Below are 66,481 nucleotides of genomic sequence, written 5' to 3' on the forward strand. Positions count from 1 at the left end.
TCATCATCATCATCATCGACGTCGGCGTCGTGGTTGTAGTCATCATCATCATCATACTTATACTCATCATTTTAACACATTTTCATACTCATCGTATTAACCACCACAACCACCATCATCATCATCATCATCATAGCCGTCGTTACCACGGCTACCGCCATCATCATCATCATCGACGTCGTCGTCATCGTCTCAACCACAACCATCACCAGCATCATCATCGACATTGTCTCAACCACAACCACCACCACCACCACCACAACCATCAGAATCATCATCATCATCATAATCATCATTTATATCATCATCATCATCATCATCATCATCATCGACGTCGGCGTCGTGGTTGTAGTCATCATCATCATACTTATACTCATAATTCTAACACATTTTCATCCTCATCGTATTAACCACCACCATCATCATCATCATCATCGTCGTCGTCGTTACCACCACCGCCATCACCACAATCATTATCATCATCATCATCATCATTCTAACACATCCTCACCCTCATTGTATTAAATACAAATCAAACAATATTTTCAACGTTTAATCATATATTCTTCAGTTATAATCAAATTGTGTGATATGTTTAATAATAGGCAATTATATATACTATTATTTAGGTTACTAAATCTACTCAATGTTTGGTTATTTCTTTTGTAGTATTTGTTGATACATAATATCATTTTGTAGATTTCATAATAATGTTCAATTTATGTAATCGATAATAAACATAAAAAGTCAACGTGTTATTGGTATACTCCTCTAATACAGAATATAAAATACAGCTGAGCAAGGATGCCATTGTAAATAAAGAAAAACTAAATATTTCCCATTAATTCATAATCCATAAGCGAAGTAAATACCTAACATTTATCAAATGATATCGCTTTAAACTAGGAAATGAGTTGCTTTATTAAGAGATTCATATAAAAAATGTCGATCAAGATTAATTAACCGACTATTGCACGTGTTGATTACGGACTGTTGTGTTATAATTAAAAAAGAAAGTTTTCATCCCCATCAGATATATTTAATAACGTCTGCCACAACGACATTGCTGTGTCCAGTTAAATCTATTTTAGGCCTAAAAAAATACATTTGGTTCGGGTCACCCGACCCTACCTACGGAATAGGCGCCGACCCTACCGTTTTTATAGTCAGTTTGAAAAAAAAAATGAAAAACAAAAAAAATAATAAAAAAAAAACATGTTTTTTTTTTGTTTTTGCTTTTCAATATGTAGTTTAAAAACCTTAATTGCTTATATAGATGATAACTTTAACAACATTCTCCAATGATGAAAATGACATTCTTACATAAAGCCAAATAAAAAAGATAAATAAAAAAAATTAAAAGCCTACCTACCCTACCTATTTTTGAAAAGGATGTAACCCTAACCAAACAATTTTTTAAGGACTCAGGATGCATGCAAATACACAACATAAATCAAATTAATTAAATACACATAGAAAGTGGTTGATAATAATTAGTTCCGGGAAAAGTGACATATATTTCTATAAATAGAATGACACTTCCCCATTGATTGTTTCACTGTTTTTCATCAAACATGAATTCCCATCATCGATGCTTACATTTAACTTATTGTTCACATTTTGGTGAATTTGAAATCAAGCCTCCACATATCGTAAAACTTGAGAACCTCGAATGACGGCGAACTGTCCATATGTTCTCGGATGTCTTCCACCTCACTGGCAGGTTTCACCGTGCATAACTGCATGTCGCATGTAATGGTGTGTGGTATGTTCTTCATCGTCTCTATCAGACTCCGCACCGCCTCCGCTGTCATTGTCACATCATCAAGTGTAATATCGGTGATGGAGGCTGGAGGGAGGAGGTGGAGCTCACCTAGATCTGTACACCCTATCTCAAGGCGTTGTAACTGAGGGAGACTTGGTAGTGTATCCACAAGTAACTGGACATTCTCAACGTACCATAACTCAACACGTTGTAGTTTACTCCACCTTTGACCGTGTTTAAATAATCTAAATATGTACATTTCAACATTCGATGATACACTATGTAAGCGACATGTTGTAATATGTGTTGGATCAACCTGCACACGTGTTGTATTGTCTCCGTGTATATCCAGATATTCCAGCCTGTGACACTGGGACAGGTCATACTGCCCATCACGGCCACACAGTGTCACTGCTTTGAGGGAGTCGGAGGAGGATGTGATCACCTCCTGCACCTCTTTCCCATTAATTTGATCATTGCGTCTATCGATGTCTAGTGACTGAATACGTTCCTTGTTTATCATCATCAGCTTTTTTAACACTACGACATCCTGGTTACTATCCTCGTCCTCGTCACTATCCTCGTCACTATCCTCGTCCCTATATAGAATATCGAAGTGTGCGAGATAGAGCGGTATGTCACCATAGTTGTTCGCCCTGGCTTCACGGTTCCCGGAGAGAATCAGGTGCTGAAGTAGTTCAGCCTCTCTATTGTCGATTGGTGGTTGGTATGGTGGTTGGTATGGTGGTCTAGAACTATTGATCCATGAAGACATTTGTACACCGAGCTCGGGCTTCATTCCACATATGAAAATAAATGTCTGAGAAACATCTCTCAAGATATTTTCCTTATTATCTTGTTCGTACTTGTTTGATAGCTGACTGTAGTCGTTTTCATTTAAACATAAATGAAGAGCCGCTAAAAACTCTTGAAGTGTTTTATGAAAGAATGAAAAGTGAGATGATCTCTTGATCAATGAGTTGGATTTCTTCTCCGTGAGTAAGCCTGACTTCAATGCAAATTCAACCTGCTTCCTGCTTAACAAAGCGTTGACTGTTTTGTTGCTGAAGACAACAGACGAATCTCTGCACTCTGAATATAAAGTTGTGTATGCTAACTTTGCCAGCGCAAGGTAAACCATGGGATTTTGCACGAAGCATTCGTGTTCCTTTAATACAGATGGCAGTTCAATTTCCGGAATGTTATTCCCGCTTTGCACACATTTTAGTCTACATGATAGCATGTTTATCACGCCAGCATAAATGTCACACTTTGAATCGGTTAACGATTTGCCCTCGAACCACAGGCACACGAGCTGGGTGGTACTGATAGGTGCTGACAATAATCCTTCAAGATCCTTCTCTGACGCCATTTCCATGAAAGCCTCTGGTGTCCGTTCATCCTTATTTCCCCCATTAAGAATGTTGATGATATTTTCCACGAGTTGCTTTGTGTCTGCTGCTCCTTCTATTTCAAGATATTTGTCGATCTTTGAATCCTGCACTCTGAACTGTGACATTCGCCAGGGACGCGTTGTCGTGAGGAGTGTGGCCTTGTTGGCCGAATTTCGGAAAGGGGTGACTTTTTCCTCAGTTTTGCAGGTACAGTTTACGTTTTCCGGATGGGTCCATTCGTCGAGGCCGTCAGCTATGATTAAACATGTTTCACTTTCCAGCACCGTCTGTAATAGCCGGTAACCATCATCGGCATCCTTCTCGTGGTAGATTTTACGTATAAGTTGATCCTTGATCATTTGTGCTAGATCACACGTTTTACCTGAATCTCGTAGGGTGACATGGAACAAAAATGCAAACTCTTTGAAGAATTCTGGGTCGGCAAAGCTTGTTTTAATACCGACGTTTTCCTCCGCTGGTAAATACTGGTGAGTCCAATCCAGGGCACACATTACGGAGAATGTAGATTTGCCATTGCCCGGTTCTCCAACAAGGAAAACATTTCTGAGCAACTGAATTTCTTTTTTAAAAACATCTGAAAATTTTGCTATTTTTTGACCGCTTTCTTTGTTGTCAATTTTGCCGATTTTTCGATGGTCTTTCTCCACAATTTTCGGTGCCACGTAGAATTTCCTGAGTTTGGCGTTCTTTTCTCCGAGAATGGGAGATATCGGCATGTCGGCCAACGTGGTTCGGTAATGGTTTGCCAAACGTAGTCGTAATCCTGAAGTAAATGTAAAGATATATCATTAAAAACATAAAAATAAGAACATATACGTTTGCATTATCACAAAACACTTGGTGAGAAAACAGGAATCAGTTTTGTGACAAGACGCTCGGTACAAAAGATAAAAATAAGCAATATCACAAGACCCTTGATGCAGACGATAAGTAATATCAACAGACGCTTGTTAAGAAGATTAGAAGCAGAATTATCAAATGACGTCTGTTGCAAAAAATAAGTAGCAGCCTTTAACAAGAGGCCCGGTACCAAAGATAAGAAGCAGCATTTTCACAAGATGCTTGTTTCAGAAGATAAGTAGCAGCCTTTACCAAGACATTTGGTCCAGAAGATAAGTAAAAGCATTATTACAAGACGCTTGGTACATAAGATAAGAGGCAGAATTATTACAAGACGCTTGTTACAGAAGATAAGAAGCAGCATTATCACAAGACGCTTGTTGCAGATGATAAGAAGTATAATTATCACAAGACGCTTGTTACAGACAATAAAAAGCAGCATTGTCACAAGACGCTCAGTTCATCAGATAAGAAGTAGCATTATCACAAGACGCTTAGTACAGAAGATAAGTAGCAGCAATATCACAAGACGCTTGTTGCAGAATATACGTAGCAGCATTATCATAAGACGATTAGAAGCAACATTATAAGTATATATCACAAGTTTCCGGTACGGATAGAAAAGTCCGACCCGGGGACACGCGGGTAAACTGGTAACGAGGCTTGCCGAGTTACCGGCCACGCAACGTGCCCGAGGGTCGAATTTTCCTATTCGGACCGGAAAAACATGATTGATATTTTTTTCTTGCACATCTAAAATTATCAAATTGTGGTAAAATTGATATAGAAAACGCACTTATGTACATTTTACGAACCAGCGCGTGCGACATCGTTTACTGACGTAATAAACCGCAATTATTTTAGTTTAGTTTAAACATATTTATTTTACAACGATTGTGAAGCAAGTTATTACAACATTATATTAATCACTCTCGTTGGCACGATATTACGCGAGAGTGTGGTCTTGTGTTTTGGAGGAAACCGGAGAACCCGGAGGAAACCCACTTGTCCGGCTTGGTGACCACAAACCAAACTCACATGCGCCCAAGCCGGGAATCGAACCCGAGTCGCTTAGGTGAGAAGCGAGTGCGCTAACCGGACAACCTATTATTTTAAATAACTATTGATGTCAAATAGTTACTCTGAAAATCGCGTTTTTTATAATTATTTATTTCCAATTTTAATCAAAAGTCTTGCATACTTATATATTTGATTGCGCTTTACTGAAATGGTTAAATATACTTTTCATAAACCAAACAATAAAAGAAATAAAAAGTGACACGTGGATGCGCGTGACTCATCTAACATAGGAGGTGTAAGACGGGGTTTTCCAGCACTGGTGACATAACCGGAAACACACGTCCGGTATGCAAAAATATCATAAGACGCTTGGTACAGGTGATAAGAAGCAGAAATATCACAAGACGCTTGGTAAGAAGAAAGGCAGCAATAGTGTAATGGTTGTATAAGTTAAAAGTTGTATGCGTTCTTATAAGTATCTATCATGTGTTTCCGGTACGGATAGAAAAATCCGATCCGAGAGCAGGCGCGTAAGCCGGTAACGAGGCTTTCCGAGTTACCGGTCACGCAGCGTGCACGAGGGTCGGATTTTTCGATCCGGACCGGAAAAACATGATTGATGTTTTTTCTTGCATACCTAAAATTATGAATTAGTGGGAAAATTGACGTAGAAAACGTACTTTAGTACATTTCAGCAAAAGCGCGTGCGACGTCGTGTACTGACTTCATAAAGCGCAGTCATTTTAAATCACTATCGACGTCAAATAGTTCCTTTAAAAATCGCGCTTTTACGAGTATGTATTTTCAATTTTAATTAAAAGTATTGTGTACTTATATTTATGATTCCGCTTTATTGAAATTGCATACTATACTTTTCACAAACCATACAATAAAAGAAATAAAAAATGGCGCGTTGTTGCGCGTGACTCATCTTACATGGGGGGTGTAAGATGAGTTTTTCCAGCACCGGTCACATGACCGGAAACACACGTCCGGATAGAAAAAAACCCGGCTCGATGGCACGTGCGTTGCCAGGTAACGAAGCTTGCCGAATTACCGACTGCGCAGCATGCCCGAGAGTCGGATTTTTCGATCTGGAACCGAGGAACCGACACATATGATAGACATTTTTCTAGAATACCTTGAATTACAATATTTTGTGAAAAAATACATGGAAAAGCGCATGTTTGTACATTTTACCAAAAAGGGCGTGCGATGATGTTTACTCACGGCATGACGCGCAGTAAGTTTTATTCACGGCATACGTCAAGAAGTTTCTGAGTATCACGTCTTTTAAGGGTTACTTTTTGTTTTGAAGGTATATTTTAGTAAAGTTTATGTTTATCGCACTATTCTATTGAAATCTCATAATTATAGTTACATAACCTGTATAATAAAAGAAATAGAAAGTATTACGTCACAGAGCGTGACTCAGCTGGCATGGCAGGGGAACCAGATGGAATTTTCTTGCATACCGGACGTGTGTTTCCGGTCATGTGACTAGTGGTGGAAAAAACCCGTCTTACACACCCCTTGTAAGAGGAGTCACGCGCAACAACGCGCCACTTCTTATTTCTTTTCTTGTCTGGAATATGAAAAGTAAATTATGCCATTTCAATAAAGCGCAATTAAATATATAAGTATTCGCGCGCTTTGGTGAAATGCACAAAAGTGCGTTTTCTACGTCATTTTTTTCCACAAATTGATAATTTAAGATATGCAAAAAAAAATAATCATGTGTTTCCGGTCCGGATCGAAAATTCCGACCCTCGGGCACGCTGCGTGTCCGATAACTCGGAAAGCCTCGTTACCGGCTTACGCGCGTGCCCTCGGGTCGGATTTTTCTATCCGTACCGGAAACACATGATACTTATATTCCAGCACGGCTGACGTCACCGGAAATGCCTATCCGGTGTGCTAGAAATGCAGAGTTTCAACACTATCTTATCTTTCTTAACGAAAGTTAGTGGGCGGAAACCATTTTTCTTTCTTAGAAACAGTGACCTACACCCTACTACTCATCACAGCCCCAAGCTAGCTCTTTACATAAGCCACCATACACACAGTTTCATCCATATCCATATACGTCAATTTGATCAAAAGCGTCTCTTACCTTCCTTCAATATCTCCCCTTCGTTCTCAGCACTGATCTTGAAATCGTCTGTTTGCAGCTGTCAACAAAACAGATCAAGACATTAAGCATCCAATAATTCAAAGGCTATTTTACAAAATAATATAAACTATAAACTTATATTACAAAGACAAATTTGAACAGAAAACAGTTTTACTACATCAGAAAGTGTATGTACGTTGTCATAAAGGTGACATGTGTAAATAAAACTATTTTTTTTATCTCGGGATCTCAACTAAATTACTCGTTCCCACGACTTGCATGTTGTTGCCACGACTTAATAATTTCGAGGCTACCACTTCGTACGGTTAAGACGTGGGATGGTTCAGACCAGTTGACGATTTGTGTCATGGGTCTGTAATGGGTCGTGACCCATCGGTACGCAACCTTGGTTTGGCCTCGCTTCTAATAAGGTCAAATAGGGACTCCCACCTACACCTAAGTACGTTGGTCTGATTAGATGCAAGGTCAAATAGGGTCCCCGACCATCACTTAATTCCGGTGATCTACTAGTAATTAGGTACATGGTCAATTAGGGATTCCCACCTATACTAAAGTCATGTTATCTAATTAGATACATGGTCAAATAGAGACCCCACCTAAACTTAAGCCCGGTGATCTAATTACGTGCAAGGTCAAATACGGAACCCACCTACACTAAAGCCCGGTGATCTAATTACGTGCAAGGTCAAATACGGAACCCACCTACACTAAAGTCCGGTGATCTAATCAGGTGCAAGGTCAAATACGGACCCCACCTACACTAAAGTACGGTGATCTAATCAGGTGCAAGGTCAAATACGGACCCCCACCTACACTAAAGTCCGGTGATCTAATAAGGTGCAAGGTCAATTACGGACCCCCACCTACACTAAAGTCCGGTGATCTAATCAGGTGCAAGGTCAATTACGGACCCCCACCTACACTAAAGTCCGGTGATCTAATCAGGTGCAAAGTCAATTACGGACCCCCACCTAAACTCAAGTCCGGTGATCTAATCAGGTGCAAAGTCAATTACGGACCCCCACCTACACTAAAGTCCGGTGATCTAATCAGGTGCATGGTCAATTACGGACCCGCACCTACACTAAAGTCCCGTGATCTAATCAGGTGCAAAGTCAATTACGGACCCCCACCTACACTAAAGTCCGGTGATCTAATCAGGTGCAAAGTCAATTACGGACCCGCACCTACACTAAAGTCCCGTGATCTAATCAGGTGCAAAGTGAATTACGGACCCCCACCTACACTAAAGTCCCGTGATCTAATCAGGTGCAAGGTGAAATACGGACCCCCACCTACACTAAAGTCAGTTGATCTAATTAGGTGCACAGTCAAATAGGGACCCCCACCTACACTAAAGTCCGGTGATCTAATCAGGTGCAAAGTTAATTACGGACCCCCACCTACACTAAAGTCCCGTGATCTAATCAGGTGCAAGGTCAAATACGGACCCGCACCTACACTAAAGTCAGTTGATCTAATTAGGTGCACAGTCAAATAGGGACCCCCATCTTCACTGAAGTCCGCAGTGTTCGAAATTCGCGGTAGCCCGATAGTCCGAGGCTACCAAATATCAGCTGGGGCTACCGATTTTCCACAGAAACTAGCCCGACCGGGCTACCGTTTTTTCCTTATGTGAGTTAAAAAAGACCATGCCAATTAAATGCGTAACACATCGGTTTTTTTGTTGTTTTTTTCGCCATGCCTTATTATTTAAGAATGCGTCCTTTAAGGCGACTGGAGCGACTAAGTCGCCTTGACAACGGCGAAGTCGGATTCGCCGGAATTTATGATGATCAAAAAGCTAAATGCTCTGCGATTCAGGGCTCAAACCATGTGCTGAATGTCTGTTTATTTAATCAATGAATATAAACACATGTAAAAATTAATAATGCCCGAAGTGACAAGTAATTATCGATCAGTGTTTAACCAGTAACTGTGTCTGTTAGCAGCAGTCAAACTCTATGACGTCAATAACTCCGCCCATTATGTAAATTAACGGATGACATCGGCAGTTTTCGACAACTACGATGGCTATGAAAATCAACAATGCCAAAATAGAAATATCAACATTGATATTTTATTTATTTTGTTTAAATATATTTTATTTATTAGCTAAAATAAAAAGAAAGATATTTAAGTTTCTAATGCGAACAGAAATAAATCATTCTACAAGCATCGTCTTAAATGCGCAGGAAACAGGTGCCCGTTTACTTCTGACAAATTTAATCAAAGTGAAAGGAGAACTGTCGGATATAGTTAAATCGTTGTCAGTGTACAGTATAGTAAGGTTCTATTTTATACCTTTGAATTGCTTTGCCATTTATTCTAAAGAACAATTATAGTAATATTGGCAATATAAACATCGATTTATTTTTGTTGTTTCTTCCGAAACTTGAAAGTGAAACTGAAAGTTGAAAAGAGAAAAATGTCATTGCACAATCGCTGGGGCATATCGGATTTGACAAGGATGCATTGGATAACAGAACTAAAAGTACATAATTCTTTCCATTGAATAAATGATATGTCCAGAAAACATGTTTCTCTTTTTATTACCTTTTTGAAAACTTTATTATGCATCAGTCAATTGTAACCACGGCCCCTCCAGGTCCGGGAAATAGCGGGGACTTTGACTTTCGGTCCAGCCAAGCCCAGGTAAACCCCCCGAACTGATAAGTAAAATTCCCGCCAAATGCCCCCGCACCCCAGAGACCCTAAGTAAGGCACATTCCCCGCTATATTTGGCGCGAATACAAAACCACCGCATTCACCCGGCACTGCGGGGCCACCGGGAAGTTAAAAACACGGCCCATTTCCCCGGCTATCCCCGGTATAACCCCGGACCTTGGGGGGCCGTGGTTACAATTGACTGGTGCATTAGTTATGCTACGTTTACACTATGGTCCCGGTGGCCACGGCAGCCCCGTTTGCCCGAAACGTATTGCGCCGTGGGATTTTGGCCATTTTTGTCGCCATAAACAATTTTTGTTAGGTTGTGCTAAGTTTCCTCACGTTTTATCGTGGTAACCGTGACAAGCCGTAGGGGCGAAAAAGTGGTTCGTCCAAGGCGCACTTAGGTCCGGGCGCGGTCTACCAGGGATGCATGTACGTTGCGTCCCGGTCTGATACGTTCTGATAGGATTCCTCACGTTGTTCACGTCTTGATCAAGGTCTGATGCGTTTTCCACGTTTTGTCAAGGCCTCCTATGCATCGAACGCGAACACCGCAGAGCTTTGGATTACGTTTGTGTCCACGGTATAAAGCAAATCCCCCAGGCAACAGCAATTACTGTATCAGAATACTTCGACAAGTAAACATGAATTCCCAAGATGAAGACGATTTTGTGTTTTCACCGCAAATGAAACGTAACGAAACGGCTATCGTCCACCTTAGCTTGCCGTGAAAACCGTGACAAAACGAAGCACGACGTAACAAAACTAGAAAGGAACTTCAGATGCCGGGGATTACGTATTATTCCCGCCCCCCTACGGACGATTTATAAGTTGTGTAACGGCCTATTACGTACTGTCACGTGTCATTGCGTTTACCCCGTTTTACTACGACCTACTACGTTTCTCATCCACACCGTGGCTGCCGTGGCAATTTTTTTGACAGTTTAAAATTCTGGCCCGGCATGCACGGCAATAACGGTCTGTCACGTTTGCATATCCCGTTCCCCCGCGCTGTCTCATGTTTATCCCGTTTTCTCCACGGTTGTCTGAAACGGGGCTGCCGTGGCCACCGGGAACATAGTGTAAACGTAGCATTACTGAACTTTTGATGACTACACTATTATACGTATGACTATAATTTATTATTGACGCATTGTTCAGATTGGGGAACATTTATTGAAACTGTATGGGCGTGCTTGATTAGATGATCAGAATCGTTGTGGAATCATATTCAAACTTCCAAAAATTATTCCGATCGAGTGATACTTTATAGTGTTTAAGTTTGGGCTAGTGAAATTGGTTTCGGGCTAGTAAAATTTCCTATCTGGTAGCCCGAATTGGCTAGTAGATTCAAATCCGAATTTCGTACACTGTAAGTCCGGTGATCTAATTAGGCGCACGGTCAAATAGGGGCCCTCACGTACACGAAAGTCCGGTGATCTAATTAGGCGCACGGTCAAATAGGGGCCCTCACGTACACGAAAGTCCGGTGATCTAATTAGGCGCACGGTCAAATAGGGGCCCTCACGTACACGAAAGTCCGGTGATCTAATAAGGTGCAAGGCCATATAGGGACGACCACTTACACTAAAGTCCGGTGATCTAATTAAATGCAAGGTAAAATAAGGACCCGCACCTACACTAAAGTCCGGTGATCTAATTAGGTGCAATGTCAAATAGGTACGCCCACTTACACTAAAGTCCGTTGATCTAATTAAGTGCAAGGTAAAATAGGGACCCGCACCTACTTTCAGTCTTTACCTGTCGCAATGTCCTGTGAAGGAAAAATGTTTTCGCTTTGTCTGTAGGTGGATCAAATAGGGCCCTGACCTACACTAAAGTTTGTTGATCTAATTAAGTGGAAGGTCAAATAGGGACCCGCACCTTCACTAAAGTCCGGTGATATCTAATTAGGTGGATCAAATAGGGCCCCGACCTACACTAAAGTCTGTTGATCTAATTAAGTGGAAGGTCAAATGGGGACCCCACCTTCACTAAAGTCCAGTGATCTAATTAAGTGGAAGGTCAAATAGGGACCCCCACCTACAGTTAAGTCCGTTAATATTATTAAGTGCAAGGTCGAATAGGGGCCCCACCTACACTTCAGTCCGTTGATCTGATTAGGTGCACAGTCAAATAGGGAACCCCACCTACACTAAAGTCCGGTGACCTAATTAAGTGGAAGATCAAATAGGGGCCCCCACCCATACTAAAGTCCGGTGATCTGATTAAGTGAAAGGTGAAATAGGACCCCCCCCCCGCCTACAGTAAATTCCGTTGATATAATTAAGTGCAAAGTCGAATAGAGGCCCCCACCTACACTAAAGTCCGTTGATCTGATTAGGTGCAAGGTCAAGTAGGGTCTAAAGTCCGGTGACGAGGTCAAACCATACTATTCTAAATTGTATTCAATAAACGCATACCTGATCCGCACAAAAGGTAGTCCACTCGATATAATTCCCAATCGCTCCTCTTACACAAGAGTACAGAAATATCTTTGCACGAGTTAATCGAATCTGATATAAAACAAGAGCTGTCACAGAGACAGCGCGCTCGACTATTCCGCCGCTTTTCAGTGTAAGGATTGAAAAGTTTTGGCGAAACATGCATGGATCACTGTTAGATTAGATTTCAATGCAATACATGATGTGCGGAGATATTAACATAAATGTGGTTACATGCAAAATTTTAACCAGAATTTTTAAGTGTAATAATAAAGGGCCATTATTTGCAAAACACAGTTATCTAACTTGATTATTCAATTAGGTTGGGTGGTTGAATACCATTGTATAAAGTCTCAATGCAATACATTAAGTAGTTGCTGAGATATTATCCTATGTCACATAGGATAATATCTCAGCAACTACTATGTGTGCTAAGGCCTAAAAAAAATGTTTGGTTAGGGTTACATCCTCTTTAAAAATAGGTAGGGTAGGTAGGCTTTTTACTTTTTTTTATTTTATTTTTTTATTAGACTTTATATAAGAATGCCATTTTCATCATTGGAAAATGGTGTTAAAGTTATCGTCTATATAAGCATTTAAGGTTTTAAACTACATATTGAAAAGCACCAAAAAAAAAAGATTTTTTTTTTTTTTTTTTCATTTCTTTTGCAACTGACTATAAAAACGGTAGGGTCGGCGCCTATTCCGTAGGTAGGGTCGGGTAACACGAACCAAATGTATTTATTTTTAGGCCTAACAAGACCTTAACCAGAATTTCTAAGAAGCATAATAAAGGGGCAAAAATTATATAATATGAAAGATAGAGTTATCTTACTTGATTAAATAAGAAGGTTAAATGGTTGGGAGCCTGTGTGTAAAGCTTCAATGCAATACATGATGTATTTGCTGAAGCATTGACTTAAAAGTGGTTACATGCAAAACCTTAACCAGAATTTCTATGTTGAATAAAAAAGGGGCCATTATTTGAATTTAATGCAAACTAGAGTTATCTTACTTGGTTATTTAAGTAGATTGGATGGTTGAGTACCATTTTATAAAGTCTCAATGCAATTCATCCAGTAGTTGCTGAGATATTAACCTATGTGTGCTTACATGCAAAACCTTAACCAGTATTTCTGAGTCGAATAATTAAGGGCAATTATTTCGTAAATTAAGTAGGTTGGATGGTTGAGTACCATTGTATCAAGTCTCAATGCAATACCTCAAGCAGTTGCTGAGATATTAACCTATGTGTGCTTGCACGCAAAACCTTAACCAGAATTTCTCAGTCAAATAATAAAGGCCTATTATTTGCATTAAATGCAAACTAGAGTTATCTAACTTCATAAATTAAGTAGATTGGATGGTTGAGTACCATTGTATCAAGTCTCAATGCAATACCTCAAGTAGTTGCTGAGATATTAACCTATGTGTGCTTGCACGCAAAACTTTAACCAGAATTTCTAAGTCAAATAATAAAGGCCTATTATTTGCATTAAATGCAAACTAGAGTTATCTAACTTGGTTAATTGAGTAGGTTGGATGGTTGAGTACCATTGTATCAAGTCTCAATGCAATACCTCAAGTAGTTGCTGAGATATTAACCTATGTGTGCTTGCACGCAAAACCTTAACCAGAATTTCTAAGTCAAATAATAAAGGCCTATTATTGGCATTAAATGCAAAGTAGAGTTACAGTACACTCCACGCGGAACTACCACTTTCCGTTTTCCTCGGCGGATTTTGGTCATCGCGGACACGACATCCAATTGATCATAATCCTCTTTCCTCGGCGTTTTTACTCGTTCACCCACCGAGGCTGATCAGTGGACCGGTGTTTTTACCTCCGAGTAACGCGGCGATTGTAATTATACGGTCCACTGATCAGCCTCGGTGGGTGAACGAGTAAAAACGCCGAGGAAAGAGGATTATGATCAATTGGATGTCGTGTCCGCGATGACCAAAATCCGCCGAGGAAAACGGAAAGTGGTAGTTCCGCGTGGAGTGTACTGTATCAAACTTGGTTAATTAAGTAGGTTGGATGGTTGAGTACCATTGTATAAAGTCTCAATGCAATACCTCAAGTAGTTGCTGAGATATTAACCTATGTGTGCTTGCACGCAAAACCTTAACCAAGGGGTGACGCCGACGCTTGGGTGAGTAGTATAGCTCTCCTTATTCTTCGAATAGTCGAGCTAAAAAGGACACTTGCAATCATACCTTTTTTCAGCTGTTTCACGGCCTCGCAACCTCGAGTCGATATAATAGTTTCGTTATGTCCTCTAGGATATGAGTTCATACCTGTTGAAGCACTTCTACCGTTTTTTGAGCTTAAGGTATGCTAGTTTAATTGTGTCCCATAACATAATAAGTCAATTCCGGGTGCACACATGTGCAGAAGTTGGCAGTCAAGTCGTCTGCGAAGTTTCACCATGCATAATAAAATTATTTTTAATACTCATGCCTGAACTATACAAAAAATAGTACACACGTTATAATTTAAAAGTACTCTTCTAGCAAGTTACTATGTATTTCTACACGCGTCGACCGAATTTAATACAAAAAAGTAAATGTTAACTCATACCCTTTCTCATACCTGTTCTGTGGCATGTTGTGCCTTACATCGGTATGCATGTCATGCCTAGGGTATGCTAGTTAAGTTGTGTCATCTATCTTGTAAAGTCACCTGTTTAAACTATTCCACGGAGTGTGGTGCTATGGGCCGGTATGCTAGTTCAGTTGTGGTTTTTATCATGTAAAAGCATACCTATTTAGTCTGTTTCATGGGATGTTGTGCCTTGAGTAGGAATACTAGTTCAGTTGTGTCATCTATCATGGAAAGCCATACCTTTTTGTTCTTTTCCACAGCGTTTTGTACCTAGGGCCTCTATCATGGAAAGCCATACCTGCTTAATCTGTTTCGCGGCTAATTGTGCATTTGGCCAGTATGCTAGTTCAGTTTTGCCATCTCTCTTCTAAAGTCATACCTGTATAATCTGTTTAGTCCGCTATCATGTAAATTTGTACCTTCTTAAGCTGTTCCACAGCGTTTTGTACCTCGGGTCGGTTTGCTAGTTCAGTCTTATCCTCCAGCAGGGTGCGTAGCTTGAACAGGAAGTCCACTAGTTCTGTGTCCTTGACCCTCTGGTCATGGGAATGACGTACGCGTCGACCAATGTCCCGAACCTTAAATGTAATGTTTGAAATAAGTTTTGACTAACAGCTTGTAGTTGTGGTGAAGATGGCACAAAATGAAATGCATACTATCATGCAATATGTAGTAACTAAACTATATATGCACTTAAAGACTTCTTGGTTGTTTGGATTAGAGTAATGAATGTACAAAATAATCAGAGCAACTTCAAGTGAATACTGAAACATTCTACACTTATTATGAACATTCTTAAAAGCTGAACTCTCACAGATTGACCGTTTAGGCCTCGTTTTTATGTTTTGTCTGGGAATGAGCCAATGTTTGCGTTAATGTCTGGAAACCAGTGATATAATGACAAGAGATGTTTGTCAAACATTATGCCCCCCCTGAGCGCCATGTTGTCAGGATTATATGGACAATTGAATGAAATATGCATGGACCGAAATGACAGCTGATTTGTTGCTGTTTTAAAATTATGACCATTAAAGTGTGAAGATAAAGTGTGTTATGACCGTCATGACCTTTGACTCTATGAATTCAAAATCCAGAGTCATCAGCTGGTCACCAGAAACCTAAATGTCAAGTTTGAGGGCCATGGGTGCAGGCATTGTCAAGTTATCACAAGACAAGTTTTTTTCGTTCAAGGTCACTGTGACCTTGACCTTTGACTGGATGACCCCTTAAATCATAAGGGGTCATCTTCAAGTCAGATGCAACTCCAAGTCAAGTTTGAAGGCCATGGGTTCAGGCATTGTTGAGTTATCACTCGGACAACCTTTTACCATTCAAGATCACTGTGACCTTGACCTTTGGCTCTATGAATCCTAATTCAATAAGGGTGATCTACTGGTCAGGCTTAATATATATCCATGTCAAGTTTAATGATCATAGGTTCAGGCATTGTTGAGATATCAGTGGGGGAAGATTTGTTAACTTTTTTGCGTTAAAGGTTACTGTGTCATTGACCTTGGCCTGATGACCCCCAAAGTCGATAGGGGTCATCTACTGTTCAGGCCCAAGCTTCATGTCAAGTTTGATGACCATAGGTCAAAGAATTGTCGAGTTTGCTTTCAAGGTCACTGTGACCTTGACCTTTGACCCTAAAATCAATAGGGGTCATCTACTGGTCAGGCCCAACCTCCATGTCAAGTTTGAGGGCCATGGGTGCAGGCATTGTTGAGTTATCACCTGGACAACCTTTTATCATTCAAGGTCACTGTGACCTTGACCTTTGACCCAATGACCCCTAAAATTAATAGGGACAATCTTCTGGCCAGGGTCAACCTCCAAATCAAGTTTGAGGGCCATGGGTGCAGCCATTGTCAAGTTATCACTCGGATAACCTTTTACCATTCCAGGTCACTGTGACCTTGACCTTTGGCCCAATGACCCCTTAAATCAATAGGGACCATCTTCTGGCCAGGCCCAACCTCCAAGTCTAGTTTGAGGGCCATGGGTGCAGGCATTGTTGAGTAATCACTCGGACAACCTTTTACCATTCCAGGTCACTGTGACCATGACCTTTGGCCAGATGACCCCCAAAAACCATAGGGGTCATCTCCTGGTCAGGCCAATTCTCCAAGTCAAGTTTGAGGGCCATGGGTGCAGGCATTGTTGAGTTATCAATCGGACAACCTTTTACCATTCAAGGTCACTGTGACCTTGACCTTTGGCCCAATGACCCCCGAAAACAATAGGGGTCATCTACTGGTCAGGCCCAACCTCCAAGTCAAGTTTGAGGGCCATGGGTGCATGCATTGTCGAGTTATCACTCAAACAACCTTTTACCATTCAAGGTCACTGTGGCCTTGACCTTTGACCCATTGAGCCCAAAAAATAATAGGGGTCAGCTACTGGTCAGGCCCAACCTCCAAGTTAAGTTGGAGGGCCATGGGTGCAGGCATTGTTGAGTTATCACTCGGACAAGCTTTAAAATTATTTTACCATTAAAGGTCACTGTGACCTTGACCTTTGACCTGATGACCCCCAAAATCAATAGGGGTCATCTACTGGTCAGGCCCAACCTTCATGTGAAGTTTGATGACCATACGTCCAGGATTTGTTGAGTTATCACTCGGACAAGCTTTGGTCTACCGACGGACCGACCGACCGACATGCCTGTGCAAAGCAATATACCCCTCTTCTTCGAAGGAGGGCATAATAATACAGTGAGATGTTGTATGGAAAAAAGCGTTAGTAAAAAATTAGTTTCCCGGCAGTTCTTAAGTAAGTTGTCTTATATGACTAAATTAAATGTATTGATGTGCGAAATCAGCTGAATTTGAGATAAAAAATATAATAAACTTCAAAACTGTCAATCTGTGAGTATGCAGCTTTAAAAAGTCAACGGAATCGTTTAATATGATCATAGTGTGATTAATATGTTTACCTCTGTTAATAAATTTTGCTGTGTCGCAACGTTAAACGACAGTTTGGTTTTGAAATCCTCGCAATTTATCATGACGCTGATGACTCCGTTAAAGTCACTGTCTTTGATGGAGGACACGGTCTTGTAGCCATCAGGAGGCAGGAAACATTTGCCTATCTCCCAGGGAATGGTGCTCCATTTGTCGGCATTCGTATTCTTCCATGATGGTCCCGAAAACCTGTGATGTTTGATTATTTCATCACGGACGCCTTCACAAATCCCATTTGGACAAGGAGCATACAGTTTTTGAGGACAGTTATGAAATCTACAGTTTCTAGTACTGGTGCATATCCCACGAGTTGGGCACATCAACAAGTTTTCTGTGAAACAATGTGCACATGCTGCCCCGGATGGAAGAGCCTTGGATGTTCTAACGGCGCTATAGATGTCCTGGTGAACGCATGTCAGTACATCCTCCAGAAAATCTTGTAATCCGTCCTTGGTGATGTTGAGGGCGAGGGCGGCCTTTACCCAGTTCTGGGCTTCCTTCTCCTTTAATAATTCTCTATATGAGGCCATTGTTTTGCCATTAGATCTTATTCAATACCTGGTAAAAGAAACAAGTCACTGAGTATTACTTACATTGCAAAAGTCCCCTTCGGATTCTTAAACAAATTGAAATTACCAGCATTAAAATAAGAGCTGCACTATCAAAAATTTACTGTTTGCCAACTTATTTATTATTGTCTAGGAATGAGCCATGTTTTTGCATAAATATCTGCAAACTAGTGGTATTAGACTGCTGACAAAAGATCAGATCGCAGATTTTCATATTTCCATCGAAAATTTATCTTTTATGGCTAAAAGAGTTACTAACGGTTTAAGAAAAACACATTTTTTTAACTAAACTAAATCTGCAATCTGATTTTTGTCAGCAGTCGTATATCATTGGTTTCCATTCATTTTGATATAAATTGGGTCGTTCCAAGACAAAAAAAATTTTTTTAAACTTGTCAAAACATTCAATCTGTGAGAGTGCATCTTTAAGAAAATGTTGAAATAGCCACCACATTTTTTCACGATGTAAATTATCTATTTTTTATTGGCCTGCATAATATCCCTATTGCCCTCTATCCACATATTACATTACATGAACCAAGTTTTAATACTTCATTATACAGGGCAAAGATCCAGTTAAGAGATAGAGGATATTTGTTTATTTCAGTGTAAGATCGTATTTTATTTCATGAGTGTCATAGAAAAACATATTTTCACGAGTGGCGAAGCCACGAGTGAAAATGTAGTTTTTTTATGTTCACGAGTGAAATTAAATACGATCTTACACTGAAATAAACAAATTTTCTGTTTCTTTTATGCTTATTTTCGGAGTTTTATTTGTTTTTTATTTATTTCTGAATTACCCCCTTTTTTGAAAAGGGTGAGCTTTACGCCATTACCCGTGGGGCACCCCTCATGCATAATTATAGCTGTCAACATTTCTACTTTTGGTTTGCTGAGAAATAGTTCTCTGCTATTCATTCTTATAGCTTAATATTCGCTTGTTTTTTTTTATTGCAAAGCTTTATGAACAGTAAACAATGAAGTATTATTAGTGCACATATGTTCCAAAAAATAATGAAAACACTTTTTATTTTAAGATGGGCATGAATACATAACCAAATTACTACGCCGCTATTTAAGGAATGACGTCACCATTACGTCATATGTACTTCCGTTGTGTGGAAAATTCTCAATAAAAAAAAAGTTGTTATGATTGATAGACATGTTTTCACATGCTCAATACACTGTAAATCAAAACTATCATTATTCCTGAAACTTTTATACCTTAAGTATCAGGAATAATGATAGTTTTGATTTACAGTGTATTGAGCATGTGAAAACATGTCTATCAATCATAACAATTTTTTTTTAGTTTAGTTTAGTTTTTATACCTATAGTATCTATTCTTGCTTGATTTATCATTTAGAGTAGAGATTAAAGCATAAACCGCTGCCCTATAGTTGAAAGGTCATTTTGGAAGATCTGTCATGGCGGACGGTGCAATTTTTAGAGTTTGTTTTTCAAGTGGAGTGATTTTTCTTAGGAATAACTTGACCCCCCTTTTTATTGGCTTAAAAGGTAATTTAAAGTTTGTACTTTAAGAATATATGTGGCATTCGCATTCGCTCGAAATGCCTTTAAATGTTGTCTAAAAATTATAATTTTACATTGAATTATATAGGGAATAACAATGGTGGTGTGTAACCTTTAAAGAATGAAAATTTGGAAGGTCAAATGTGTTAGCAAAACAAATGTGGATACTCATTGGATTTTAACCATTCTTCTTTAAGTTTAAGACTGCATGTACGTGTGTTTTTATAGTAAGTTAATATTCAGTCATCTTACTGTCAGAGACCAGTCTGTTTCGCTTTAAATAAAAGGTTTGTTTTCCAGATAAAGAGTAAATGCCACGCTAGTTTGTTGACACATTTTGAGGTGTGGGTGGGGTAAAAAATCTCGGATCTATCTGTAAATTGTTGTGTGAATTCTCCAGGAAGCTCATTTTACGTACTAGAACGGTTAACAGTTCAAAATACATTTGAACGATGATATATAATTTTATTTATGTTTGAACAGTTGTTTTTGTCTGTAATTTGTTTGGTATGAAAGCAAATGTTCGAACATTCAGCTTCAAAGATCAGTAAAATGTTTGATAAATGGGATAACCGGTTTTAAATGGTAAGTTGTTAATTTTCAATTATATAATTATTTAAATTTATAAAACATTTCTTTATTATTCTTTTAACATTTTTGACATAATTTACTGAAGTCCAGTGTTCTGTTTTGATCAAGGCAAGTAATTTAAAAGTAGTTCTGAAAGTTGATATTTTCACTCCTTATTTTGCAGTGAAAATATCAAATTGATATTTTCACTGTTGTTATTTCACTGTTAAAACCCCATATTTCATCATAAAGCATGAAAGAAATTGGTGTATTCACTGCTATACCAGCCAAATGTATCATAGGTGCTATACACAGCAGCTTTTATAATTTTTGGATAACATTTTTGCTGTTCTTATATGACCCTTATAAATTGTAATAAATTGATTCTTTATGTTGCCATGGCAACCAATAAAATAAAATGATGTGCATGATATTCGGACGGACATCCCCTACGGTGAAATCGGTAGGGGGTTAAAATTATTACATATTATACAGCATAAAAGTATTCAAGTAATAACCATTGTAATGGTTCATGGTTATTACTTTTTTTACCAAAATAATCAGTTTAATGCGATGCAGTCGCATAACTCTATATTTTGGTAAATACATACTGACATAACCCTTAAAGCTGCACTCTCACAGATTTACCAATTTTACAACATTTTCTTTTGTCCTGGAAACAGCATTTTTTGCTTGAATATCTGCAAACCAATGATATAAGAATGCTGACAAAAAATTGGATCGTAGATTTTTATATTTCCGCTCGAAAACTAATGTTTTATGGTTAAATCCATTACTTATGGTTTAAGAAAAATGCATTAAAAATCATTTTTTGAACTTAAATATAAAATTCTATGATCTAATTTTTTGTCAGCAGTCTTATATTCCTGGTTTTTATGCATTTTCGCAAATATTGGCTCATTTCAAGACAACGAATAAAAAAGTTGACAAAACGTTCAATCTGTGAGAGTGCATCTTTAAAACAGCTTAGTATTTCGAGAGAATATTTTGTCTACTGGTTCAGCTACTATAACAGCTGACCGCTAATTTTCTTAAGTGAATGTACTGCAGATTTTAAAAATACTGTATAATTTCGACCTCCAATCGCAGGTTCGATGAGTCAGAGTATATATAAATTTATTTTAGCTCGATTGTGACGAAAGTTAAGCTTATAGAATCACTCCCGGGTCCGTTTCCTGGGCAGAAACCAGTACTGTGTCCATTTTGAGAGGCCATGAGAAAGTATCCCTGGTGGGGATTGAACCCCTTGGATGAGAGGCGGGCACCTAAACCACTAGACAACTCTCACCCTGATGGGGATCAAACCCAAAACCTCATGGATGAGAGACGGACACCTATACCACTAGACAACTCTCACCCCTCTCGTGATAAATCCAATCTATAGAACCCATAGCATCATCACTCTGGTGAACGAGAATGATTAAATTGATGCTGATCCGTGGTCTAGTGGTACCGCACTTGACTATCAATCTATGGGTAGGAGGTTCGACTCCCATGCAGGCCTACAGCCTAAAATATATAGTAGTATCAGGTATCAACAGATAAGGTAAATGAAATCATAAAACTATGCTTCATTCACTTTTTTTCAGTACATGTGTAGATGCATTGTTATAATACAGTATTATTCATTGTATTTATAGTTATCCTTCTTACCTGATTTATATGTTTGTTGTATAACTTTTACGTAAAGTTTTATTCTATAAGACTGTATGTTTCTTTGTATATGTTCTGATTATCATGTGTCATGTGTCTTCATATCGGAGGAAAAAGAATCTCTCCTTACTTTTCTACTTGACATGTTAGAATAATTAATGTGATTGTGTTAAAAATAAGGTACAGTACAGCCTTTTAGCTCACAGAGGCACTGTTAATATCTAAATAATCCTGGGCTTTCTCTGGCCATTTTGGGAAAAAGACCCTCGACATTTTGGGAAATTTTGCGTCGTGAAAATGCCGAAATTGGGAAATTTTACAGTTAAAAGAAAAAGCTGTGTAGTCTCCTGAGAATTAGGAAATGATTTAGTTTATTTTCCCTTTAAAAGACCCAAAATGGCTGAAATATCAATCCTTGGGTTGTAAATATCTATTGCAATAAATCATGACAGATAATATTTCATACTGATCTCTGAATGAGATGAAAATCAATGATTTCCGAGATCTATTATCAAAAAAACATTACATGACATGACTTATTAGGATGTTGCAAATGAACCAATACATATAAAAAGACTTTCTAAAAAAAAAATAATTCTTTTATTGGTATTTTTTTCTGAAGATTGGGAAAAATACCTTATATTTTGCTTTGGGAATGGGTCTGATAGTCGGACCCTTGGGTACTATAGAAAAAGCCATGTAATCATACACCAAATTGATGATTATGTGTTACTATGATTCACAGCCTATAAATAAGTATGCGCTGGGATACCAGGATGATTTTTCACAAAGCTTATGCACCAGTCAATTGTAACCACGCCCCCCCCCCCGGTCCGGGGAATAGCGAGGACTTTGACTTTCGGTCCAGCCAACCCCGGTTAAATCCCCGCTCTGTGAGGACGAACAGATGGTAAATTCTCCGCCAAATGCCCCCGCACCCCAGGGGCCCTAGTTAAGGCTCACTACCCGCTATAATTAAAGCGAAGACAAAACCAGCGCATTCACCCGGCACTGCAGGGCCACTTGAAAGGTAAAAACACTGCCCATTTCCCCGGTATACCCCTGGACCTGGGGGGCCGTGGTTACAATTGACTGGTGCATTAATAATAGAAAGGCTGGTTTCCTACTATAAAAACAATAAAACATAAATTGAACTAAAATGCAATACTTTTGTCATTGAGAATGACAATTCATATATATATAACTACATGTATGATAAACAAGTCCAATTTCATCTATTCATGACATTTGTGCAACCGTTATGGATGAATGAGTACAGTAGAATCTTAGTCTAAAATAATAGACGTGTTATACGGGATTCTTCCAATCCCTAACGTCTAAACAGGTTAGTGCAAAAACCGGGGGTGTTTTAAAAATATTGAAATTGTTTTAAGTGAAGTATTTTATGGTTGAAATTGACCATAAAGGTTTATTCATATTTTACCATGTAAGTGAGAAGTTATTTTGCACTGAACAAGCATTTAATGCATTAAAACACGTTGTTTACCTTTCCAATAAAACGAAAGTTGACTGACACAGACAACAATTAAGTTGACTGACACAGACAACAATTATGCCAAGGGGAACAACTCGATTCAATCGTAATAACTCGGCCTCCTCCGACAAGCTTTGAGATAGACCTCGTTAATACAATCGTAACAACTCGGCCATGGCCGAAATATTCCGAGTGTTTTAAAATTGTGACGTGAAAGCCTTGCAGGTGCCCTTCATGTATATATCGATGTGTTTTGACAGCAAGCAATGAAAAAAACACGTCAAACTCATAATTATTCGAAGGATACGACATTTTTGTGTACGGAACTAATATATCCTCGACTAACCATGATTCGCGGATGTAAGGAATAAATAAAAAATAATAAAGTTGAGCAAAACAATAAAATAATTTAACTACTTTTGTCAGACATGCCATTTATTTATCCATATTTCCACAAGTATTTAAGGACAAACGGTCAATAGTTCACGTAAATAATGTCAACAGAGTACAGACACTGAAACTAGGCCGCCATCTTGATTCTAGTACCTTGATTCGCGAGCTCTGACGTAATCTAGGTCAGCACGTTTTAATTAGGCCAACACTATTTTGATCAATTGTTTTTTGAGAAAAACAGTCAAACATATCTTTAAAAATGTTAATTTCAAAATTTCAACTTGTAAGAAAAGATTTACAGTATTTTGTAAACATAAAACATTAAATCATGTCAAATTACTCTTAGTGGGGGAAAGTATAATTTAACCCAAAGACAAAACTGTCTCTTTAAGTGTATTTTCAGGAACACTGAACATTCTAGATGACTTAAGGACATAAGTGCCTTCCTCTCTGATCATTTTGTACATAAGCATGTTTAAGGGCAGTTGGAAATAAATTATGTACTGCTTTATCACTGCTTAGGGATGCACCTAAAACAGAAATTAACATTCACTAATTTCTTTATTTTGACACTAAGACTATGGGTCATGAAAACACATATTATAAGTTTGCTTTGCCTTCCTACAAGAATTTAGGTCACGTGACCGTCATTGATAAAATGTATACAAAGCAGATGAAATAACCAGCGAATTTCTAAGGATGTTATGTGGCAAATATGGTTGGTTTCTATGGCAATTAATTTGGGATTAGTAAAACTATGTTGTTTGCAGTGTTAACCATTGTTTCAAGTGAATTTATCTGTTTTAAAGACATTTTTTCGCGAGTTGGAAAGCATCTACTCTTGTAAATAGTTCGTAGTAAAAATGACGTCATAGCTTTGCAGATACGTGCATTTCAAGTGATAACCAGGTAAAAACCAAGATGGCCGCGAATCAAGGTTGGTCGCGATTTTAGGGACTAGGACGATAAAATAACATAATCGGGTAATATTTCTTGTTTTTATGATATTTTTTTGATGTTAAATGCTTTAACCCGGAATCCCGATAGGAATAACTACCAACTTTTGATACTAAACAATTTGTAGGTGAAGGATTTGCCATATCAAAAATCTAAAAACAATCCGTCAACGTAGCCTGTGTGTTTTATCTATCGGTGTACTAAGACTTCCTTTGCTTATTGTAAAATCGAAGTTGATATAAATGTATAATTTTTAATATATATATATATGTTGCGGATTTAATTACCTATAAAATTATGTGGCCATAAAAGTATTTCTATAGTATATGTCCGACACCTGACCAATTTGGTGACATAGGGGTCGGCCATTTTTGTTTTGTGACGTATGTACAATCAACCGGTGTATATGACATTTTCAGTAGATAACAATACCAAACATGGAGGTAACGTGACCGCGAATATGCACATTGTTAAGAAGCACCTGTCTGTGACGTCATCAGCATATATAAATAGATGAAATCGGGAAAATCCAATCTGGGTTTTGCGAGATTCTAGCAATAGCAATGGCTTACATTTAGAAAGTTGAATTAGAATATAGAAAAAATGTAATTACGTATATTTTTTTGATTTTGGGGGAATACTTACGCGTAGAAACAATATGATCTTTAAATGTTTGTAGCTGACAGTTCTCTCGAATGAATATAAACAATACGAAGTGCAGGTACCCGTTCACGTGATCGATATTCGGCATGTTTCGGATTACATCGATAGACGGTATACACCGATAGATGAAACATTGAGTATACAATTATTTGGACTAAGTAGAATCTATGCGATATAATCAGAAAGTATTTTGTTAACTCTTTAGCCTTTTTCCCTTTAATAACTTATCTATTATTTTCCCCCTCTTAAACAGTATGTGTATACATATGTAATTGTTTATTTGGAGGTCATAATGGGATAATGACTTTCCAGCTTTGAGCAGTATACATACACGTAAAACGAAAGCAGAGCGTTATAAACAGGTCTAACAGGATCATGAAATTATACGTCAAATGAAAAATGATTTTCAAATATTAAACTCAATTAATATGGTTTTGCATTTCCTAAATGTCTCTGATTACACACATAATGTGATGCTGATCTGAAAAGTTGTTGAATTGTGTTAAAAAAAATCAAAACTCACATTCACGGCCGCCATTAAAGCAAATACGTGACGAACATTTAACATAGCGCATGCGCGCAGTATGACTAAAATACGAAAATAACCTATTTTCGCGAAAATAAAGTTATATTCGCGAAAATAAGATTTTGAAAGAAATATGAAAATAGGTTTTGGCGAAAATAACATTTTTGACCAAAATATAGTAAGTTTTGGTCAAAAATAAGTTATTTTCACGAAAATAAGATTTTGATAGAAATATAAAAATAGAGTTAGTTTTGGCGAAAATAAGATTTTTGACCAAAATATAGTAAGTTTTGGTCAAAAATAAGTTATTTTCACGAAAATAAGATTTTGAAAGAAATATGAAAAATAGAGTTAGTTTTGCCGAAAATAAGATTTTTGACCAAAATATAGTAAGTTTTGGTCAAAAAGTTATTTTCACGAAAATAAGATTTTGAAAGAAATATAAAAATAGAGTTAGTTTTGGCGAAAATAAGATTTTTGACCAAAATATAGTAGGTTTTGGTCAAAAATAAGTTATTTTCACGAAAATAAGATTTTGAAAGAAATATAAAAATAGAGTTAGTTTTGGCGAAAATAAGATTTTTGACCAAAATATAGTAAGTTTTGGTCAAAAATAAAGTTATTTTCACGAAAATAAGATTTTGAAAGAAATATAAAAATAGAGTTAGTTTTGGCGAAAATAAGATTTTTGACCAAAATATAGTAAGTTTTGGTCAAAAATAAGTTATTTTCACGAAAATAAGATTTTGAAAGAAATATGAAAATAGAGTTAGTATTGCCGAAAATAACATTTTTGACGAAAATATAGTAAGTTTTGGTCAAAAATAAAGTTATTTTCGCGAAAATAAGATTTTGAAAGAAATATTAAATTAGAGTTAGTTTTGGCGAAAATAACATTTTTGACCAAAATATAGTTATTTTTTGGCAAAAATAAAGTTATTTTCGCGAAAATAAGAACCTGATATAAATATGAAAATAGGGTTAGTTTTGGCGAAAATAACCTTTTTTGACAATAATGTATTTATTTTTTACTAAAATAAAGTTATTTTCGCGAAAATAAGATTGTGATATAAATATGAAAATAGGGTTAGTTTTGGCGAAAATAACATTTATTGACAATAATGTATTTAGTTTTTACTAAAATCAAGTTATTTTTGCGAAAATAAGTAGGGTTAGTTTTGGTGAAAATAACATTTTTGACAATTATGTGGTTAGTTTTTGGCAAAAATAAAGTTCTTTTCGCGAAAATAAAGTTCTTTTCGCGAAAATAAGATTTTTTTTAAAAAATGTGAAAAGCACCTTTTTCTGTTGCCGTAAATGACAATTTTTAATCCAAAATATTAAATAAAACTTGTATTCGGTCTACATAACACATATGACAGGTGCATTAGTGTTTCGAAACAATTGTGTTTTTAAGAAAATTGAACAATGATTATTGATAGTATTTTGACATGTTTCTGTTGATCACACCTCGATCCTTCCGAAATGTGCAACATCAAAGCGGTTATTCACACTTTACTCTTGATATACATACCAAGTTTGTAGAGTTTTGTGCTGTTCTATGTTTCTTGTTTGTGATTTTGTGTTCTATGTCTTTAGCGTTTGCCCAGTGCCACTAAACAGGGTTTATGTTTAAACTTTTGCTACCGAGCTTGTTTCTGTTGCTTCTTGCATAAATATTAAAGGGGATGCCGACATGTCCAAAATGTTATTCTCGCCCAAACTAACCCTATTTTCAGATTTTTACCCAAACTTATTAATATTTCACCCCCAAATTTTTTATTTTATCCAAAAACTAACTTCATTTTTGTCAAAAATAGTATTTTCGCCAAAACTTACCAGATTTTTATCAAAATCTTATTTTTCGCGAAAATAACTTTATTTTAGCCCAAACTAAGTACATAATTTTCAAAGAAATGTTATTTTCGCCAAAACTTTCCAGATTTTTACCAAAATGTTATTATTTTCGCGAAAATACCTTATTTTAGCCATAAACTAACTACATGTTTGTCAAAGATGTTATTTTCGCCAAAACTTACCCTATTTTCAGAGTTTTACCAACACTTATTCCCCCCGCCCCCCCCCCCCACAAAAAAAAAAAAAAAACATATATATTTTATCCAAAAACTAACTAAATTTTTGTCAAAAATGTTATTTTCGCGAAAATAACTTATTTTCATAAAAAAATAACCTTATTTTCGTATTTTAGTCAAAAAAGCTGTTTTCGCGATAATAGCCTATTTTCGCGAAAATAGCCTATTTTCGTATTTTAGTCATACCCCATGCGCGAATACATTTGGGCGTCAACCGTAACAACTCGGCCTTCTCCGGCAAGATTCAAGATAGTGGACCGGCAAGCTTCGACATAGACCTCGTAAATTGTAGTAAGGATACGTATTGTATTAAAATCAAAGCGCTTCAGGCGTTGAATGGCCTTCGGCCTGCAATGTTATGTGGGTATAGTAATGTAATTGTAAAAAAATAATTATTAAATTAAATTATAACATAAAAATCTAAAGATAGTATATAAGTAAGTATATGAGTAGCTCAACTTTAAGAGTTTTATGTTGATTCTCAATTAGATCATGTAGTATAAGTCACTTGAAATGTGGAATACGCCAAATAGTTACGTATAAGGTATGGAGTAATTCTTAATATCACATTAAACCTTATCTGGAGCTTTGATTTTTATAAACAATGCACTGCCAAGGATCAATCATTAATGATTTTTTAGTAATATCTGCAATTCAATTCAAACTTGACTGAGGCTTATTTAATTTACTTCCAGGGTATGCCAGCTTAACCAAATGCATCCCAAATAAATGCATTGAACATATTAATTAGGTTTATGTGTGACGCCTACTTCTACAACGACAAATACCTCTGGATCGAATCACCCGAATACTATTTAATCCCTGTATGTTTGATGTACATGTATCTAAATAATGCCCTCAACCAATGCCACAAAATAAACAGAGTACTCATCTATATCAGTGGTTTAAATATGCATATGCATTATGTTTCATGCTCAAGAATTTGTTCTGAAATTACTAAGACAAAGTGAGAAATATTCACACACTTTCCGTTTCATTCGGCATTACATGACTATGACACAAATTGTAGCAGATCGATAGCTTTACGCGATTTGATTTGAATGGTAAAAGTGTATACTTATCTGCATTTATTACTGGTTAAATGTTGTTAGTATGTACTTACCCAAGAGAATGGTCTTATGTCGACACACGTTTTACAAACACAAGGACAAACTAACAATTTCGATGAAAATAAAAAGTAAGAGCGATTTAAGCTATTAAAAACATAGGAAATATTCTTATGAATGAACTTCAATCACCAAAATAAATTGATTGTTGGATAAAATAAAGCATTAAAATTTAATTTAAAACATTATGGTTTGATGTCTTACGCATAATTTTAGCTTTTAATTGCATCATAATACGATCCATATTTTCCCGAGTTCTCAGAGTTTATTTCCGGGAAATAAACCTCTCTGAATGCGATGAACCAGATTCTATTCTTAACTACAAAGTACATGTAGATATTATTAGATATTATCGGTCCTCGGCCTTACATGTATTTGTTTGATTCAGTACGCGTTCATTTTGAAACTATTTGCAGATTCTGTAACCCTTGTATGCCAGCATATACCTGGATTTTAGCAGCATATGCATTATGTTCCATTCAGTGGTTTTGTGCTAAGGGTTAAAGGGCTGACTTGGTTCTCCATGTAATTTTTATCAGTTATCTGCTGTAACAGCTAATTGATTTTATTTAATGGCCATTACGACCAGCATGAAATTCAGGGGAGCAATGATTTTGGTCATTTTTCGGAAAAATCTTTCTATAGTGCATGTTTCTTAGGTATGAAGACAATGTCAGATGAACACAAAACTAAGCAATATTCTAGATTGAAACATTGCAAAAACAAATCGCAATCAGTTATACGTAAATGCATTTTAAACGCCTCAGAATGTATTCATGATGATATGAACAAAATTGAAGTAAATTTAACATTCGGAGATTCAGTTGATTTATTTTTTCAAGTTTTGTTTGTATTTTCCATTTTCCATGGTGTATACGTATACTTACGGACACAATATTTTTACAGTGAAAAAAAAACAAAGCTTTAAAAAGGAATAATAAGAGTGTGTGTTTTTGTTAAAAAATGCGAACCCAATAAATCTGACATTTTAAAATCAATATCCATACGCTTAGTAAAGCATACCCTTAAATATAATTCGACCTATGAGACTGCCAGATTCATATACAATGTAATATAGGTTACATTTTCATTCCAAATAAAACAGTTGGTTTTTCATTTACAATTTTCATTAACATCTGTCATATGTCTAAAAACAATAATGTTACTCATTAAAAACAACATAATTATTTTTGTTTAAGAATAAGTAAATAATAAGTTTTACTAAAATAAGTACTCTTACACTTGATACTTCTTCCCGTCTTTCTGGGCAAAATGAAATACATTCTTCCAAATCTTGACCCAAACTACAGCAACTCTCTAGATATGATAACATGATTAAACACATGGTCAGATTCTCGGTCAATTAGGGATTAATGTGTAGCTGAAATTGACACTCGTGTAGAAATGAAAAGTGGAAAAATTTGCTGGTATTTCTTGGCATGTTGTGCTCAACTGATCTAAAAAGTCAAATCACCCTTGTCATGCCTACATCCTTTTTAGCTCTCAGAGTCAGTGTTGTAATATCTAAATAATCATACATCAAATTGATGATTATGTGTAACTATGATTCACAGCCTATAAATAGGTATACGCTGGGATACCAAGATGGTTTTTCACAAAGCTTAATAATAGAAAGGTTGGTTTCCTACTATAAAAACATAAAACGAACCGAAATGCAATACTCTTGTCATAAAGAATGACAAATCGTATCATATATATGTATAACTACACACAGGGGCAGGTTGCGTTGTTTTGACACACCACGCCCCCGCAGATATCGTCCAACAGAGCCGTGCACACGATTTACAATCTTTGTTTATTTCTTTACTCATATGCCGACATGGATATTGCGCAACCGGAAATTATTCACGGCGCATGTGTTGGTGCCCTGTTGGCATCCACGATTTAGTTGTGTTGCGTGGGTCATTATGTTCGTGTATACACCCACTAGCTCGCATATATATTTATTGTAAACAAAGTCTGAAAATTGTTTATTTGCGTGCACAGCTTTATGGGATGACATTTGACTTCCATTTTACATGTATCGTGATAGATATATGGTTTCTCTTAGGCACACGTGTTGAATTGATGCAATAATGTATTTTAGTCTGGAAAATTTCGATGAAATTAGCGGGTAGTTGTTCGTCGAGTAACGTGTTTTTTGCATTTTGGGTTTGAAATTGCATTTATTGTCGGCAAAAGTGTACATTTTCCTAAAGATTGGTATTAATTGTACAAGGAAAGCCCAAAAGTGTAGAGTTTGGTTGCGATTTGACAAAGTTACGGCCTCTTGAGCAGGATCATCTGAGCAAATATGGGGAAATACATGGGCAAGTCGTCACCCTTTACAAAGATAATAGAATAAAAATTAAAAATAAAATTGCCAGTTATCACAAGTTACAGTTACCACATCATATTCTTATTAAAACATGATTATATAAAAAAACCGGCGCGGGCAGGGTGCATCAAAACAACGCAACCTGCCCCTGTGTAACTACATGTATGATAACTTATCTATTATTTTCCCCTCTTTAACCAGTATGTATATACATATGTAATTGTTTATTTGGAGGTCTTAATGGGAAAATTACTTTCAAGGTTTGAGCAGTACTGTACATACACGTAAGACGAAAGCATTTAGAAGCGTCTAACAGGATCATGAAACATGATTTTCAAATATTAAACTCAATTAATATAGTTTTGCATTTCCTAATGTCTCTGATTATACATATTATGTGATGCTGATCTGAAAAGTTGTTGTGTTTAAACAAATCAAAACTCACAATCACGGCCGCCATCCAAGTATCTCCAAGCGAATACGTGACGAACATTTAACAAAGCGCATGCACGAATGCATTTGGGCGTCAACCGTAACAACTCGGCCTTCTCCGGCAAGATTCAAGATAGCGGATCACTTCAATTGCAACAACTGTATGGAGGCTATTCGTTGCCAAAAGTCCAGACGTGTAATTCCCACAATGTGCTTCTTAATCGTACTAAATATATCTTACATTTGTCAATGTAGACGTGCTATTTGTTGTTTCTATTCGTCAGTTTTTCCGTATTGATTTGTCATTTGTCATTATAGAAGTCAAAATGTATATTTGTCAGATCTACCTGTATAAACTCACTAAAACATAGATCGTATAACTTGCCTTTAACAATATGATGATGTAATTTGGAAAGCCGAATCATGCATATGTAAAACTTCAATCCTACAGTCGACACTCGCATTCGTAAAATGAACATTTGCAGTCTAACAAGTCGAGGTTTACAAAAGTGAATTGACAAGTTAAGAATTACAAGGATAGACGATTTCGCCTAAACCTTATATGGTAAATGTCACCGAAAGAAACGAAGGTGAATGGGCGGAGCTAACGAATCAGATTTTCTTTCGTTTATTCCCGTCGAATAAAGCAAGGGAGATAACATCTTCGCCTACTGCCTGTAAATTCCCGGTTGTAAGTCCGAGTACTCTCTCTTTATTTCACAATAAAAACTAAAATTAACTTCATCTTTTATTTTATTTTGACGATCAATGTTCCTAAATGGGTTATAAATCAGCATAATTATTTAGTCAATTGCAGTTGGGTGTATCTGAGCTGGGCTCACGGACCCAGATTCAAACTGTTTTTTTTACATATATACCCAAGCAAGCAAATATTGTTCATTTATTTTATATACACGTGGACGGGTCGTTCAGTGGGGGGGGGGGGGGAGAGCTGTAGAACCTAGTCCATTTAAGCAGCGGCTTCAAAGTCTTTGACGATCTTTGTTTTGGCCACCTTACGCTAAGGGAACAAAATGAATATCCAAATGTTAACAAAGTTCACTAGAAGTTCACATTATTGTGGCTATAGCTAACCTAGCCCTATCCCATTGGAGGCCGATATGCGATTACAATTATTATAGGAAACAAAAATATTAACAGACGTTTTTTGCATATACAGTCAAACTTGGTTGAACGGCCACCTCCTTTAAAGGGCCACCTGTCTTATCGGGCCACTCAAAATCCCCCTGTACGTTTTTACTATAGAAAAGACGTGCATTAGGGGCCACCTGTGTAAAGCGGCCGCAGCCACTATTTTTTATCCCGTGAAGCCATATAAACACTTATTAGCGGCCACTAATCCCTTGTCACTGACACTTCCGCTAGATCTTTTTCCCAATGCACAGCTTTAGTTGTATACTGTAGTATACGGAAAAATACGACGGCCTCGGATATATCCGTCGTCCAATGAAAATACATATAACATCACACGATTTTCATGCGTGTTTACTCATCGAGAAATCATGTTTATAACATGTTGGTGGATGTTAATTGTCTCAATTAAAGAAGACACTTAAATAAATACGAAGTTAATTATCTAATACCGACAAAGAAATATAGATGCGGTAAATCCGTAGAACGTTTCATCTATTTGGATTGGTCTTATTAGTCGCCTATAGATCCTAGATTGTCATTTCAGATTGAAGACCGAGGGCAAGTTGATAGGCGTGGTTGGAGCCGCCACCTCCGGAGTTTCTATTCAGCTAGCCACCTTCTTCCGCTTGTTCAAGATTCCACAGGTATCAAGCCTCTCCCGTCTGTGCAAACTCGTTTGATATAAGATGATGAAAATGGATTGTTTTTGTTACATAACCAAATGTAGACTAAGCGTGTTTTTGTTTGAAAAACCAACACTCATTTTACAATCTCACATAGTATTTTCATTTGTTTACTGCTTTATTGTATTCTTTTCCGGTGGTTTTATCAGTCCAATGTTAATTAAAATCGACGAAAGACCCATGGTGACTTCTCAAATTTAATATTTCATGATTTCCCCTTCACAATTTCACGATGTCATCTTCAAGAACGCACGAATTCAATATTTTTATTGCACGAATTCACGATTTCAACTTCATGAGTTGACGAATTCACTAACTACTTCGTGAGTTTGTGAAATTGTTGAATACGTCCAACCATGGAATCGTTAAATCACAAAATCGTGAAATCGTGATATCAAACTATTGAACTCGTGAAATCCTGAATTGTGAAGTTGAACTCTTGAATTTTTCATAAATATCTTTTTCAAACAGTGAAAATATGAATTTGTTTTCACTGTTTTGAATGTTTAGCACGTCCTCGCGTTAATATCAAACTCCAGCGCATACAGGGCTGGGACAATATTTAATCGACGTTACGTTTGCGTATATTTTGGCCTACGTTCTGATCATTTAAAACTACAATTAAATTTCATTTTAGCTCCACTATTCGAATAATAAAGAGAGCTAAGTCATTATCTCAGCAAATACATCATGTATTGCATTGAAACTTAAGATATTTATTCCCAACTATACAACTTAATTAATTTATCAAGATGTATAACTCTATCTTGAATATAATTCAAATATCTGCCCATTATTATTTGGCTTTGAAATTCTGGTAAAGGTTTTGCATTTAATCTTTCTTAACAGTGATACATGCATGTTTCACTAAACTTTGCAATCCTTAAAGGGACTAGACACCAGATGATACAAGTGCAAGAAAAAAGATAATTGTCACAAACTGACTTAAAGTTATTTGATATCGTTGTGTACAGCGTATTGAATCTTATTTACTGATGTATGACATCGCTTACGACACATGTATCTTTCGCAGTTTTAGAGCATTTTTCCAAATCTAAATTGACTGGGTTTGTATACCACGTTAATCCCATTTAATTTTAATATAGCGTCGGTGTATGTATCTGTAATCACGTGACTTTCACATTCTAAAAATACACACTATTAACTGGGAAACCATTATGTTCTATTTTTAAACGGGTAAACTGAGGAAGTGACAACATATCATTTTAAGCATGTGACATTATGTATAATCAGCCTCATATAAGCTCGTATTTACAATTCAAGGCTTGTTTCGTGGAAATAATGTATTTGCCGATTTTGGAAACATCTGGTGTCTCGCCCCTTTAAACTTAAAAGCGGCGGAATAGTCGAGCGCTCTGTCTCTATGACAGCTCTTGCTTACTTCATCATGTGTAGGCATATCATAAAGAAAGAAGTGTTTTTTAAGGGGAAACCGCAATACATTTCACTTCCTGAACACCAAGAACAAGCGTGACACTTGTGGATACATCACTCGTGAAATATAGGTTATGATGATCACTCAGTGAAATATATAACGATCTTAAACTGAAACCAATCCTCTTTGTCTTAAAGCTGCACTCTCACAGATTTACCATTTTTACAACTTTTTTATTTTTTGTCTAGGAAAGAGCATTTTTTTTGCATAAATATCTGCAAACCAATGATATAAGATTATTGACAAAAAGTCAGATCGTAGATTTCCATATTTCCATTCGAAAATTAATGTTTTATGGCTTAAACCGTTAATAACGGTTTAAGAAAAATGCATAAAACATAAAATTTTAAACTTAAATATAAAAATCTGCGGTTTTATTTTTTGTCAGCAGTCTTATTTAACTGGTTTCCATGGTCTTTCGCCAAAATTGGCTTGTTCCAAGACAAAAACTAAACAAGTTGTCAAAACGTTCAATCTGTGAGAGTGCAGCTTTAATAAATATCCTATTCAATGATACGCAACTTATGTAAAGTATTTACACAGATATGTAAATGTAAACTATATGTAAACTATATATAAGGATGGAATTTAAAACACTACTGTTCGAGGTTTTTGTTGTTTAGCCTTTGTCAGTACGTTTAGGACTTTGTGGTCAGCGGTTTACCGCGATGACGTACATGTACGCCATTGTACCGCTAAACATCTATTTAGTTTAATGTTATTAAAGCTGCACGCTCACAGACTGTTTTGACAACTTTTTTTGTCTTAGAATGAGCCAATTTTTGCGTTAAGGTCTGGAAACCAGTGATATAAGATTGCGGAAGATCAGATCAGAGTTTTACTCATTTACGTTCGAAAATAAATGTTTTTGTCGAAAAAGAGCATACTTTTCTGAAAGCGTTAGTAACGCTTTTATCCATAAAACTTCAATTTTCGAATGTTTATGTTAAACACTTTGATCTGATATTTTGCCACCAGTATTACATTACTGGTTTCCAGATATTTACGCAAAATTAGTTCATTCAAAGACACAAATTTAAAAAAAAAGTTGTCCAAATGGTCAATCTGTGAGAGTGCGGCTTTAAGTTGAAATAATAAAAGTATGTTCTTGTTTTTATCGAATCAGTTCTTAATTATCATTATACTATTTATATTAATATAGTTCAACTTTTATTTTACTGACTAATATACTTTGCCTCCATGGCAAATATGTTGAATGTATTAATTTTACTTTATACTATAATTTATCAGAATATATATGCTTAATATAAAAAACAGGAATCGCATCACGCTCCAACATCACAAAATTACTTAATCAAGATATCAACTCATTTTACCACATAAAAGCATTGTATGATTCAAAATGTTTCTACTTATTTTAAAAACGAATTTTCTCATCCCATGTTTTGATAAAAAAAGTTTACACGGACGGGTGAAAAGATAATTGTGGATTTGTTTTCAATACTTCAAAGAAAGCTTACTATAGAGCAAAAAATGAATTTGAGTTGTTGCTAAAAAACGAGTTGAACTCAATTAATTTATACGTTTTATATTGACTTTTGATGTTTATAGTAAAATGAGTTGAGATTTGGAGTCCACTGAAAGAGCTGCACTCTCACAGATTTACCGTTTTGACAACTTTTTTTTGTCTTGCAATGAGTCAATTTTTGCAAACCAGTGATAAAGGACTGCTGATAAAAGATCAGATTGCAGATTTGCATATTTCCGTTCAAAAAATAATGTTTTATTGCTAAAAGCGTTACTAACGGTTTAAGAAAAATGCAAAAGACTTCAATTTTTAAACTTAAATATGAAAATCTGCGATTTGATTTTTTGTCAGAAGTCTTATTTCACTTGTTTCCATGCACATTCGCAAAACTTGTTAGAAGACAAAAAAGTTGTCAAAACGATCACTCTGTGAGAGTGCAGCTATAAGTATTTCGTGATGTTGGGGTCTGTAGCCAATTGTATATAACTGGTAAATTCTTAAGTTTCGTTAAAGTAAGCCAACTTGTGCAAACTAGCCTAGAAATAGCATGTTGACAACTTATCCAAGTTTTATACAATTTTCTGCCGGTTGTTTTTATTCGAATATTTCTAGATGATGTTAGCATTATATTATTATTCCTGCATTTTAAGTGGATTGCGGACACAATATTGAGAGTACCACTTTATAGCCACTTCTATAAATGATGTTAGTAATCGCACTTACTTTCTTACTTCCTTGTCTGAGAAGGACTTCTGCAGATGGGGATTGTGAGTTCATATGTTTATCGGAGAAAAAAATATATGTCATAAACTTGGTTCTGAGGGAAGTGGCGCAAGTCAAAAGGTTACGCCCCTAAATAACGCCCCCTCTAACGTAAAATCCTGGACCCGCTCCGGTAACATTAAATTTGATCGTCCAAATATTAAATTATTTCCTTAACAATAATATATTGGCTATTTAGAGAAGTTGTCTTCAATTTACAACCGAACAAGCTTTTTTTCCAGATTAGCTACGGAGCCACGAGTACTGAGCTGAGCGACACGAGCCGCTACGACTTCTTCTTGCGTACTGTGCCGTCAGACCGTCACCAGGCGCTAGCCATTGTGCAGATACTGACGTGAGTTCATCGTAATGTTTCCTTGTTAAACACTCAAGAGAAGAAAGGTGGGTAAAAACAAGCCGTACGGTGACCTGTATCCACTTTATGATCACTAAATTATCATGATAACAACATCAATCTCATCTGCAACAGAAATATACAAAAAAAGTCACGTGGTTTCAAGTTTGTAATACCAAAACACCGTGTACAGCACATTATCTTTCTAATTTTGGTAAATTCAAATTTCGGTTGTGAACTTTGGAGATTTTTTTCATGAGTGCATGATTACTGTTGAAACTTCTCAAAACCACTCTTGGGATTCTTGGTGGAACGGCCCAGAATAATAAGTCTGTGCACGATATCTTTTATTGTGAATTTGAGGAAATAATAGATTAAATAATTATATTGCTTTATGCAACAAAAGATAAACTATATTTGTTTATTCTGGTTTTGAGGCAGCAATAGATTACTTATTTCTTTTGGTAACAAAAGATAAACCTTTTTTATTGTGGATTTGAGGCAACAATAGCTAAACTATATTGCTTAAGGCAACAAAAGATAAACTTTATTTCTTTATTGTGGATTTGAGGCAACAATAGATGAACTATATTTCTTTATTGTGGATTAGAGGCAACAATAGACGAACTATATTTCTTTTTTGTTGATTAGAGGCAACAATAGATGAACTATATTTCTTTATTGTGGATATGAGGCAACAATAAATGAACTATATTTCTTTATTGTGGATTATAGGCATCACTAGATGAACTATATTTCTTTATTGTGGATATGAGGCGACAATAGATGAACTTTATTTCTTTATTGTGGATATGAGGCAATAATTAATGAACTATATTTCTTTGTTGTGGATTAGAGGCAACAATAGATGAACTATATTTCTTAATTGTGGATTTAATACATTAATAGATTAACATTATTTCTTTATTGTGGATTCGACAGGCGAATGGAATGGACGTACGTAACGGTGATCTATGAGGACACGAGCTACGGGGTTATGGGATATGGAGAGATAGAGAAATACGCACAACAAAACGATATATGTATATCACAAGCGTACAAGGTCAAACGGTAGGTATAGCATGGCTTAAACATGTCACAAAACTTGTCCTTTAAGGTAAAGCACTAGAATTCATATTTCACCTGTTTGGTATTCAAAATACAACTTATGTTAATTTTATGGTCATTCATCCCATTCGTTAATTATCAATAACAAGTAATCCGGTTAGCTACATCGTTCTTAGATCCAACATTGAATACTAGCCCTGACGGTCTCAAAAGGTTTATTGACTTCTGTATTTCCCATTTAAAACAAAGGGGTATAATTATAACTTCTTCTTTCTTCTTCTTTCTTCAATATGTCATACAACATGGCATTATATATACGTGTACGTGCCTATTAAATGGAATTAGGTCTCAAAAAGTGCCTGAACTAGCACCGGATAAACATAAAGATGAATAAACCCACATTGTTGAAACCATGAAGGCATTACTATAGGAAACAACATTTCAGGAATTAAACGGCACTTTTTAAGTCCCATATTCCCGATTTCCATGATATTGCACAATTGTGCACACTGTGAGATCTTCAGAGACTCATCATCGGCACCCCAACGTATCATCCCAAGTTATGATACGCTGGTGTGCCGAGGATGCAGAGACTAGCAACTTTAAGTTACGCCTACGGATGATAAGTTAGTTCCTTATTCCTTTTTATTCCTTTTCGAAAATGGAATAAGGAACTTAATTATCATCCATGTTACACCATCACAATATTGCTTTTCTATTAGTGTGATTTACTCATGACTGTATGTGATTGCAGGACGTAATTTGACAGTTCGGAATTGAAATGTCCATTCAAGTATTTATTTCCTTTGCAGATTTATTGATTCGGAGGACATCAACCGAGCGGAAATAAAAGACGTGGTAAAATCTCTACTTGTCCACAACAACACTGAAGGCAAGTAACAAATTCAAATAAATATTTAATTCGGATGTAATCATTTGCTCATGATGTCCACTAGCGGATTTAAAATCGTCCAAGTTTACTTTTTATGTCAATATAATGCATCATTTTCGACGACAAATTGTTAAAATTTTCTTCATTGAGTAACCCCAAATTTACATGCAAACAGTTTATGCCATGTACTTTCGCCCCTAAGTTACGCCCCCTCTAACGTCAATTCCTTTAACCGCCCCTGATGTCTGAACCTGGACATCCAGGGAGTCGAACAAAATGTCAATCATGTCACTATGACATTTTGAATTCTAAGAAATGTGGTTACTAAAACATTTCCAGACTTATCAGTCGTTCAAAACAGACCAGATAAGACAAAAAATGTATTGGTTATTTCCCTTGACATTAGGGGTAAAATTACTTTGCCATTGACCGTGTTTTCATTGACCATTCCAAGGCTTGACCCAATATTTAACAATGAACAATTTGTAACATTTGTAATTGTTCCTTGGTCGTACATGGATATTGTTTGCGATGTCCTCGTTTGTAATCAATCTATCGCACATGTAAACACTTTGTTGATAAATGTTGGGACAAGTATGAGGTTGGATATTTTATACTTCAATCGAACCCCAGTTGGCTCGAACTCCTAGGGACCAGCGAAAGTATCTCGAGCCTCGAAAAAATCGAACAAAACGGGAATGCTTTTCTTCAGTATAAAGAAATCGGTAATTTACATCCAGTTCGAGCCAAATAAAAAATCGAACCACACGAGTTCGAGCCAATGGGGTCCGACTGTTAATAGCTATATTCTGTCATTTTTTACATTTAAGTTAAACCATATTACAGGTAAGACAGTGGTGATTCTGTTCGCCTCCGATGACATTGTAGAGTCAGTATTCAGTGTGACCTCTGACCTCAATCTCAAGAACCGTTTCCGGTGGGTGGGGAGTGACGCATGGACTGGAAGAACGGTCCGATCAAGTCAAGTCGCCGAGGGAGCTATCGGGATGCAGCCGAAAATAGTAAAAGTGCCTGATTTTGACAAATACTTTTTGGGGTGAGTACAGTTTAAAATTGTACTGTTATTGAGTATAAGCCTGGCGTGCATGTGGCTTATTGGTCCGAAATAACTGCCACAAACGGTAAGCATATTAATGCGAACGCCTGCCACGAATGTATGTAGTTAATATTAGGGATATAAATGTCTGCCATATTTACAAAACTCCAATGCCTGCCAATTTGCAAGGATATAATTCAAATCAGAATGCCTGTCACAACACCATCTAAAAATCTTAACACCTGCTATGAATGTTACATTAGGTATTGATAGTTACATGGATATGGAGTCTGAATGCCTGCCATACATGCGTAAGGGGTTTATGTATGGGGTCTGAATGCCTGCCATACATGCGTAAGGGGTTTATGTATGGGGTCTGAATGCCTGCCATACATGCGTAAGGGGTTTATATATGGGGTCTGAATGCCTGCCATACATGCGTAAGGGGTTTATGTATGGGGTCTGAATGCCTGCCATACATGCGTAAGGGGTTTATGTATGGGGTCTGAATGCCTGCCATACATGCGTAAGGGGTTTATGTATGGGGTCTGAATGCCTGCCATACATGCGTAAGGGGTTTATATATGGGGTCTGAATGCCTGCCAAACATGCGTAAGGGGTTTATGTATGGGGTCTGAATGCCTGCCATACACGCGTAAGGGGTTTATGTATGGGGTCTGAATGCTTGTCACAAATGTGTAGGGGCTTTATGTATGGGGTCTGAATGCCTGTCACAAATATGTAGGGATTTATGCATGGGGTCTGAATGCCTGTCACAAATGTGTAGGGATTTATGTATGGGGTCTGAATGCCTGTCCCAAATGTGTAAGGGATTTATGTAAGGGGTCTGAATGCCTGTCACAAATGTGTAGGGATTTATGTATGGGGTCTGAATGCCTGTCACAAATGTGTTAGGGCTTTATGTAAGGGGTCTGAATGCCTGTCACAAATCTGTAAGGGCTTTATGTAATGGATATGAATGCCTGCCACAAATGTGTAAGGACTTTGTGTATGGGGTCTGAATGTCTGTCACAAATGTGTAAGGGCTTTATGTATGAGGTCTGAATGCCTGTCACAAATGTGTAAGGGCTTTATGTATGGGGTCTGAATGCCTGTCACAAATGTGTTAGGGCTTCATGTAAGGGGTCTGAATGCCTGTCACAAATCTGTAAGGGCTTTATGTAATGGATATAAATGCCTGCCACAAATCTGTAAGGGCTTTGTGTATGGGGTCTGAATGCCTACCACAAATGTGTAAGGGTTTTGTGTAAGGGGTCTGAATGCCTGTCACACACGTGTAAGGGGCTTTATGTATGGGGTCTGAATGCCTGTCACACACGTGAAAGGGCTTTATGTATGGGGTCTGAATGCCTGTCACACACGTGTAAGGGGCTTTATGTATGGGGTCTGAATGCCTGTCACACACGTGAAAGGGCTTTATGTATGGGGTCTGAATGCCTGTCACACACGTGAAAGGGATTTATGTATGGGGTCTGAATGCCTGCCATACATGCGTAAGGGGTTTATGTATGGGGTCTGAATGCCTGTCACAAATGTGTAGGGGCTTTATGTATGGGGTCTGAATGCCTGTCACAAATGTGTAGGGGCTTTATGTATGGGGTCTGAATGAGTGTTAGGGATTGATGTATGGGGTCTGAATGCCTGTCACAAACCTGTAAGGGGCTTATGTATGGGATCCGAATGCCTGTCACAAATATCTAAGAGCTTTATGTATGGTGTCTGAATGCCTGTCACAAATGTGTAGGGGCTTTATGTATGCAGTCTGAATGCCTGTCACAAATGTGTAGGGGCTTTATGTAAGGGGTCTGAATGCCTGTCACAAATGTGTAGGGATTTATGTATGGGGTCTGAATGCCTGTCACAAATGTGTTAGGGCTTCATGTAAGGGGTCTGAATGCCTGTCACAAATCTGTAAGGGCTTTATGTAATGGATATGAATGCCTGCCACAAATGTGTAAGGGCTTTGTGTATGGGGTCTGAATGCCTACCACAAATGTGTAAGGGCTTTATGTAGGGGGTCTGAATGCCTGTCACAAATGTGTAAGGGCTTTATGTAGGGGGTCTGAATGCCTGCCACAAATGTGTAAGGGCTTTGTGTATGGGGTCTGAATGCCTGCCACAAATGTGTAAGGGCTTTGTGTATGGGGTCTGAATGCCTGCCACAAATGTGTAAGGGCTTTATGTAGGGGGTCTGAATGCCTGCCACAAATGTATAAGGGCTTTGTGTATGGGGTCTGAATGCCTGTCACAAATGTGTAAGGGCTTTATGTAGGGGGTCTGAATGCCTGTCACAAATGTGTAAGGGCTTTGTGTATGGGGTCTGAATGCCTGTCACAAATGTGTTAGGGCTTCATGTAAGGGGTCTGAATGCCTGTCACAAATCTGTAAGGGCTTTATGTAATGGATATGAATGCCTGCCACAAATCTGTAAGGGCTTTGTGTATGGGGTCTGAATGCCTACCACAAATGTGTAAGGGTTTTGTGTAAGGGGTCTGAATGCCTGTCACACACGTGTAAGGGGCTTTATGTATGGGGTCTGAATGCCTGTCACACACGTGTAAGGGCTTTATGTATGGGGTCTGAATGCCTGTCACACACGTGTAAGGGGCTTTATGTATGGGATCTGAATGCCTATCACACACGTGAAAGGGCTTTATGTATGGGGTCTGAATGCCTGTCACACACGTGAAAGGGATTTATGTATGGGGTCTGAATGCCCGTCACACACGTGAAAGGGATTTATGTATGGGGTCTGAATGCCTGCCATACATGCGTAAGGGGTTTATGTATGGGGTCTGAATGCCTGTCACAAATGTGTAGGGGCTTTATGTATGGGGTCTGAATGCCTGTCACAAATGTGTAGGGGCTTTATGTATGGGGTCTGAATGAGTGTTAGGGATTGATGTATGGGGTCTGAATGCCTGTCACAAACCTGTAAGGGGCTTATGTATGGGATCCGAATGCCTGTCACAAATATCTAAGAGCTTTATGTATGGTGTCTGAATGCCTGTCACAAATGTGTAGGGGCTTTATGTATGGGGTCTGAATGCCTGTCACAAATGTGTAGGGGCTTTATGTAAGGGGTCTGAATGCCTGTCACAAATGTGTAGGGATTTATGTATGGGGTCTGAATGCCTGTCACAAATGTGTTAGGGCTTCATGTAAGGGGTCTGAATGCCTGTCACAAATCTGTAAGGGCTTTATGTAATGGATATGAATGCCTGCCACAAATGTGTAAGGGCTTTGTGTATGGGGTCTGAATGCCTGTCACAAATGTGTAAGGGCTTTATGTATGGGGTCTGAATGCCTGTCACAAATGTGTAAGGGCTTTATGTATGGGGTCTGAATGCCTGTCACAAATGTGTTAGGGCTTCATGTAAGGGGTCTGAATGCCTGTCACAAATCTGTAATGGCTTTATGTAATGGATATGAATGCCTGCCACAAATCTGTAAGGGCTTTGTGTATGGGGTCTGAATGCCTACCACAAATGTGTAAGGGTTTTGTGTAAGGGGTCTGAATGCCTGTCACAAACGTTTAAGGGGCTTTATGTATGGGGTCTGAATGCCTGTCACACACGTGTAAGGGGCTTTATGTATGGGATCTGAATGCCTATCACACACGTGAAAGGGCTTTATGTATGGGGTCTGAATTCCTGTCACACACGTGAAAGGGATTTATGTATGGGGTCTGAATGCCTGCCATACATGCGTAAGGGGTTTATGTATGGGGTCTGAATGCCTGTCACAAATGTGTAGGGGCTTTATGTATGGGGTCTGAATGCCTGTCACAAATGTGTAGGGGCTTTATGTATGGGGTCTGAATGAGTGTTAGGGATTGATGTATGGGGTCTGAATGCCTGTCACAAACCTGTAAGGGGCTTATGTATGGGATCCGAATGCCTGTCACAAATATGTAAGAGCTTTATGTATGGTGTCTGAATGCCTGTCACAAATGTGTAGGGGCTTTATGTATGGGGTCTGAATGCCTGTCACAAATGTGTAGAAGCTTTATGTATGGGGTCTGAATGAGTGTTAGGGATTTATGTATGGGGTCTGAATGCCTGTCACAAATGTGTTAGGGCTTCATGTAAGGGGTCTGAATGCCTGTCACAAATCTGTAAGGGCTTTATGTAATGGATATGAATGCCTGCCACAAATGTGTAAGGGCTTTGTGTATGGGGTCTGAATGCCTGTCACAAATGTGTAAGGGCTTTATTTAAGGGATCTGAATTCCTGTCACAAATGTGTAAGGGCTTTATGTAAGGGGTCTGAATGCCTGTCAAAAATGTGTAAGGGCTTTATGTATGGGGTCTGAATTCCTGTCACAAATCTGTAAAGGCTTTATGTAGGGGGTCTGAATGCCTGTCACAAATGTGTAAGGGCTTTATGTAAGGGATCTGAATTCCTGTCACAAATCTGTAAAGGCTTTATGTAAGGGGTCTGAATGCCTGTCACAAATGTGTAAGGGCTTTATGTAAGGGATCTGAAATTCCTGTCACACACGTGTAAGGGGCTTTATGTATGGGGTCTGAATGCCTGTCACAAACCTGTAAGGGGCTTATGTAAGGGGTCTGAATGCCTGTAACAAATGTGTAGGGGCTTTATGTATGGTGTCTGAATGAGTGTTAGGGATTTATGTATGGGGTCTGAATGCCTGTCACAAATGTGTAAGGGCTTTATGTATGGGGTCTGAATGCCTGTCACAAATGAATAAGGGGTTTATGTATGGGGTCTGAATGCCTGTCACAAACCTGTAAGGGGCTTATGTAAGGGGTCTGAATGCCTGTCACAAATATGTAAGGGCTTTATGTATGGGGTCTGATTGTCTGTCACAAATGTGTAGGGGCTTTATGTATGGGGTCTGAATGCCTGTCACAAATGTGTTAGGGCTTCATGTAATGTAATGAATGCCTGTCACAAATGTGTAGGGATTTATGCAAGGGGTCTGAATGCCTGTCACAAATGTGTAGGGATTTATGTATGGGGTCTGAATGCCTGTCACAAATGTGTCAGGGCTTCATGTAAGGGGTCTGAATGCCTGTCACAAATCTGTAAGGGCTTTATGTAATGGATATGAATGCCTGTTACAAATGTGTAAGGGCTTTGTGTATGGGGTCAGAATGCCTGTCACAAATGTGTAAGGGCTTTATGTATGGGGTCTGAATGCCTGTCACAAATGTGTTAGGGCTTCATATAAGGGGTCTGAATGCCTGTCACAAATCTGTAAGGGCTTTATGTAATGGATATTAATGCCTGTCACACACGTGAAAGGGCTTTGTGTGTGGGGCCTGAATGCCTGCCACAAATGTGTACGGGCTTTGTGTATGGGGTCTGAATGCCTGCCACAAATGTGTAAGGGTTTTGTGTAAGGGGTCTGAATGCCTGTCACACACGTGTAAGGGGCTTTATGTATGGGGTCTGAATGCCTGTCACACACGTGAAAGGGCTTTATGTATGGGGTCTGAATGCCTGTCACACACGTGTAAGGGGCTTTATGTATGGGATCTGAATGCCAGTCACACACTTGAAAGGGCTTTATTTATGGGGTCTGAATGCATGTCACACACGTGAAAGGGATTTATGTATGGGGTCTGAATGCCTGTCACACATTTGAAAGGGCTTTATGTATGGGATCTGAATGCCTGTCACACACGTGTAAGGGCATTATGTAAGGGATCTGAATACCTGTCACACACGTGAAAGAGCTTTATGTACGGGATCTGAATGCCTGTCACACACGTGTAAGGGCTTTATGTAAGGGATCTGAATGCCTGTCACACACGTGAAAGTGCTTTATGTAAGGGATCTGATTGCCTGTCACACACGTGAAAGGGCTTTATGTAAGGGATCTGAATGCCTATCATACACGTGTAAGGGCTTTATGTATAGGGTCTGAATGCCTGTCACACACGTGAAAGGGATTTATGTATGGGGTCCGAATGCCTGTCAAAATTCTGTATGTGCTTTATGTAAGGGGTCTGAATGCCTGTCACACACGTGAAAGGGCTTTATGTATAGGGTCTGAATGCCTGTCACACATTTGAAAGGGATTTATGTGTGGGGTCTGAATGCCTGTCACAATTCTGTAAGGGCTTTATGTATGGGGTCTGAATGCCTGTCACAAATGTGTAAGGGCTTTATGTAAGGGGTCTGAATGCCTGTCACAATTCTGTAAGGGCTTTATGTAAGGGGTCTGAATACCTGTCACAATTATGTAAGGGCTTTATGTAAGGGATCTGGATGCCTGTCATACACGTAAAATGGCTTTATGTATAGGGTCTGAATGCCTGTCACACATTTGAAAGGGATTTATGTATGGGGTCTGAGTGCTGAATACCTGTCACAATTCTGTAAGGGCTTTATGTATAGGATCTGAATGCATGTCATACACGTCTTAGGGCTTTATGTATAGGGTCTGAATGCCTGTCACACATTTGTAAGGGATTTATGTATGGGTTCTGAATGCCTGTCACAATTCTGTAAGGGCTTTATGTATGGGGTCTGAATGCCTGTCACACACGTGAAAGGGCTTTATGTAATGGGTCTGAATGCCTGTCACAATTCTGTAATGGCTTTATGTATAGGATCTGAATGCCTGTCATACACGAGTAAGGGCTTTATGTGTATGGTTTGAATGCCTGTCACACATTTGAAAGGGATTTATGTATGGGGTCTGAATGCCTGTCACACACGTGAAAGGGATTTATGTATGGGGTCTGAATGCCTGTCACAATTCTGTAAGGGGTTTATGTATGGGTCTGAATGCCTGTCACACACGTGAACGGGCTTTATGTATAGGATCTGAATGCCTCACACACGTGAAAGGGCTTTATGTATAGGATCTGAATGCCTCACACACGTAAAAGGGCTTTATGTATGGGATCTGAATGCCTGTCACAAATCTGTTAAGGTTTTATACTTGGGAACTGAATGCCTGTCACAAATCTGCAAGGGCTTTATGTATGGGGTCTGAATGCCTGCCACTCACGTGAAAGGGCTTTATGTATGGGGTCTGAATGCCTGTCATACACGTGAAAGGGCTTTATGTATGCGATCTGAATGCCTGTCACAAATCTGTAAGGGCTTTATGTAAGGGGTCAGAATGCCTGTCATACACGTGTAAGGGGCTTATGTAAGGGGTCAGAATGCCTGTCACACACGTGTAAGGGCTTTATGTAAGGGGTCAGAATGCCTGTCATACACGTGTAAGGGCTTTATGTAAGGGGTCAGAATGCCTTTCACACACGTGTAAGAGCTTTATGTAAGGGGTCAGATTGCATGTCATACACGTGTAAGGGCTTTATGTAAGGGGTCAGAATGCCTGTCAAATACGTGTAAGGGGCTTAAATAAGGGGTCAGAATGCCTGTCGTACACGTGTAAGGGGCTTATGTAAGGGGTCAGAATGCCTGTCATACACGTGTAAGGGGTTTTATGTATGGGGTCAGATTGCCTGTCATACACGTGTAAGGGCTTTATGTATGGGGTCAGAATGCCTGTCACACACGTGTAAGGGATTTATGTAAGGGATCTGAATGCCTGTCATACACGTGTAAGGGCTTTATGTAATGGGTCAGAATGCCTGTTACATATTTGAAAGGCATTTATGTGTGGGGTCTGAATGCCTGTCACAAATCTGTAAGGCTTTATGTAAGGGGTCTGAATGCCTGTCACACACGTGAAAGGGCTTTATGTAAGGGGTCTGAATGCCTTTCACAATTCTGTAAGGGCTTTATGTATGGGATTTGAATGCCTGCCAAACACGTGAAAGGGCTTTATGTATGGGGTCTGAATGCCTGTCATACACGTGAAAGGGCTTTATGTATGGGATCTGAATTCCTGTCACAAATCTGTAAGGGCTTTATGTTTGGGATCTGAATGCCTGTCACACTCGTGGAAGGGCTTTATGTAAGGGGTCTGAATGCCTGTCATACATGTGGAAGGGCTTTATGTAAGGGGTCTGAATGCCTGTCATACATGTGTATGGGCTTTATGTATGGGATCAGAATGCCTGTCACAAATCTCTAAAGGCTTTATGTAAGGGATCTGAATGCATGTCACATATCTCTAAAGGCTTTATGTAAGGGGTCTGAATGCCTGTCATACACTTGAAAGGGCTTTATGTAAGGGGTCAGAATGCCTGTCATACACGTGTAAGGGCTTTATGTATGGGATCAGAATGCCTGTCACACACGTGAAAGGGCTTTATGTATGGGATTTGAATGCGTTTTACAAATTTGTAAGGGCTTTATGTAAGGGGTCTTAATGCCTGTCACAAATCTGTAAGGGCTTTATGTATGGGATCTGAATGCCTGTCACAAATCTGTAAGGGCTTTATGTAAGGGATCTGAATGCATGTCACAAATCTGTAAGGGCTTTATGTATGGGATCTCAATGCCTGTCACACACGTGTACGGGCTTTATGTATGAGATCTGAATGCCTGTCACACAAGTGAAAGGGCTTTATGTATGGGATCAGAATGCCTGTCATACACGTGTAAGAGCTTTATGTATGTGATTTGAATGCCTGTCACACACGTGAAAGGGCTTTATGTATGGGGTCAGAATGTCTGTCATACACGTGTAAGAGCTTTATGTATGGGATTTGAATGCCTGTCACAAATCTGTAAGGGCTTTATGTAAGGGGTCTGAATGCCTTACATACACGTGAAAGGGCTTTATGTATGGGATCAGAATGCCTGTCATACACGTGTAAGAGCTTTATGTATGGGATTTGAATGCCTGTCACAAATCTGTAAGGGCTTTATGTAAGGGGTCTGAATTCCTGTCATAAACGTGTAAGGGCTTTATGTATGGGATCTGAATGCCTGCCCCAAATGTGTAAGGGCTTTATGTAAGGGGTCAGAATGCCTGTCACACACGTGAAATGGCTTTATGTAAGGGGTCAGAATGCCTGTCACACACGTGAAAGGGCTTTACGTATGGGATCTGAATGCCTGTCACAAATCTGTAAGGGCTTTATGTAAGGAGTCAGAATGCCTGTCATACACGTGTAAGGGACTTATGTATGGGTATTGAATGCATGTCACAAATCTGTAAGGGCTTTATGTAAGGGGTCAGAATGCCTGTCATACACGTGTAAGGGACTTATGTATGGGTATTGAATGCATGTCACAAATCTGTAAGGGCTTTATGTAAGGGGTCAGAATGCCTGTCATACACGTGTAAGGGCTTTATGTAAGGGGTCAGAATGCCTGCCGCACACGTGGAAGGGCTTTATGTAAGGGATCTGAATGCCTGCCACAAATGTGTAAGGGCTTTATGTATGGGATCTGAATGCCTGCCACAAATGTGTAAGGGCTTTATGTAAGGGGTCAGAATGCCTGTCATACACGTGAAAGGGCTTTATGTAAGGGGTCAGAATGCCTGTCACACACGTGAAAGGGCTTTATGTATGGGGTCAGAATGCCTGTCATACACGTGTAAGGGCTCTATGTATGGGATTTGAATGCATGTCACAAATCTGTAAGGGCTTTATGTAAGGGGTCAGAATGCCTGTCATACACGTGTAAGGGCTTTATGTAAGGGGTCAGAATGCCTGCCGCACACGTGGAAGGGCTTTATATAAGGGATCTGAATGCCTGCCACAAATGTGTAAGGGCTTTATGTATGGGATCTGAATGCCTGCCCCAAATGTGTAAGGGCTTTATGTAAGGGGTCAGAATGCCTGTCACACACGTGAAAGGGCTTTATGTAAGGGGTCAGAATGCCTGTCACACACGTGAAAGGGCTTTACGTATGGGATCTGAATGCCTGTCACACATCTGTAAGGGCTTTATGTATGGGATCTGAATGCATGTCACAAATATGTAAAGGATTTATTTATGTGGCCAGAATGCCTGTCATACATGTGTAAGGGCTTTATGTATGGGATCAGAATGCCTGTCACACACGTGAAAGGGCTTTATGTAAGGGGTCAGAATGCCTGTCATACACGTGTAAGGGCTCTATGTATGGGATTTGAATGCATGTCAAAAATCTGTAAGGGCTTTATGTAAGGAGTCAGAATGCCTGTCATACACGTGTAAGGGACATATGTATGGGTATTTAATGCATGTCACAAATCTGTAAGGTTTTTATGTAAGGGGTCAGAATGCCTGTCATACACGTGTAAGGGCTTTATGTAAGGGGTCAGAATGCCTGCCGCACACGTGGAAGGGCTTTATATAAGGGATCTGAATGCCTGCCACAAATGTGTAAGGGCTTTATGTATGGGATCTGAATGCCTGCCCCAAATGTGTAAGGGCTTTATGTAAGGGGTCAGAATGCCTGTCACACACGTGAAAGGGCTTTATGTAAGGGGTCAGAATGCCTGTCACACACGTGAAAGGGCTTTACGTATGGGATCTGAATGCCTGTCACACATCTGTAAGGGCTTTATGTATGGGATCTGAATGCATGTCACAAATATGTAAAGGATTTATTTATGTGGCCAGAATGCCTGTCATACATGTGTAAGGGCTTTATGTATGGGATCAGAATGCCTGTCACACACGTGAAAGGGCTTTATGTAAGGGGTCAGAATGCCTGTCATACACGTGTAAGGGCTCTATGTATGGGATTTGAATGCATGTCAAAAATCTGTAAGGGCTTTATGTAAGGAGTCAGAATGCCTGTCATACACGTGTAAGGGACATATGTATGGGTATTTAATGCATGTCACAAATCTGTAAGGGCTTTATGTAAGGGGTCAGAATGCCTGTCATACACGTGTAAGGGCTTTATGTAAGGGGTCAGAATGCCTGCCGCACACGTGGAAGGGCTTTATATAAGGGATCTGAATGCCTGCCACAAATGTGTAAGGGCTTTATGTATGGGATCTGAATGCCTGCCCCAAATGTGTAAGGGCTTGATGTAAGGGGACAGAATGCCTGTCATACACGTGTAAGGGGCTTATATATGGGATTTGAATGCATGTCACAAATCTGTAAGGGCTTTATGTATGGGATCTAAATGCCTGCGCCAAATGTGTAAGGCTTTATGTAAGGGATCTGAATGCCTGCCCCAAATGTGTAAGGGCTTTATGTAAGGGATCTGAATGCCTGCTACACACTTGGAAGGGCTTTATGTAAGGGATCTGAATACCTGCCCCAAATGTGTAAGGGCTTTATGTAAGGGATCTGAATGCCTGCCCCAAATGTGTAAGGGCTTTTTGTAAGGGATCTGAATTCCTTCCCCAAATGTGTAAGGGCTTTATGTAATGGATCTGAATGCCTGCTACACACGTGGAAGAGCTTTATGTAAGGGATCTGAATACCTGCCCCAAATGTGTAAGGGCTTTATGTAAGGGATCTGAATGCCTGCCACACACGTGGAAGGGCTTTATGTAATGGATCTGAATGCCTGCTACACACGTGGAAGGGCTTTATGTATGGGATCTAAATGCCTGCCACAAATGTGCAAGGGCTTTATGTATGGGATCTAAATGCCTGCCACATATGTGTTAGGGCTTTATGTAAGGGATCTGAATACCTGCCACAAATAAGTAAGGGCTTTATGTAAGGGGTCTGAATACCTGCCACAAATGTGTAAGAGCTTTATGTAAGGGATCTGAATACCTGCCACAAATGTGTAAGGGCTTTATGTAAGGGGTCTGAATACCTGCCACAAATGTGTAAGGGCTTTATGTAAGGGATCTGAATACCTGCCACAAATGTGTAAGGGCTTTATGTAAGGGATCTGAATACCTGCCACAAATGTGTAAGGGCTTTATGTAAGGGGTCTGAATACCTGCCACAAATGTGTAAGAGCTTTATGTAAGGGATCTGAATGCCTGCCACAAATGTGTCAGGGCTTTATGTAAGGGATCTAAATGCCTGCCATAAATTTGTAAAGGCTTTATGTAAGGGGTCTAAATGCCTGCCACAAATGTGTAAGGGCTTTATGTAAGGGATCTGAATGCCTGCCACAAATTTGTAAAGGCTTTATGTAAGGGGTCTAAATGCCTGCCCCAAATGTGTAAGGGCTTTATGTATGGGGTCTGAATACCTTATCAGAATAGCCATTTCGATCAGTCATCGATTATATAATCGATTCTTTTTATTGATTCGATATTGATATAAAAGGTAGTTCCGCTTTCTCTCGAAGTATTTGGTATATCGGACCCCGAGAGGGGCCAAACCTTCATATATATATACGATCTTTGTTTGATTTCCAGACTACGCCCTGACAGCCACAAACAAGACCCCTGGTTCAGGGAGTATTGGGACCAAGTATTCAACTGCTCAACCCAGGCAAATGAGACCATCGACACGGGGAAAAAACACACGTCCCATTAAGCAAGAACATGTAATCCAAAACTGAACCTGTCTGAGGAGAGAGGTTGTGATTTTACACTTCATTCAAACATTGTTGTTAAAGGGACCCCTTCATGGTTTGTAAAATGCACTTAACGGTTTTTTTTAATTAAGAAATAAAGAGTGGCAAATCATTAGGAGTCTTAAAACTAAAATACTGACGACTGGAACCCTTCAACAAATGTTGATACAAGCTCAAATATTGTCTTGGAAATCCACAATTTTCAATGGCGTTACTTACGGGATTTAGCGGTTCGTTGTAGCGTGATTGGTTGATTGACTATGATCACGTGATATTATCGATGTACATTTTTTTGTATTCTTAACGCGTCAAAATATCCGTATAGTGTTATAAAAAAATCCACGTGGCCAAGTGGGTTAAGCATCGGTTTTCTAGTTTTTTCTTGACTCTACAGGCGTAGGTCAGCACCTCACTTGAACCATTTTTTATATTTTCATTGCATTTTTTCCTGCAATTTCCGTATCATAGAGTAAAATAATGATAAAATAAGTGTTTTTCATTTCCATTACCGGGAAAACTAATTTTTGGTCCAAAACCATGACCGTGTCCCGCTTTAACAAAGTGAACAATACGTGTCATATTGACTCTCAGTATACAAAGTATAAGTTATTTCAATTTATCTTTAAAACATTGTTGGGATTCATATACTACCAATAGCATTTCCGAGATTTTATTATCCATTGTTTATTAATTCATTGACAATTTAACTGGTTATCTAAATTATCTTTCTCAATGTAAGGCACTTACAACCGGAACTTGAACACGTACGCTGTAATTGACGCGGTGTACGCTTTTGCGTATGCGCTGAAGGCCTGGCATGAAGGTGTGTGCGGAACCATAGACAATACTATCTGTTACGAACTTCAAGAAGCAAAAGCTGAAGACCTTATGACAAAAGGTTACCTAAAGAACGTCTCCTTTGACGGTGAGTGTTGAATGAATGAAAGTTGATTGACCCAAAACCATGCAGTCGTCTACCTTGTTGCAATTTGCGATACTTATTCTTCGATATAGTTTTAAATTGATTTTTAACTTTTTAACAGACCCTGCTGGTTTCCGCTTTAAGTTCCACAACAGTAGTGGCCCGGCACGGTACAGCATCATGCAGTACATTCATAACAAAACAACCAACACGTATAAATGGGAAGAGGTTGGAGACATTGACGGTAAGGCTCGTCCTTATGTTTAGTCTTGGATACATTGACGGTAAGGCTCGTCCTTATGTTTAGTCTTGGAGACATTTACGGTAAGGCTCGTCCTTATGTTTAGTCTTAGATACATTGACGGTAGGGCTCGTCCTTATGTTTAGTCTTGGAGAAATTGGCGGTAAGGCTCGTCCTTATGTTTTGTCTTGGAGACATTGATGGTAAGGCTCGTCCTTATGTTTAGTCTTGGAGACATTGACGGTAAGGCTCTCGTCCTTATGTTTAGTCTTGGATACATTGACGGTAGGACTCGTCCTTATGTTTAGTCTTGGATACATTGATGGTAAGGCTCGTCCTTTTGTTTAGTCTTGGATACATTGACGGTAAGGCTCGTCCTTTTGTTTAGTCTTGGATTCATTGACGGTAAGGCTCGTCCTTATGTTTAGTCTTGGATACATTGACGGTAAGACTCGCCTTTATGTTTAAGCCTTTGGTTAAGGTACGGTATAGAAGGACACCGGAATAACATTGTTTTAACACCATTGATCCAGCACTTTTTTGTCTGAGTTATGTACTTCAAAGGCACACTTTCTTTCCTTATTTGGGGATGTTAACGAGGGCGGCTCCAGGCTTGGTAATTAAAGGGGTGCACTTGGAGGTGGTGCAATAAGTGCCCCAACCCCGGCCCAGAATGAACACGTTAGTCTCCAAATGCGGTATGGATAATTGGGGTACCTCCTCCGATACAGTTTTGTTGAATTTAGATTGAAACATGCAGTTGATGGATTATAGATGTAAACGAATCGAGAACAAGATATTTTACGAAAACGAGGTTTACCGAAATTTAGTAAAATATTCGAAACGAGGGTTTAGTTACATCTACTTTCCACGACGGAATATGGTACCTTTCCAGGCAAACTAAATATGTGAAATATTTGCTGGAACTATTTTGGCACTTTTACACCGAAAATGCACTTTAGCATTTAAAGGATGACAGTTTTAGTTGACTAGTTACATGATTCTTACAGTAAAATGTCACAGAATAAAATAATGATTTGACATCATTTGAATCAAACATATATAGCACTGCAACCTTTTGAACAATTATGAAGTAAAGTATAAGTTGCAGATCAGATATGTTTCCCGTATAGTCGTATATTGTCCGAACTTGAAAGCATATCCGAAATACATATTTTTGACATTCTTAATTTTACTTAATGTTAAGCAAAGGGAAAACGTTGATAATTTTAAAACACTGTCGTGCAAGACAGGAGGCAAACTACAATCTAAAAATGCTTATAAATACCATAAAATCACGTTCACTTACAAACGAAATATAGCGTTTGACAGACTGAGCATTTGATAAGTGTAGATAATACTATTATTTCAAAATATAAGCGCCTTTTCAATGGTTGCGTCCCTTCTCTTTGAATAGAGGTCAAGATAAATAGGGGTGATATATATTCGTTTGAAATGTTCTTCTATTAGAAACAATTATATCGTGTGCACCCCACCTCCTCTTCCATTAATCCGTGGTAACCCATACATTTCCCTCAATGCCCTTGAAGCCTTTGGTTCCTTTATTTCATTCGGTTAAAAACATCTTTTCTCCAGAGAGCCGGCGCCGATTCAAAAAGAACATACGTTGGCTTAAGGACATTTCCTCGCTCTACCGCCCTTCGGTCTGTTCTAGACCATGCGTAGCCGGCCAGGCGACACATACGCTACCAAACCGAAAGTGCTGCTGGACGTGTCACACGTGCCCGGAATATCAATATCTCAACGTAAGTGCTTGATAATTTAAAAAATGGCCGTGGAGTTCCGATTCGGCAAAAGGTTATTACAAAGATGGTGCCCAGTTTAAGAAGAAACATTTAAGGCCCGTTTGAGGTATACGACAGATCGGTCCCTGTGGGATTCATAGCATTTGCATATAATGAAAATATTCTTTCCACCTTTTGTTCATTTTAACATTTTCTGTAGTAGAGATGCGTCGAATAAGCCTTTAATTTACTCCTTAATTCTTAACTTCTTTTTTAAAATATTTATAATTGCTTAAATTGTTTGAATACATACTGCTCAAATAAATTTACAAAATCTGTCCTTTTCAGACATATAACCAGTCGTGTCTAGACTGTCCTCCTGGCAAACAGACGAATCAGTCGAAAACCGGATGATCGGATATACCGGAAGATACGATTGACATGAGTCACGTGGTTGCCATAGTAGCGATCATAATGTCATGCTTAGGGGCGATAATCACCTGCCTCATCGCCGCATTGTTCCACTGGCAAAGGGAAACACCTCTTATTATGGCCTCGGGGAAAGAACTTAGTTTTGTACTACTTTTTGGTGTTTTGATGTCCTACCTTTCCACGTTCGCATTTGTTGCTTACCCTACGCCAGTGTCCTGCGGTACGACACGGTTTATGCTAGGGATGAGCTACACTGTTTGTTACGCGGCCATCTTAGTGAAGACTAACAGAATTTATCGAGTGTTCAATATACACACTAGCAAGCCAAAAAAAAGTTAAATACATAAGTGCGAAATCGCAGCTACTTATTACGTCAGCGATTGTTTCTGTAGAGTTAGCTGCCCTTGTCACGTGGCTGATATCAGACAGACCAGCAGTGATTCACGAGCACCCGACACGTGCGGACAACGTGCGAGTTTGTGAGGATGCAAAAGACTTTACTTATCTTGGAGCGTTAGTGTATCCTTTCTTTTTGATGATAGTTTGCATCTATTACGCATTTAAGACTAGAAAAACACCCGACGGGTTTAACGAAACTGGCTATATCACATTTGGATCATACTCCTTTTGCGTCCTCTGGATAGCCTTCATTTCAATTTACTTCTCAGTGACTGATAACACTATCAGGATAGTGGCGCTGTGTTTTTCATCATTCATCAACGCTACTGTGACGTTAACTACGCTGTTCATCACAAAAATGTACGTGGTCCTTTTCCGACCCCAGAAAAACACCCGAGAAAATGTGATGTCGAGGCGCCGCACCCAGAGCTACGAGACGGTCAGCATTAACAACCTGAGTAACCTCAGTAGAATGGCCAGTGCAGGTATTTAGCAATTGGAAACTTCTAAATTTGGTTTGGTAAGCTTTAAGTGATCGCGTATATGTATAAATGTGTGTACATGCCCTTTGAAGCTTACCTCAACGTATAATGTCTTAAAGCTTGATATCTCAATATGTCAACGTTCACTCGTCAACGTTCACACGTCAACGTTCACACGTCAACGTTCACATTGTCAATGCTAACAAAGTCGTTCATGACCAATGCAGGTATTTGATAGTTGAATTAGGTTTAGTAAGCTTTCAGTGTTCTCGCACAAATGAAAATGTAATTCTCAAAGGAACTTTACGTTTAATGTGGAAAGTTTGTTACCTCAATATGTCCACGTTCACACATGAACGTTTACATTAGAAATGCTAACGATTTCATTCATAATGATGACGGTCTCGAGGTCAACCTTTACATATTTAACGTTCGTAATCTCAACAAAATCTAACTATTGCAAGGAACACGTAATTACACAATTACAAATTTTACAATGACGTATCTAAACGCTAATAATCACAACAGTTTTTAAGCGAAATTGTCATTTTTTCTACATTGACATACTAGTAGTTCAACTATTGCAAATAGAACGCTCTTTATTACGTTCTATTACGTATTTCAATAATTTCAATATTCACATGATTAATGTTTTTTTTTTTTTTTTTTTCAAATTTACTGCCTTAAATGTTCTCAATGGCAACGCTCACAATGGCAATGTTCAAAACATGAAGGTGTTCAAACGGTTCGATTTACATTGTTAAAGCTTTCTCTATCAGTATTCTTCATTGTCCTAACGTCACACTAGTTATTATGTCATATAAAGCAGGTTGTTTAAATGTAAAAGCGATATTTATATTTATTTTACTTAATCGATTGATCAAATTCGATAACAACAGAATAACGTTATTACCAATTATTCGTTTAATTGTTTTTTTACAGTTTCCACTTGGCACTCGGTGCATCCAAATACTGGATCCGATAATTCCTCCATTATGAACGGACAACCCCCACAACGGTTCGGAACTGCACTGTCCGTTTCGGCTCTTTCCGTAAACAACCTCAACCAATCAAATAATAGCCTCTACTCGGATCGTTCCACTAAATCAGCCCCGCCAGTGCATCGACCGTTTACGGAAGACGAAGTAACACAATTCGCAGCGAGAAATTCCACAAACTTGGGCGACGAAAGATTACAACAATTTCTAGAAAACAGTATCGATTCACACTCGGACATTGATGAAGAGGCCGATACCGGAAACGGTATCAGTACAGGCGTCCCGAGACGCTCCTTAAGGACATTCAGATCCCGCCGGAAGCAGCGACGGACGGTAAAGAGGACACGCAGTATGGATGCCGCTCATTTGCCAAATATTATGGTCACGTGTCCGTCGCAAGAAGATAATTCTAAAATGGTCAGAGTTATTCATCTCTGACAAACTTTGCATTGTATTGTATCATCATACCATTTTATAAATTACCTACTAGTATATATACATATTTATTTTGCAATAAAATTCATGTTATCTACAGACTGGTGTCTTGAAAGTCGGTACCGGTCGAAACCACCGTGCACCGTGTTTATTTGGTAGCGAACCCATGCCGGTTTAGTCAAGGAAAAATTAGAAAACAAAACCTCACGCCCACAATAACTCATTCACAGACTTAAGTTGATGTTGAAATGTTTGCTATTGTTTAAAATAAAATAATATTTTGTACAGTGAACCATTTATATTTGACCTAGTAAACTGCTTTCTGAACCCGTGTTACCCAGTTTCATACAAATACAATATTTCATCACGGCAATTATTCCAGCGAAGTTTCATGCGTTTTGAACTGGAACATTGAAAATGTATAGCATCAAGAATGTTTACAAGGTTTTTGTAAGATTTGACGTACAGACGTAACTAGTTTTTGACCACGTGTGACCTGGTTCCAAAATAATCCTTGAGTTCATCGAGGAAAATATTTTGATTAAGTTTCATGAAGATTGGAGCGGATATATTACCTCTGTTTTTCCAAGTTTGAATATAATCTGACCAAGCATTACCATGATATGGTAAATATAATCTAAGATGTGATCTAGTGAGCTACATTTTTATCACATGTGACTCAGTTTTAAATTTGTCCAAGGGCTCATCAAAGAGTTCATCAAAGAAAACATTCTGGTAAAATTTCATCAATATTGGTATAGATATAATGCTTTTCTAAGATTTGACCTATTGACCTATTTTGATCCCATGACTAATTTTTATAAGCGATCGAGATTTTATCAAGGACAATAATTGACCATGTTTGAACATTATCTGAACAATCCCTACAAAATAAAAAAAAACGGATGGACAACGCCAACACAATATTCCCCTCCCGAAACCTTCGGTTCTGCGGGGATGATAATGAAAACCTATATAGAACGGAGAAAACGTCATATACTGTTTGTCCAACTGTTTCTGTTTCTAGGCTGATAGCTTATCAGTAAACCTATTTTTAGCTTATGTGGTGATCCATCCTTTTAAATAAAAAAAGTTTATTGTCAAATCAATTATATATATTAATCAATGTTTACATAACAAAACAGTGTTGTTAGTAGAAAGTTTATCCAATTTTATATAGTTGACTGTAGAAAGGATTGATTTCTTTCCTACAAAAGAAACCATATGAAATCCGAACTGTTTACACGAGCTTCTTTGTTAAAAATATATATGGTGTATCGTCAAGTCAGAATGAGTCAGACATACGTAAGATTTCACAGTTATGCTAGGGGAGATCACTGTGTTGGCTAGGGGAGATGACTGCGTTGGCTAGGGGAGATCACTGTGTTGGCTAAAGGAGATCACTGCGTTGGGTAGGGGAGATGACTGCGTTGGCTAAGGGAGATCACTATGATGGCTAGGGGAAATCACTGCGTTTGTTGGAGATCACTGCGTTGGTTTAGGGAATATCACTGCGTTGGCAAGAGGAGTGCGTTTGGGAGGGGAGATAACTGCTTTGGCTAGGGGAGATCACTGCGTTGGGTAGGGGAGATAACTGTGTAAGCTACGGAAAATCACTGCGTTGGTGTTGAAATGTACTCTTCTTGTTTACAAACTTCTCGTATCAATCCCAAGTATACTCGCTTGTACCAATGTCGATTGTAACTTCCACAATAGTTCTCCCTTGAAAACAGAAAAAGAAACAACAAAGAATGAAATATAGTAGACAATGCTATAGATAAAAGCCAATGATGTAAAGATAAAAGGTAAAAGCAGAAATCAGTGCGCTATCTTCTCACTTAGGCGTCCCGAGTTTCCACCTGGGCATATGTGAGTTTCGTTAGCGGTCACAAGGCCGGGCAAGTTGGTTTCCCTCTAAACTCCTGTTTCCTACATAAAACTATATATACGCTTCACATGCAAACGATGATACATGTGTCGCTCGTATCATTTTAATAGTCTGTCAAATTTCTGGTGTTAATTAACTTTTAAAAGTAAAATATTGGGCTTTAAATCTTGTCTTCAATAGGCTTACCTGCAAACGAGCCCTTCTGGGTCCTTGCATACATAGTTCGCGCATGGGCTCTCTTTATTATTATTATTATTATTAGACCAGATTTGTTGAGCGCCCTTTTCATAAAAAAAATACGTTCAAGGGCGCTTTACAATTAAACATGTGACATATCGCAGATATGTGGAAATCACCAAAAGTGACATATTTTAACATATTAAACCAATTCAAGTGAAACTCATATGTTGTCAAAAAAAACAAAAAACACACACACATAAAGTGTCTAAAATGCTATATGCAATAAAATAAGCATAAAAAAGTAAAATAAGAATAAGAAATCAACAACATGAAACCAAATATATATATATATACATATATATATATATACATATACAGTTACTGTAGTTCTGTATCGTAAAAATAAGTAGGGATAAAAACAGCCACAGTTGTTATCTATACGTTGTAGGAAGTTTTGAAAAGTTGTGTTTTGAGAGCTCTTTTGAATGAATTAAGTGATGATTCTTTTCTGAGAGTGTCCGGGAGAGAATTCCATAGTTTTGCGGCAGCAACTTTGAAACTCCTATCACCGTAAGAGACCAGTCGACATTTTTGTGGCACAAGGGTGGTTGCTGCACTTGCTGATCTCAGGTTTCTAGTTGGCACGTAAACCTCTACTAAGTCGCTCATGTAAACCGGTGACTGACCATGCAAAGTCTTGAAAGTTTGAATGATAATTTTATATTTAATTCTATCTTGTATTTGAAGCCAGTGAAGGTCTTTAAGGATTGGTGTTATGTGTTCAAAACGGCTTGTTTTCGTAATGATACGTGCAGCTGTGTTTTGAACAATTTGCAGTTTGTTCGTTGTTGATTTCGGCACGCCATACAAGAGAGCATTGCAATAATCTAACCGTGATGTTTACACCGGACGACAAGCGTTGATGGCGGACATTCACTCTTTGGTTTTCCGAACACACCTGAAAGGAGAAAAAAGGGTAAGAATAACACATCGGCACAATTGTGAGATTCACGACATTGTGAGATTCGCAAAATAGTGGGATTCGTGAAATTGTGGGATTCGTGAAATTGTGGGATTCGCATAATTGTGAGATTCGTGAAATTGTGAGATTCGTGAAATTGTGGGATTCGTGAAATTGTGGGATTCGTGAAATTGTGGGTGAAATTGTGGGATTCGTGAAATTGTGGGATTCGTGAAATTGTGGGATTCGCAAAATTGTGGGATTCGTGAAATTGTGGGATTCGCATAATTGTGAGATTCGTGAAATTGTGAGATTCGTGAAATTGTTGGATTCGTGAATTTGTGAGATTCGTTAAATTGTGAGATTCGTGAAATTGTGATATTCGTGAAAAAGTGAGATTTGCAAAAATGTGAGATTCGTGAAATTAGTGCAATTCGTGCATGTAAGTTAAGGTACTACATGTGTATTTCGTTTCCAATTCAAATTCAAAGTTTATTCAAAGAACTAAGTTCATGATGGGATGACAGTATGAGTATATGAGACGAAAATACATAATAAATACGATGCTATTTTAAAAAAAAAAATCATTCAACACACAAATATACTCGTACAAAGCGAAATATAGCATGGGAGACATATGTTTAACAATGCTTTATACAAAAAATTGAGCTATTTATAATATAAAGATATTCTTTATTGATGTTAACATTTAAATATAATCATATTAACAGTGTTAATGCGTGTTTAATATTACAAAAACTGGAACAACTTTCCATATTTGGACAATTGGTTGGTACATAAACATATGAAAGATTTAAATTTGATTACACTTGGATTAAAGCTGTTTTGACAACTGATTTTATTTTTGTCTTGGAATATGCCAATTTTTGCGTCAACGTCTGGAAACCAGTGATATAAGATTGCTGATAAAAGAATAGCTCGCAGTTTCCATATTTACGTTTGAAATATAATGTTTTATTGCAAAACGTGTTTTTCTATTTATATATTTTTGGCCTTAAACATCTTTTTGCAACGTAATTATGAATACCTGCGATCTTTTTTCAGCAATCTTATATTATTGGTTCCCATACTACACACTAATTGGCTCATACCAAAACACAATAAAAACAGTTAATCTGTGAGAGTGCAGCTTTAACATAGCATTTAATCAAAAATTAACTGGCCTGCTTTCACCAAAGAAAACAACAACAAAAAACAACAACCACAATAAAAGCCACAACAGCTATCGGGAAATTATCTTGGAAGTAATGCCCCATCCGTCATTTAAAATACACACGATCTAAGTGTCAAATGAGAGCACATCTTTATTTTTATACTAAAACAAGGAAATGTTGAAAATAAAACGTTTTAATATCATCTTTCGACAGGGTTAACTTATGCAAAACTTATGAAATATAAGATTTCAAGCAGTGTATTTAAACCTTTGAAGGTTCAAAATGTTTCAAAGTTAAACTGTATAAATGAATTTATACATCTTTCAAAACACAATTTAAGGGACTCGCATATGATTTTGTAAAATACGTTTTTTGTGTATGACGAAATTAAGTGCGGCAAATCATTAGGAGTGTTAAAACTAAGATACCGACGGCTTGAACCATTCAACAAACGTTGATATATGCTCAAATATTGTCCTTGAACTCCACGATTTTGAATATCGTTATCAACGCTTTTTAACAAAAGGCTTAAAGGTTAAGTTATCTTTATGCTTGTGTTTGAGTCCTTGTGGGTGTGTGGTTTTATTGTCAGATTTTCAATATTTCCTTGAATGTACTGGTGTTGGATCGCTTCCCACTAAAACCAGAATATTTGTTTCATGCTTTAAGTGTATTTCTTTTCTGCAAATTCGGTACCAAAGAGTTAAATAGTTATAATAAGTGTTTCAGATGCATATCCGGGAAAAACAGCCAATCCATTTAAATTAACTGTAAATATTTACCAAAACTTAACATTTTGAAATAATCAAAGTTGAATACGTGTTATTTATCTTATACATGGATAGTTTTTGGTCTCCAAAACAATCAGACATAAGACAAAGAATGGTGTCCTAATCCAAAACCAATAACACCTAATTAATAACTGAAATCTTGACAGTTGACATCAAAGAAGGGGCCTCATAGCATAAGTCAGGTGCACAAGAGTGCAAGCTTAGGCATACAAATAAGGAATAAATGGTTTAACTCATCATTGAAGTATTTTTTTTTAAAAGTTTCGATTTTTAAATTCCATATTGATCGACGATTTACGTGTAGTAATTAGTGATTGAGTCGCTGAACTATTAGGCGTTCACAGGAAATTTGAAACGGAATAATTTGACTGATTATTTTATGACGCAAGTTTTTAACCTCTATCACAGTGTAACAAGTAAGTAGTACGCGAATTTTGCCATAATGCGATTCTGCTTGATACTCGTAGATTACATAATATTTCAAAATTCAAAATTCGTTTTGTGTTGATTCTGACTTATAAAACTACGACTGAATAACCAAAGACACGAGTGCTGCATTCAGACAACGCTTTTCCTTTAGTCCATTCGGAACACCTCGGCCATTTTCCATCGAAACCACTTCGGATGTATCCCGGTACATCAGTAAAAGTAGTTCGTAAAATTTGACATATAAGTCTTAATTAATCGGAGTGTTTTAACATTTATTTTGTATGTATAGGATAGACAACGAGGGGACGTATCTATGTCATATATACCCGAGCGTAGCTAGCATATCGGAATTCCGTTCAGAGTCCAAGGACAGATTGGTTATGAAACGGGTGGTCGAAATACTAAATTGAACATTATTTTCTGCATTAATATAATTGTTTTTGAGAACGATATTAAAAGTATCCCTATTATTTTCTTTTACATCAAAAAGGGTTCATGTTTTGGATGGTTTTATTTTATTTACGCGTTCAAAGGTTTTCAGATGTTGGACTAAAACTAACCGAAAACGTGATTTGGTAGGACCTTACAAATAAAAGTGTGTTTATTTCAGTATAAGTAACTGTTGTTTGGATGTATAATTATCGCCATTGAACTAGTTACCAACGCTAGTGTCTACTAATAGAGATAAGTAAAACATGTCTAAAATGAGAACAGGCTAATGCACAAGTCAGTGTTTTTCGTAAATATGGCACAATGGTTGGTGCAGTTGGAGGGGGATGGTGGTCTTTGGGGGATAAAGTGAACTTGATATTTATACATCGGACGATACACCACAGGCGGGGTTGAGAACGCCATCCTTGGACTTTCTTAATGCCTAGAGGATTTTACGCAATCATCTGGTTGTCTAAATATCCTATGCGTTCCAGCCACACTCACTATGCCCCGACCCTTACCTGGTGGGGTAAAACATCTGTAGGTGCATTACGTACTCTTAAATAATAGTTTTGTCGTGAACGACTCGAGTAAGGGTTTTGATAACAATACGTGTGTCATAATACTTTTCATATTACACTTTTAGATGGAATTCACCACGATCAATATAATCAATTTGCAAGTGGCAGTGGATCTTTTTTCATTGTTCTTTATCTTTAATGAATTTGCTAAATGAAATAAATACATAAGACTGGTTCGCTTCAGATGTTTTGGAGATTCGGGTCTGCGCCAAATTATGTTTATTGAACATTCAAAACTCATTCAGTTACAGAGTTGAAGAAACATTAATTCCTATATAAATTATGATGGTAATCATAAGTGTGTGACCTTTACATTCCACTTACCGACACACTGACATGATGTGCATGCGAAACCTTAATGATTTATGGCAAGCCTATTTAGCTTGGTTAAACGATAATAAATTGTGTTACAAACCACTCACAGCCACGGTCGAAAAACTAATTGAAGCGACTGGTTGGTTAATTTGCTCATTTCTGAAAGTTATATAATTATATTTTAAACTATGTTCAACATTAATTTAACAGCAACGATCCATAATATTGAGTGGTCTGTCATAGCCGATAGTATTAATTCTACCTTTGTTTATCTTTTTTAACATTTAATAATCACCTAAACATAACAGCGTTTCATTTCTAAGCGTTTTAAGAGATAAGCTGATCATTTGCACAATTGAACATGATTTATACTTGTATGGTATCGCCCGATACCAAACGGGACGTTTTGATTAACCGAGCATGTGACTTGTGAGGTTGGGGTTCACAGAAAATGATTCAGAGCGTTTTTCCTGTCCTTAAGCTGGTGACACGCTACGAAAAACACCCAGACTACTGCTGACTTTGTGCTGTTCAGTGCACATAACAAGCAAGTTAACTATCCCCAA

General features: G+C 38.0%; 1 protein-coding gene and 1 pseudogene across 2 annotated transcripts; one reads left to right on the forward strand and one right to left on the reverse strand.

The window, feature by feature from the left end:
• Positions 1-548: 548 nt before the first annotated feature.
• On the reverse strand, positions 549-26,298 carry LOC128202647 (uncharacterized). Of its 2 annotated transcripts, none has more exons than XM_052903664.1 (5): positions 26,242-26,298; positions 17,834-18,419; positions 15,318-15,476; positions 7,154-7,211; positions 549-3,943 (listed from the first exon to the last, which is right to left on the reverse strand). In XM_052903664.1, the coding sequence occupies exons 2-5, from the start codon at positions 18,389-18,391 to the stop codon at positions 1,614-1,616; spliced, it is 3,105 nt and encodes a 1,034-aa protein (XP_052759624.1). In that variant the 5' UTR covers positions 18,392-18,419; positions 26,242-26,298; the 3' UTR covers positions 549-1,613. The 2 variants fall into 2 exon arrangements, with proteins under 2 accessions (XP_052759624.1, XP_052759623.1); XM_052903663.1 differs by lacking the exon at positions 26,242-26,298 and adding an exon at positions 21,915-22,049.
• A 6,017-nt stretch (positions 26,299-32,315) lies between these two features.
• LOC128246092 (metabotropic glutamate receptor 7-like) lies at positions 32,316-59,262 on the forward strand (annotated as a pseudogene).
• The last annotated feature ends 7,219 nt before the right edge of the window (positions 59,263-66,481 follow it).

The sequence above is a fragment of the Mya arenaria genome, chromosome 9, assembly GCF_026914265.1.
Source record: "Mya arenaria isolate MELC-2E11 chromosome 9, ASM2691426v1".
NCBI classification, from domain to species: domain Eukaryota; kingdom Metazoa; phylum Mollusca; class Bivalvia; order Myida; family Myidae; genus Mya; species Mya arenaria.

Excerpts from the sequence above, each read along its gene's own strand:
- LOC128202647 (XM_052903664.1), bottom strand. The coding sequence starts at position 18,391 with ATGGCCTCATATAGAGAATTATTAAAGGAGAAGGAAGCCCAGAACTGG. Across the intron at positions 7,212-15,317 it reads CTGTGGAACAGCTTAAGAAG|CTGCAAACAGACGATTTCAA; the intron begins GTACAAATTTAC and ends TTTTGTTGACAG. Across the intron at positions 3,944-7,153 it reads AGGGGAGATATTGAAGGAAG|GATTACGACTACGTTTGGCA; the intron begins GTAAGAGACGCT and ends CATTTACTTCAG.